Genomic DNA, 60,948 nt, shown 5'->3' with positions numbered 1-60,948 from the left:
AGTGGACTCCACCGTCTACGTGGATGCAGTTTTACAACAACTTAACGGAGGTCCACAAATCCCCGTCAAAGCACTAATTGACTCCGGTTGCTGTCGCACTCTCATAAGCGAAGCCACGTTTGCTGCACTCAGAGCCGACTCAGAGGCTTTACCCGCCCCCGTCCAATTTGCTCAAATGGACGGGAGCCAATTCCAGGGGGGTCCAGTTGATCACCGCACCATAGGGGTGGCAATGGGAATTGGTTCCCACTGGGAACAAATAGACTTCACTATAGCCCCTATCCGATTTGAAGTGGTCTTGGGAATTAACTGGATTAAAGGACATAGTCCCAGTATTGATTGGGAAACAAACACTATCTCTTTCGCTAGTCCCACCTGCGACCAGCATCGGCAAAACTTTGCTCTGCCATTTCCGCCCGTTCCAGCATTAACCTCTACTGCCCCAGTACCACCGGCTCTACCCGCTGTATACCGGGACTTTGAAGATGTCTTCGACCTTAGGGAATGTGATGCCTTACCCCCCCACCGGGCCTCAGACTGTGCGATTGAAGTAGTAAAGGACTGCACATTAACCAAAAGTAAGATTTACCCTATGAGCGCTTCCGAGCGCACTGTCCTCCGGGACTTTTTGGACAAAAACCTCGCCAGAGGGTTCATTCGCCCTTCGAATGCCCCAAACTCGGCCCCCGCGTTTTTCGTCCGGAAAAAAGAGGGCGACCTTCGCCTGTGCATTGACTTCAGAAAGCTCAATGCGGTTACCCAGACCAACGCCTATCCTATCCCATTAATATCGGATATTTTGGGACAATTACAGGAAGGCCGTGTGTTCTCTAAATTAGACTTGGTGGAAGCCTACTACCGAGTCCGTATCCGCGAAGGAGATGAACACCTCACTGCCTTCTCTAGCTGTTTCGGAATGTATGAATTCCTTGTAATGCCATTCGGATTAAAAGGGGCCCCGGGGGTCTTCATGCAACTCATCAATGAAATCCTACATGACCTTCTATATCGTGGGGTGGTGGTCTACTTAGATGACATTCTCATTTATTCGAAAACTGTGGACGAGCATGTGACTCTGGTCAGGGAAGTTCTACAACGCCTGCGTAACCATCAACTGTTCGCTAAACTAGCTAAGTGTGAATTTCACCAAAGCAAACTCACGTTTTTGGGATACATCATCTCCCACCAAGGTCTTCGCATGGACCCCGCCAAAGTCCAAGCCGTCCTCGATTGGACTCCCCCCATCAACCGTAAGCAAGTACAGCAATTTCTGGGATTTGCAAACTTCTATCGGGGATTCATCCCTAACTTCGCCCAAGTGGCTCTACCCATTACGGACCTGCTGAAAACTAAGGGAAAAGTAAGCTCGGCTGCCTTGCCCTCCGCAAAAATCCTATGGACTGAGCAATGCCAAGCCGCCTTTCTGGCCCTCAAACGCCTCTTCACTTCGGAGCCGGTGCTACGGCACCCAGACCCAAATCAAATGTTCATTGTGCAAGTCGATGCTTCCGATGTAGCCATGGGAGGGGCTCTCCTCCAGCAAGGACCGGACGGTCTTCTTCACCCTTGCGCTTACTTTTCAAAAAAATTTGCGCACGCTCAATTAAACTGGCCCATCTGGGAGAAAGAGGCCTCTGCAGTTCATCATGCACTGACTTTATGGCGGCAATTCTTGGAAGGGTCTAAAGTACCCTTTGAAGTTTGGACCGATCACAAAAATCTAGCTGCCCTCACGGGGTCCCATAAGCTATCGGCGAAACAACAACGGTGGGCGGAGTTCTTTGCTCAGTTCCGTTTCACCCTGAAGCACGTCCCTGGGAAGCAGAACGTTCTCGCGGATGCCCTCTCCCGTTTACCACAATATCCGGTAAAACTCGAAAGACCCACCAACTCTCTGTTCACCCCTATGCAACGTGGGGCCCTACCTATGCTGGCTGTGCAAACCCGATCCCAGCATCAGCACACCTTCCCTAACTCGCAAGCTCCGCCAGCCCAACCGGCTGCCCAGCCGCCACCGCAACAGACCGGAGTTCCCGCCCCTCCTACCCCTCCGACCGCTCAGCCGCCTGCAGTCTGCGCGCCGCCGCACGTAAGCACTAGCCCTATAACTGTTTCTCAGATCTCCATGACCGACGGGGGGGCTCCCTCCAAAATCCCCATCTCCGAATCCTTTTTAACTGTCCTTCGGGACCAGTGCCTTTTAGAACGTTCCGCTCATACCCTACCTCCTGGTGTTTTGGAACAAGGGGGGTCCTGGTACAAAGACTCAAAATTGTATGTACCCAAAGCTCTCCGGAAGGACGTTTTACATTTAGCTCATGGAGCCAAAACAGCTGGGCACTTTGGGTTTCTGAAGACCCTTCACTTATTGCGCAGACAGTTCTGGTGGGGGGGAATGCGTTCCGACATTGACTCCTTCATCCGCAGCTGTCCCGTTTGTGCCGCTGCGAAACGATCGCAGGGCAAACCCCCGGGACTGCTACAACCTCTTGAAACGCCCAGCAGACCTTGGGAAGTGATTGCTATGGACTTCATGACTGATCTCCCTCTCAGTGGGGGTAAAACTGTGTTGTGGGTTGTTACTGATTTGTTTTCTAAGCAAATACATTTGATTCCATGCGCAGGGATCCCCTCTGCTCAGAAACTGGCCCGCCTCTTCGTGACGCATATCTTTCGTTTACATTCGTTTCCGCGTAAAATAATTTGTGACCGCGGAAGTGGTTTCGTTTCTAAGTTTTGGAAAGCTTTCCTCAAGTTGGTGGGGGTGGAACAGGGATTGTCTAGTGCATACCATCCTCAAACTGATGGTCAAACTGAACGTGTCAATGCTGTACTTGAATGTTATTTGCGTTGTTATGTTAACTACCACCAGGATAACTGGGTGGAACTGTTACCTTTAGCAGAATATGCCTACAATAATGCCATGCATCAATCCACAGGTTTTAGCCCGTTTTTTGCTGTGTATGGACAAGATTTCAGTCCCATCGCTCCTACAGATGATGTAGAGGGGGAGGGGAACCCCGACATTGCCTCCTGGGCACACGCCCTCCGTACCACTTGGCCATGGCTCGTTAGCAACCTCGACCGGGCCAAACGTAAATACAAAGCGCAAGCTGACAAACATCGCTCCCCCGGGGGTGATCTGCAAGTGGGTGCTTTGGTTTACCTTTCCACCAAAAATCTCCGTTCCACCCAACCGTGCCATAAGCTCAGCGCCAAATTCATTGGCCCTTTCCCCATTACTCGGGTCATAAACCCTGTCACAGTGGAACTGGCTCTCCCCAAATCCTTGAGGCGTGTGCATCCTGTTTTCCACATAAGCCTCCTCAAACCCCATGTTGCTTCTCCACGGTGGCATCCGGACCCACCGCCTGCGCAACCCATCATGGTGGGGGGGGAAGAACACTTCGAAGTCTCCAAGATCCTTGACTCCCGTATTCACCATGGCAATCTGCAATATCTAGTTCGTTGGAAACATTTCCCCCCTGCCTATGACGAATGGGTGCGCGCACGGGATGTCTCCGCCCCCGACCTCGTCGACGCCTTTCACATTGCTTACCCGGACAGGCCAGCCCCCTTGCGAACTGGGAGGGGGCCTTGAGGGGAGCAGAATGTCAGGCTGCTATCTCGGTTTCGTTATTGCCTCTGTCTCTGTGCTGTATTGTCTGCCCCCCAAGGTCGCATACCTAGGCCTGGGAACTCAGCTCCTGGGAAACTGTATTCATGCGTGTAATCTCCCGCCTTTCCTGCCTTATAATATCTCCCAGCTAGTGAGCCTCTCATAGCTGTCATTTTATTCGTTTGCACTGTATGCCTATTTGATCAGTAAAAGCCATCTGTTTGGACTCTATATGACTTTGTGGTGATTTCTGGTTCTGTGGGCCAAGGGCTGACACAAAGACTGAAAATGGAAAGCAAGTACTGGTCCTTTATCGACCATTCATGATGTCTACTTTTGTACTGAGGGAACCTGCTATGTGAATGACCCTGGGGGACATATGATGATGTGTTGCTATACGCCAAATGGCCAGGGCCTCCGAGCATAAGGAGAGGAATCCTTGATGCTGCTGTAATAAGCCAGTTGTCTAAGTATGGGCTACATATATAGTGAGAATTTTTGAGGGGGCTGGTTGTGACTGGGCAAATGAGGTTGAGACCATGACTTAGGCTGGAGGAACCCCTCCTCCTGTGGAAGGATACTGGCTGGTACAGTTTAGATGGAGGATACAGCTGTGGTGGCTGGGTATATCTTGGTGTCAAGGCTGACCCACCTTGGTCCAGGATATTTCTCCAAACCTGTCTCCAAACCAAGACCCTGGAGCAAGCCTCTCTATGGTAATGTAACCAAATGTAACCTAGGTTTGGTCTGGTAACTCACAACAACACACCTTAAAGCAAAACAAGGCTTTATTGAAATAATTAAAAAAGATTAGCAATATATTGGTTTTTGTAGGTTATCCGGCCTGTGTGACCATGGTCTTGGTATTTTATTTCCTGACGTTTCGCCAGCAGCTGTGGCAGGCATCTTCAGAGGAGTAACACTGAAGGACAGTGTCTCTCAGTGTCAAGTGTGTAGGAAGAGTAATATATAGTCAGAAAGGGGTTGGGTTTGACTGAATCATTGTCCTGCAAAAAGTATCAAAGGTAATGTGCTAATCATTGTCCTGTAAGTATCAGGATAATGTGCTAACGAGGATGTGGTATGTTAATATGGAACCATTATATCCCGAAGTGATCTGTTAATGTGTGAAATCCAAAACTAATCTGCATGGCTATTGTGGACTGTAGTCTTTGTTAGTCTGGAGGTTTTCAAGACAGGAAGCCAAGCCTTATTCGTTCTTAAACTCTCTTCTTTTCTGTTAAAGTTGTGCTGCTGTTTATGAATTTCAATGGCTTCTCTGTGCAATCTGACAAAATAGTTGGTAGAATTGTCCAGTCTTTCAGTGTCTTGGAATAAGACCCTGTGTCCTGTTTGTGTCAGTCCATGTTCAGCCACTGCTGATTTCTCAGGTTGGCCCAGTCTGCAGTATCTTTCATGTTCTTTTATCCTTGTTTGTATGCTGCATTTTGTGGTCCCAATATTATATATCCCAATACTATATATTACTGTTCCTACACACTTGACACTGAGAGACACTGAGAGACACTGTCCTTCAGTGTTACTCCTCTGAAGATGCCTGCCACAGCTGCTGGCGAAACGTCAGGAAAGAAAATACCAAGACCACGGTCACACAGCCTGGATAACCTACAAGAACCAATGAACTCTGACCGTGAAAGCCTTTGACAATATTAGCAATATAGTTCCAGCGGTAGGCTCATGTACGCAGAAAACAATAAAACTAGCTCTCCAGATACACTTACTTAGCAATGTATCCAAAGCAGGCAGCAAAACTCCATGCAGCTTTAACATAAGGAAAAGCAGGTAACGAATGGGGGAAGGCAAATAGAAAGGAATGGGACAAGAATATTATAGAAATGTGGGTCAGACACCTTCTGACCCTCTCCAACCAATCATTGGGCTGTCTCTGAGGTAGATTCTGGAAAAAGAGCAAGTTTCTCCCCCCCCTTCCCCCAGCTGAACCTGGTGAGCTAATTAGTATGCCTGAGAAAAGGGAGGGGATGCTGACACCTGCTGCTAACAGAACAGAGCAAAAAAAAAAAATGCTCAAAGTGGAGATTTCCTCAAAAGATGGCTTCTGTCTTGACCCTTGGATTCCTATAATGGGTGGATGAGAAGCCCTGTTGGGGGGGGGGGGTAAAACCTCTGTCGATGTTGTTGAGGTGTAGAGGGTATGACCCCCAATTAGGGTTGCCAACCTCCAGGCACTAGCTGGAAATCTCCTGCTATTACAACTGATCTCCAGCAGATAGAGATAGGTTCCCCTTGAGAAAATGGCCGCTTTGGCCATTGGACTCGATGGCATTGAAGTCCCTCCCCTCATCACGCCCCACCCTCCTCAGGCTCCATCCCTGAAACCTCCTGCTGGTGGCAAAGAGGGACCTGGACCTAGCAACCCTACCCCCAATGATTTGGCTGCCTGCTGGTTCGTCTTCATAGTCAAGAGAATGTCATCAGTGGAGTTGGAAAACAGTATTTGCCCCTCAAATGGCAAATCCTCCACTTTACAATGGGTGACCAAAGGCAGGGCTGTAGTCTGGAGCTAGGAGTGGCAATGCAAAACTTTGCAGGGGCCATAGATCTTGCAGAAGAGTCCGGTGCATTCCTGTCAGCATTGATTTCTTGTTTGGACAGGCGAAAAGCCTCAGTTTGGATCAGTTTTGCAAGGGCTCGTTTATCCTCAGGTGGGGCATCCAAATACTGGGGTAACAAGCGTGAGTTTTACCTTATTTGCCTAGGTGAGGGTCACAATGTCTTGGTCTGTAAAATGTGCCAGCAGTTCACCCCTATGACAGGCAGTAATAAGGCTTTGGGACTAAAGGCTGCTCTGTGGGAGAAGGCACACATTGGCAGAAGTCCCGAAGGCCACCTCTGGTTCTGACCCCCCATTCGAAGCTGCCTTCAGCCAGCTTGGTTCTGGGATTTTGATGGACTCTGTTTCTGTGGCTTTGAATAGCTCTATTGATATCCCATCTATGCTTGGTGATTTGTTTCTCCCAATTGCTCTCAGTGCAACTTTCATTTCACTTTCTATAACTGTAGGTTCTTCTTCAAAAGTTTGTTTTTTGAAGGAATCTGTAATTCTTTAATCTCTTCTGCATAGTTCAATGTATTGTTCCCATCTTTCATTTATTTTGTCCTGCTCAGTTAATGTATTTCTACGTTGATCTTAAATTTCCCTTTGATTTGTTGGATCTTGTGGAACAGATCTCTTGTTCTTCCCTTTTTTATTATTCTCTTCTGTTTCCTTACACTGGTTATTATAATAGTCTCTATGTGCCAATCGCTGGAAAGCTGCATTTAGACTTCTAATTCTATTTCTGTCACCTTTAACTTTTGCTTCTCATCTATCTTTAGCGATTTTAAAATCAGTCATCCATCAAAGCTTTTCATTTATTTTTGCTACAGGACTAGTCTTTGTGCATTTTTCCTTGATGATATCTCTGGTTTCAACCCATAGTTCTTCTGTTTCCCATTCACTTGAACTTAGTAATGCAAATCTGTTCTTTACGTAGTCTTTAAACTCTTCAGGAATGTTGTTTAGATTGTATTTTGGCGCAATGAATGTTTTGGTGTTTTTCTTCAGCTTTATTCTAATTGTTGATATAACAATTGAGGGTCTGTACCATAATCAGCTCCTGGTCTTGTTTTAGCAGAGAAAATAGAGCTTCCTCATCTTCTGCTTCCAATTATGTAATCTGTTTCTATATTGGCCATCTTGTGATGCCCATGTATACAATTGTCTATTTGGTTGCCGGAAACATGTTCTCAATGAATAAATCTGTCTTGCTTCGTTTTGTGCTCCTAGCCCAAATCTTCCAACAATATTTGATTCTGCTTTGTTTCCTACATTTGCGTTCCAGTCACCTATGATTATAAGCACATCTTGTTTAGATGTGTGATCAATTTCTTCCTGGGCTTTTGCATAAAAGTTTTCAATTTCTTCCTCATAAGCATCTTGAGTTGTGGTGTAAATTATGGTTGTGTTGATAAGCTTTCCCTGAAGTCTGATTGATATTATTTTGGTCATACTTTTTATTATAGACCCTGAATGCTTGTGCTACATCTTGCCTATTAGAGCAGCTCTGTTTCTTCTGTTTGTCATTTCCAAAGTAAAAAATGTTGTAATGTTGCTTCTTTTTTGTACTGAACAACTGGCCTCATGAAGAATTGTGGAGAACTTAAAAGCTGGCAAACTGCTTTGTGATATTTTGATTGGTCCTAGTAAAAAGTATTATCTGGTTTTGGGTTTTGATATTCTTACACGTGTGACTGATCCTATAAGTTTCCTTAAAAAAACTAGCCGATTGGAATGGGTTTCCCGTTGGTATGATGGTGTTGTTACATACTATGTATAAAACTTAACCATGTGGAATCAGGAAGGGGTTAACCGCGTAGATTAGGTCCTGCAAGAGTGGAAAGTGGAGGTCTTCTGAAGGATAGTTCTAAGACATCCCACGTGAATTCATACTAGTTATCGCCGTTTCAACAAAACCTTAGTGCTGAGTACAGGCAAATACTGCCTCTCTCCTGTATGCGCTGGGTAGGGACTCTTAATTTGAAATATTTACATGAATCGCCATCGGGGTTTGAACACTGGGGGAGGAGAGTTTGATCGCTATCGCCCAGGTCAATTTTAACTCTCAGCGACTCTGCTCGCGGGGCTCGTCCCCCTTCTTTTGAATGGCAGATCTCAAGCTTTCCGTGCGGTTTCATCAGCGGCGACCACTGATGCCTTGACCATAGGTAAGCGGGGTATGTATTGCATTGGCTTCCAACCAAGACGAGCCTCTGCGGGAGAACTTCGTGTACCAGAAATAGATCTGGACATCGACTGGGGAGCCGTGTTTCCGATGGGTCCGAGTTGTCCAGGCATATGTTCGATTAAGGCCAGGAATGGAAAGCGAGCTTTGCACAAACTCCGGCGGCTTCTGGCGCTGGAAATGCGGATTATGTAATGAAGACGTGCTGGGTGGAGGGGGGTGGGGAGAGTATCGGCGGAAAGTCGCAAATATTACAACGCCGAGGAACTGGGAAAGTTCAGGGGGTGAAGTTTCCAAGGCCGGTTGTTGGGAAGCAGGGCGCTTGCTTCGGTGGGTCTAAACGCCCTGCGTGGTTTTCGGGCTGGAAGTCTCCCGTCCGTGTTTCCGGTAGGCCTCCGACTGGCTTTGCTTGGAGCAGGGCACGAGCGCCGGGTGCAGACGCTGCCAAATCCTTTGTTAAGAGGGGATGGGAAGCCAGCGGGGGTCTGTCTGCTACAAACCGTAGCGTGGCTCCCGGAGTTTTCCCACAATCTAAAGGTGTCGCTCCAGTATTTTGAACCCCAGATCGAGGCTTTTCTGCGGTTTTTAAAAAAGAGGAGGTTATGAGCAATGCTGTGATTGATTTGTGGGCTCTGGCTATAGAGCGTTGTGTCTCTGGGCCCTTTCACACAGCCCAAATAATGCACTTTCAATCCACTTCCAATGCACTTTGAAGGCGGATTTTACTGTGTGAGCTGGCAAAATCCAATTGCAAACTACCGTTAAGGCGCGCTGAAAGAGCATTATTTGGGCTGTGTGAAAGTGCTCTGTGTAACAATAAGGACAAAACTTTGGGGTTGTGCTTCTAAAAGCCTAGTTTTAATTTTCCTACTTGCTGGACTTTTTCCTCTCTATGAGGCAAGGTGATACTCATGATAAAGTCATTTTGAGGCTGAGGCACTGATTTGCTTCCAAATCAGTAGTAGCTGCTGCCTGCGAGCACCTTTGACAGGTAACATTACTGTCGCATGCAAGACCGCTTGACCAGGTTCACTTTGAGAGGAGATGAGAGCAATCTGTGGTCACTCAAAACAATTCTTACCAAAATCTTGAAAGTTCCACTTTTGTGTGTGTTTCTAGACCTCAGAACAGTGGAGATATCTTTGATAATGCCATACCAAGTAAATAGAAAGCTAACTATCGCTAATAAGTGAATATTGTAGAATTAAATACATTGCCTTCATTAGCTGTAGTATCTGCCATGTTCATCAAAATGATATCTAAGTGAATGTTAATTGTGTAGAATTAAAGTGTGTAAAAGTACAGATAAAGTTGTTCGCTTTTACATTACCAGATATTAATGGTCTTTTCAAAATGCTTTCAGTTGCAGGGTTGCCAACAGGCCATTTCCCTTCACTAGAAGCTTAATGTGTAAAAACGGGCAGTTGAAGCTTTTCATGGCATGGAGAGAAATAACATCACATTAAACCTCAATTAAAGGGACACGGCATTTTTCTCCAGGCCTGTGGCAACCTTATTCAGTTAGCATGTCCACAATAGAAATACCAATCATATGATGTTGTGTACAGATTATGGCTGGTTAGATCACTTGTGAAGCAAGAAATATAAAGTCTCCTTTTAAAATTAGCTATTTGGCTAAAAATTTACATTCTCCCATAATAGGTGTAGATGGTATAACAGCAGCATTCCACATTGCCCTTGGTAACAAATGACAGTTATACCTTTATCTTAGTACAGTTGGCTGTTGATAGTTACAATAGTCAGTCATGGTTGGAAACCAACTTTTAAAGGGGTAGCCCAAATTCTGAATTAGGCAATGACTGAAGAGCCAGTAATATTGACTGTGCCTGCTAATATATTCCCCTGAAAGGCATGGGCAAAGGGCTCTTTAACTCACTCCTTCGCAGTGATTAGCAGCAGAGGCTTTGGCAGAAACACAGTTCAACTGCTTACTCTTGGGGGAGGTGGTGAAACAGACCTTTGCCTGCAGAGCAGCAAAAAGGGCCTAACGTGTATACAAGGTTAGGGCTTGCAGTGTGTTTTGCCAAGTGGGAAAAGGCGAAGAAGAATCCTTTTCAGTTCCATAATTCTGGCCAGTAAACTATTACATGAATCCAGGGGAAAGAAAATCCTCTCTACGGATGGGCGGCCATCTGTACACCCATCTGATGAAGGGAGCTTTGACTCCTGAAAGCTTATACCTTGGAACTATTGTTGGTCTTTAAGGTGCTACTGGACTCAAATCTTGCTCTTCTACTGCAGACCAACACGCTACCCACCTGGAACAAACACCCCAAATGAGCACTAAGCGTGCAACTGGAATTGAGAGGATGAACAATCAGGAATCTTGTCAGCTCATGGAAAACGTCACTGCTACAGCCCACGATCCAGGAGAAAGTAACCTGAAACAGGGCAGTCAAGCCAGTAACGTTTTCCCACCTTGCAGAAATAATGGTAAGAACAAGTAAGGCACTGGCTTTACAAGAGATAGGCCAGTACTCTTTATGCACTTCAGTTACAATGATGCAGCCTGTGGTTATTCCTGCTGCAGTGATACAGGATGGTTTGGCTGTTACTTGCTTGCCAGGCGACCTGACATCTCGCATGAAATGTCTGGCACCCATTTGCACTGGCCTTATAACTCGTGATGGGGTGTTGGCTCTTGGCTCCCCTATATGCAAAGGGCATGAAGGGAACCCGGTTTCCATCTCATCTGTGAGACTGTCTCCAAGCAAATGTAGTTCATGGCTGTAGAGTTCATGTTGCCTATGATGTGGTTGTGGTGGAGTTTCCACTTCTGCACTCATGGTTGCCCATGGGTTCTGCTCTGCTTGCGCAGCAACATAAAGGGGGTTCTGCCTCCAGAGGATGTTCATTTTCTCAACATGTTAATTTTCTAGAGGTTTAAAGACAGTTTAGGATAAACTGAGTGTTACCTAGCATGGTAGAAGGTGTGCACAATGGGACATTCAGACACAAACATGTGCATGATCTGATTTTTGTTATTAGTGTAAATCTATACATAACAGTCAAAACAAATAACATCAAATGTTAAATATTGAAAATCAGGGCATACAGAATAGAATCATTCAAGTCATAATATAATCATCACACTTCTACTATACATGTTTCCGTGTTCAGAATCACACATTTCCAGATTTAATTTAATTTTGGCGCATTAGAAAACTTTTGAAAAAATGTGAGCCTGACCAATTTGTATAAAACTTCAGTTCTATCTAAACATTAATTCTTATGTGAAAATGCTTCATTTCCAAGAGTTTGCAAATACTAATCCTGCTGTAGTTAGTGTTATTACTTGCCTTCTCCTTAGAATCGTTACAGCATAACTGAGCAACAAACAAAGCAAGCCTAAACAGGTCTACTCAGAATCTGACTCAGGTCTAATCTGTGAGATTTACTGCAAGGACTGGGTTTTTAGGATTGCACTGGAAAACTCTGAGGTACAGGGAACATCTAGAAGAAACCCTGATGACAATGCTTGAAACCATTCTCCAAAATTGTTGAGCTAGGGTATATGTCCATTACATATGAAGGGAACTACAGAACCAGCAGTTTCCTTCCAAATTATTATAAATTCTACCAAGTCTCCAAGGAAAAAGATGCACCATTTTCATTATATCTTCCAATTGCAAAAGGCTGACAGAGAAAGTGGAAGCACACATGCATCATTTGATTGATGACACTTGAATTAACCCTGTATAAACCTAAGAACAGAAGGAGAACCCTGCTGGATCAGGCCAGTGGTCCATTAAGAGAGCAATCCTAAGTAGATCCACTCAGAATCCTACTCAGGTCTATTTAGTGGGGCTTATTCCCAAGAACATGTTCTTAGAATTGCACTGCTAAACTGACATGTGATTTCACACAGTGGCCAGCCAGTTGTTTTGGAGGGCACAGAGGCCAAGGCCTTCCCCTGATTTTGCCTCTTAGCGCAGATATTCGGAGGTTTACTGCCTATGGAAGTGGAGGTTCCTGTAGGTCTATCAATGGCTAGTAGCCATAATGACTAATCTTCCATTAATCTGTCAAATCCCCTTTTATAGCCAGCTATACTAGTGGTCATCACTACAACCAGTCATCAGTATGCACAGTCATCTAAGTCAGCAGTATGTAGTCTTTGCCTCGTAGTGTTATATATGTAATTATTCACTATAACTGAGAGTTATTTAATTAACCATGCCAGTCACTGAACTGTTGCTTGCCTTCTCATATATATATACTGTTATATATGGAATTATTTACTATAATTGAGAGTTATTTAATTAACCATGCCAGTCACTGAACTGTTGCTTGGTCTCCTGTGTTTAGATGCAGAGTTCAGATATCCAACCCACCCAACAAATTCTCAATGTTCTAATGCTTTTGAAGGTGCCAAAAGCATTTTCTTCCCAGCAGGAAGTAAAAGAAGCCTAGACTACTACTCCACGCAAGAGCATGGAAGCAGTTGTACCAGCTTGAACAACAGTGCACAAGTCCAGGCACAAGAGAAAGTGACTCTGGTTGTAGATGGCACTAGATTTGTTGTAAATCCTCAGATATTCACAGCTCATCCTGATACTATGTTGGGACGGTAAGTAGTTTCATTACCTTTTAAAATCGACATAATCCTTCTCAAAGGGAAATAGATTTCCGCTGCTGATTCAGAGCAGATGTATGAGTGGAACAAATGTATAATTTGGGGGGATATTCATATATCATTGAAAGCTACAATCCTAAACTCTTTGGACTTTGGACAACAAAAGTTCAGCCTTTCTAAGTCTCATTGGGATTTCAAAGTGCGTAATTGTACCTGGATTGTGCCCCATTACTTAGAAGTACCATCTCACTGAAAGAGAGTCCAAGTAAAGGTGTTTAGGATCAGCATGAATTTTAGGTTGAAGGTATTCGAAAGGTATCCATTAGCTTAATGAGAATATCCCACAAGTTGAGAGTGAAAACCACAATCTTAGACAATTTAGAGAGTAATGGTATGTATTGAAGAATGGTCGCTTGGGGCATATTCACACATTAAGTGGTGTTTTACTTTCCTGTGCCTACACTGATCAGAGCATGCAATTGAATATCTCAACTTTCTGTCTTGCATTAATTTTGTTTTAAGTTTATTTTTATGTGGTACGTTAAAATTCTTTTTTGTCAGCTGCCATCAATATTTAATTTAAATAGAAAGTACCAATTTACACATATCCTAAATAAATGCATTAACCAGAGTCTGTATAAAGAGCAAGAGAGAGGCTCACCCTGGATCTTAAACGTCAAGTGTGAAAACATCCCTCAGGCCTTCAGACTCTACACTAGAGCAACATGACTTAGTATGTGGGAGTTCCTATGTAGTGGTGGTGGTGGTGTGTGTGTGTGTGTGTGGAAATTTAAAGAGGGTTTGCCGAATCCGAACCCACCCAAGTTTCCCCATCTCTTAAACCATTTCTCCTCGTCCCTTTTTCTCCAGGACAGGGATAATGCTGGTCTTAGAATACGTCTGAGAAAAAATTGTTTGAAGAAAAATAATTGCTCCTCTGAGGGGGGGGGGACAGGCAGGGGACAGGCTCAGCAGCTCCCACCTGTCCTTATTTTTAAGCTCTCCTCCTCCTGTAATATGTTCATAAGAATTTGATGGCAACCTGATTCTGACATGTGGGTCTGCTGCAATCATATCATAGTTTGAGAGGAGTTGTGCTGCATGCTCCCACACGGTCCATCCTGCCTAGGCCCAACCCTCCGCAGGAGCTCCCTCGCCATTTGCACTGACTGGCCCAGCAGCACGCACATCATAGAAACACAGAGTTGGAAGGGACCTCAAGGTCATCTACTCCAACCTCATGCACAACGCAGGAAATTCACAACTACCTTCCCTCCCCATTCCCCCATTAACCCCTGCTGTGTGCCCAGAGGAAGGCAAAAAACCTCCAGGATCCCTGGCCAATCTGGCCTGGAGGAAAATTCCTTCCTGACCCCAAAGTGATGATCGGCATTACCCTGAGCATGTAAGAAAGGGCCATGAGATCCAAGCAGTGACTCATCCCTTCTTGCCTTCCCCCTCATGATCTGCCTGAGTTCATAGAATCAGCATTGCTATCAGATGGCCATCTATTGCTTAAAAACCTTCCAAGAAAGAGAGCCCACCACCTCCCAAGGAAGCCTGTTCCACTGAGGAACCGCTCTAACTGTCAGGAAGTTCTTCCTAATGTTTCGCTGAAAACTCTTTTGATTTAATTTCAACCCGTTGGTTCTGGTCTGACCTTCTGGGGCAACAGAAAACAACTCGGCACCATCCTCTAAATGACAGCCCTTCAAATACATTGCCAGGCCCCTAATCTCAGCAGAGTTGGGCCACGTGTGAGGTGCGGCTCAGCAGGCACAGTGTTAATGGACTGCCTGGCTGATGAGGTACTGCAGCAGCAGGGAGGGTAAGGGGAGATTTTGCTAGGCGCTTGGGAATGAGCCATTCTCCAACCTGCTTGCTGATGAAACAGCATTGCGCGCATTGGGTTTCACCTCTTGGTACTTGCCCCAGTAAACAATTGCTGTGTGATATGAAGACAAACTTATGTCCAAAGAGTGTCTAATGGTAGGTAGCTGCAGCCTACCTCTACAGCTAGGATTGCCAACCTCCAGGGGATAGCTGGAGATCTCCTGCTATTACAACTGATCTCCAGGCGACAGAGATCAGTTCCCCTGGAGAAAATGGCCGCTTTGGCAATTGGACTCTATGGCATTCAAGTCCCTCCCCTCTCCAAACCCTGCCCTCCTCAGGCTCCGCCCCCAAAATCTCCAGGTACTTTCCAACCTGGAGCTGGCAACCCTATCTACAGCAAATTCATCACCAGTGGCAACTTCTAAGGAAGTGAAGGAAATGTTTGCAAAGAATATGACTTTACAGATACCCGGCAGCTGGATTAAATAAGATGTCCTGCTGTCAGGCTCAGTGTGTCAGAACTGCATAAAATGCCGTCTGAAGGGGTGGTGTTATTTCTTTGGATGGGCTCGGCCTAGTCTGCTGACTTCAGAATACGACCTGGTGTTTGGGAGCTCGCACAGCAACAGGTTTACAGATACCTTGATACCTTTCAGAATGTTTGGACCTGGACGAGAATATAACTTCACTCGGCCAAATGAGAAGGGTGAATATGAAATTGCAGATGGAATCGGCTCCACTGTGTTCCGGACGGTGCTGGTGAGGAATCTTTTGAAGTTGAGGAAGCAGAACTGTCCATCCTCTCTATGAAGTCCCCGTTTTATTGTCTTGAAGTTCAGAGAAGCTTTCAGTTTCTCCATAAGTATTTTATACTCTGGTGATACATCATGGGTTTTTTCTTATTTCCTCGGTTTTCTGTCTCTAAATTATGTTTGAGCATCTTTTGCGTGTCAGCTTATGAGTACCTCAGATTTTCCTCTTTTCCCTTTTTAATGTTTTTCATTCCTAGCTGTGGTAAACTATGAAGCTAACAAAAAATGCCAGGCTTTTAAAATAAAATGGAACCATCTGAGGGGATATAAAAGCAGTGAACACTGTTAAAGCTAAGCAGGTGCCCAGTCTGGTTGGGAGTCTTCTTGAAGGCTCTCTATGTGCCACTCTGAAGGAAGAGCAGATACAAATGAAAGACATTAAGAATCCAACTAGACCGGTTTTATCATATTTGTCCTTTCAGGATTATTACAAAACTGGAATAATTCACTGTCCTGATGGGATTTCTATTCCTGATCTTAGAGATACTTGTGATTATCTTTGCATCAACTTTGACTTCAACACAATCAAGTGTCAAGATTTGAGTAAGTGTATTTTGTATTTCCTTTGTTAAAATTTGGCAGGGATTCATTATTTCCTGGAATAAAATCAAGCCAGATGAAAACATGAGGGGAAAAAATCATGAGATGTATTTAAATTTATTAGAAACAGTATGGAATTGTATTTATCAAGATACATTTATGTTGTATTGGGTATATTACAGTAGTATTTTTGTATTATGCATGCTAATTGAACATAATGCTATGTTTTTAAAAATGGGGAATTCAATTTAAAAAGTTTAAGTGCAGTGAAACTTAAAAGGGAGCCATGCACATGCTGTATGAATTGGGCCATTCTATGTCGGGCCCTGCCTGGGTTATTGAACTTTAATCTTCTGTGTGATTGCAAAGCGAACACAGCAGGTTGGGTTGGATCCTAACCTTGTTTTCTGTGTTATTGTTGAGCTGGAGTGGCGGCTTATAAATGCTCAAAATAGGTAAATAACTTCCACCCCTGGAGAAAATAGAAGATCATCACTGCTTCTCCCACCCACTGCAGCCCTGTACTTAACTACCCATGATGTTCCCAGGGTCCATGAGTTTTGGAAGGGGGGCACTGCAGTAAGGGGGACATAAGAAAATTCACTTCCAGTTGTGTCACTCCACTCATGCTAGATTAAAACCCATCTCGTCGTTATGTCAATGCTGAGGAAATAGGTACCCTGTATTCAGGATAAGGATTTGCAATCATTGTTCAGTCTCCATTTATTGTGGTTCTGGAATCCTAAAGCATTTCATCTCAAAAGACATGCAGAGAAGGGCTTGATAACACATTGCAGGCCCTGAAATCCTCTTTATTTAGTTAATTATTTATTTGCATTTGTATACCCAAAATGGCCCTGACCTGGATGGCCCAGGCTAGCCTGATCTCGTCAGATCTCAGAAGCTAAGCAGGGTCAGCCCTGGTTAGTATTTGGATGGGAGACCACCAAGGAATACCAGGGTTGCTGTGCAGAGGAAGGCACTGGCAAACCACCTCTGTTAGTCTCTTGCCATGAAAACCCCAAAAGGGGTCGCCCTAAGTCGGCTGCGACTTGAAGGCACTTTACACACACATACCCAAAATCGCTGCCTGAGGTTTTTTCCTGAAAGAAAAAATACACCTGAAAATGTTAAAAATATATCAAACTAATATAATCATCAAATTAAATCTGATAGCCACAATACAACCTAGGAAAAAACCAGCAAAGGACAACAATTATAAACGCACCAATAAAATCCAATCTAACAGTAAAGTAGGTTAATTCCTGTAGGTTAATAACACCAAATAAAGAGTACCTAGAAGGCAAAACATTTCAACTAGCAGGGTAAAAATCTTGATGTTAAAATTGTGACCCAAAAGAGGTTTCAACTTGGCACGCAGCAGATCCTGGACATAAACACATGAAACTGCCTTAAACTGAATTAGACCTTTGATCTAGTGTTGTCAACTCTGGCTGGCAGCAGATCTCCAGGATCCTAGTGAGAGATCTGTTAAATCACCTACTAATTTTAATTGGTGATGCTAGGAACCAAACCGGGAAACTTCTGCATGCAAAGCAAATTGTCTATCAATTAGCAACATCCCGTGCTCTATGGGAGTTTTAAGCACGATATGAAAAGAGTGGGCAGGAAGAAGCTTTTCTCCCTCTGTCATAATATTAGAATACGGGAAGTGGTGATGGCTGCCAACTTGGAAGGCTTTAAAAGGGGAGCGGACAAATTAATGGAAGACTGGGCTATCGATGGCTACTAGTCATAATGGCTGCTAGTCATGATGGATATCTACTCCCTACAGTACCAGAGGCAGTATGTCTCTTTATATCAGTTGTTAGGGAATACAGGCAGGAGGATGCTGCTGCAGCCATCCTGCTTGTGGGCTTCCTGTAGGCAGGTAGTCAGCCACTGTGTGAACAGAATACTGGACTAGAAGAGCCTTTGGCCTGAACCTCATGTACTGCTACATATAGCTACCATGTCTGGATATTAGGGTTGTATCTTTTTTTGCTGGTGTGCAGATACTGCACATATCTGGGTCAACACATAGAACTGAAGCCTTTTTATGAAAAACTACGTTTATAATGACAAAATATAGGAAGTCAATTAAAAAAAACAGAGAAGGAAGAGAAGCCTGACCCCATTGAAAAACTTGCATGACTTAGTCACAGTAAAGAATATAACAGTTCAAGCGTATACAGCAAAGAATTTCATATGATGATCTGGTCTAACATAAAAGGCTGGTATCTGGCAGGTGGACATGGGGCTCCAGGCCTCTCTTTATAATTGAGCTGCAAGCACTCCATTTAAGAAGAAAGCCATTTGGCTTTAAAGGCCCTTAATCGAATGCAGTTGTGTCAGCTTCTCCCTAAGAACTAACATCCATATGTGAACATACCATGAATTGAGTGATATGGAATCCAGGAACATCCATTTATGCACTATCTCTACAGCTACCACAAGAATAAGCGCCTTTTAAATGCCATAACCACAACGTGGAATGATGAGATGAGCAGTAAGTGCTTTTTGGCAGCCCCAGCATCGGACACATAATGTTAACATTGCTCCTCAGTCTCAATTGAAATTCAGTTCGGTGTGTGCCCCCCCCCACCCGTTCTCTTGGAAATTTGAGAATCTTTGTAAGTGTGTAATGGTTAAGAAGCTCTTAGCAAGGTTACGACAAAACACACGGGGCCTTTGGGAAAGCATAATGCACACAATATTGGAGTGGATGGTCTGAAGGCACATGATGCAGCAACTTTCTGAAACTGGACAAGTCAGCATGTAGATGGGAAGACCGCCTGGGCACTGGATGTATTTCACCTTGAATTCTGTGCTAGAAGACAGGTGGGAGATAAATACAATGGATAAAATACAATAAGTGAAACAGCAGCTGTCCTTTACCTGTGTGCCACTGCACAAACACTGTCACTGTTGTGTGCATTTGGTAGCCATACCATAAACAGGGAAGGCACAGGTTGCAGGGAGGAGACTAGGCTTCAGATGGGCCCCTGAGTTAGCCCTCATTTCTTTATTTAATATATCTATGTCCTGCTTTTTCTCCCAATCAGCAGGACTCATTAACTGCCCTAGGGCTGGCAAAAATACTAGAGAAGGATGGCATCCTAGAACGTTAGAATGAGATCTGTCATTTTCTCTTCCAAAACATTTACATGTGGCTGGTTCCTTGTTAGGTGCTTTATTGCATGAGCTGTCTAATGATGGTGCTCACAAGCAGTTCGATAGCTACCTGGAAGAGCTGATTTTGCCTATAATGGTGGGCAGTGCCAAGAAAGGAGAACGTGAGTGTCACATTGTGGTTCTAACCGATGAAGACGTAGTGGACTGGGATGAAGACTACCCACCTCCCGTGGGAGAAGAATACTCACAAAGTAAGTTGGTGCTTACACTTTTGCAAAGAATCCTTTAAAAAAAAAAGTCCAAATGCTGGTTCCAAAGAATCCTGGTATTCATATGTCATGTTGTGTTCGTAAAAGTCCTGTTAATTACAATGCTTGTGTTTGGATGTAAGATTTGTTTTTGGTCATGGTGACTATACAGTTCTTCCTCTAGTGGACGCACATTGCTGTTGTGAGTTCTGCAAGGAATGTGGCTGTGCAAATACCACATGTGTTGATTGAATAGCACATATCATAATCACGAGTGACAAATAATGCCTGTCCTAGTATCCCCCCTTCCTAGTTGCAAGAGCCATTGCCAATTTAGGGCTACAGTTCTATACACAGTTAAGTATGCTTAAGTCCGTTGATTCAGTAGAGTTTTGTGTTGGATTGTAACCACAAAAGGGTTGATCTCTGATGTCATCTCTTTTTGTCCTCCTGCAGGTTATCAGATGTAATGGAAGCTTGCACAGCTTACAGTGCACATAGTTTTGCATTTAATTCCTTAGAGTAGTATAAGACTGTTGCAGAATGGCCCCCACTCACCCACGAACAGCGTTCCTCCAAGAGGCTGAGACACTAAGCAGCCATCCCAGTTCCCCACCGGTGGCGCACTGCTCTCCTGAGCCCACCCCAACTACTGAATGGGGTTTTTTGCTCCTTTGTCTAAATGAGATACTCTAAATATCTCCCAGAAGAAGGCAGCACTCCCCATTGCCATTTACAGGCTCTGCCTAGTGCCCCCTTCTCCCACTCTGCTGCGTAAAAGCATTTTCATTACCAAATATCAAGTACTGGGTGCCTGTGAGAGCCATTGCAAGGATGGGGGATGCTTGAGAGCAATCAACCTTGCTCCTGTTTCCTATCCTTTTAACAAAAGAGAAATGTCTTGGAAGGAATGTGGGGGGTTTGCAGCCCCAAAACTCCCAGTAGTGTGGTGTAGTCCAAAGCGGAGGGCATTTCTCTGCACTCGCTTTGTCAAGATCCTGCAGAAATAATCTGATTGCTTTGGATGGAATCACTTTAAACAGTTCCAAATTGTCTGTTAGTTTTTAACTACTTTGGTTGACGGTTGATGATCCTGCCAAGGCCCTGACTGCTCTCTGGAATAGGGTGGTGGCCCGGGCTGTTGACACAATCTCCCCCTAATTGCCCTCTTGCTCCATACAGAGTCAAACAGCCTCCCTGGTTCCCTGGGCAACTGATGGCAATGAAACAGGAGGGACAACAGCTAGCCCACTGCTGGCAGAAAGCTCAGAGTGAGACTTCTCATACTCAGCATAGAGCCTGTATTAGAACTTATTCTGTTTCGGTGGTGGCTAAAAGGCAATATTTCTCTACCACCACTCTGTCTGCACGTAATCATCCAGCTTAGCTGTTTTGTGTGGTTCAGGGACTTCTACACCATAACTTCAAGGAACAGGACTCTGACCATGTGACAGCCTGCTGTGATGAATTTGCAGACAAAATTGCCTAAATCCACCCTGGGTTAGATGCTAGCATGGGTGTATGCTGAGATGATGTACCTTTGGCATCTGCTTGTCCGATTTAGATGGATACTTTTCAGCTTGTGGATCCCAAGGATGTAGATAAGATCCTTAGACAGGTGAGACCTACCACCTGTGTTCTCGACCCTTGCCCTTCCTGGCTAATAAAGGCCGCCAGAGGGGAACTGGGTAAGTGGGTAAGGGGAGTGGTAAATGCTTCCTTGAGAATGGGAGTTATGCTGCCTGTGCTAAGGAGGCTGTGATTAGACCTGTTATGAAAGAAACTTCTCCGAGCCCTACTGTGTTCAGGCCCGTCTCCAGTCTTCCATTCTTGGGCAGGGTGCTAGAGCGGGTGATTTATTCACAGCTCCAAAGGTTCTTGGAAGAAGCTGGTTTTCTGGACCATTTCAGTCTGGCTTCAGGCCAGAATTTGGGACAGAAACTGCTTTGGCTGCCTTGGTTGATGAACTCTGTTGAGAACTAGATAGGGGAAGTGTGGATTTCTCAGCGGGCTTCAAAACTATTGACCACGGTATCCTACCGAGCCGCTTCTCAGCGCTAGGATGAAGGGACACTGTGTTACAGTGGTTGGAGTCCTATCTGTGGGGATAGGTCTCAAAAGATACACTTGGGGGTTCCTGCTCTGCCCCATGGCTGTTGGCCTCTGAGGTTCTGCAGGGTTTAGCCTTATTCCCCCATGCTATTTATGGTCTGTATGAAGCCACTGAGAGAGGTCATCTGGAGGGCTGCAATGTCACCAATATGTGGATGATACCCACCTCTATCTTTCTTTTCCAACTAATTCCAAGGATGCTGTTAATGTTCTGAACCGGTACTTGGAGGGACTGTGGCTCAGTGGTAGAGCATCTGCTTGGCATGCAGAAGGTCCTAGGTTCAATCCCTGGCATCTCCAGTTAAAGGGACTAGGCAAGTAGGTGATGTGAAAGACCTCTACCATGAGACCCTGGAGAGCCACTGCTGGTCTGAGTGGACAATACTGACTTTGATGGACCAAGGGTCTGATTCAGTATAAGGCAGCTTCATGTGTTCATGTGCTAACGAGTCAGTAAGGGGCTGGATGAGAGTGAACAAGCTGAAATTTAATCCTGACCAAACAGGTTCTCTGGATTAGTAGAAAGGCAGGCTGGGGATGAGATTTCTCCTGTCTTGGATGGGGTTATGCTCCTTTCAAAAAGCCAGGTTCACAGCTTGGTAGTGCTGCTTGGCACAGCCATCACCTTAGAAAATCAGGTGGCTGCAACAGCTCGGAGTGCTTTTGCCCAACTGCCTGCATTCCTGGTTCAGTCAGATCTAGCCATAGTGATCCATGCCCTAGTTAACATCTAGACTGGACTATTGCAATGCGCTCTACTTGGGGCTACCCTGGAAGAGTGTTCATAAGCTGCAGCTAGTGCAGAATGCTGTGGCTAGACTGCTGGTTGGGTCCAGCTACTGGGAGTGCTTGACCTTGACACCACAGCAATTACAGTAGAAGAAGGAGTTGGTTTTTATATGCCGCCTTTCTCTGCCACTTAAGGGTGACTCAAACTGGCTTACAATCACCTTCCCTCCCCCTCCCCACAACAGACACCCTGTGAGGTAGGTGAGGCTGAGAGAGCTCTAAGAGAGCTGTGACTAGCCCAAGGTCATCCAGCTGGCTTCGTGTGTAGGAGTGGGGAAACCAATCCAGTTCACCAGATTAGCCTCTGCCTCATGTGGAGGAGTGGGGAAACAAACCCGGTTCTCCAGATCAGACTCCACCGCTCCAAACCACCGCTCTTATCCTCTACACCACACTGGCTCTCTACCAATATGCTCCTGAGCCCAATTCAAGGGGTTGGTTTTGTCCTTTAAAGTCCTACATGGCTTGGGACCAGGGTATTTGAAGGGCTGTCTTCTCTCATATGTTTCTGCCTGGAAATTAAGATCACAGGGCAAGGCCCTGCTGAGTGTCCCGCTAATCAGAGCTCACCTGGTGGGCATGCAAGAGGGGGCTTTTTGGGTGACAGCCCCATGATTATGGAACAACCTCACCAAGGAGGTGTGCATTGGCCCCCTCACATTCTGTCTTAATGAAGGAGCTGAATACAGTTTTATTTAAGACTGCATTTGACTAATTTAGTGTTTATTTATTGGCTGCCATAATTAGATTTTTAATTGTTTTTTTTAATAATCATTGTTTTATTTATATTGTACGCTGTCTTAAGCTCTACAAGGTAGAAAGGTGGCTAATAAATGTTTTACATAAATAAATAAAAAGGTTACCAAGTAGCCATACTAACTGCTGCTCTATTGTTAATATTAAGAGCACATTTATTTTAAGCTGGTGCTAATTGTGGCTTCCTTCCTCCCCAAGTCCTGTATAGTTCAAAGCTCTACCGATTCTTCAAGTACATCGAAAATCGGGATGTTGCAAAAACAGTATTGAAAGAACGAGGCCTGAAAAATATTCGAATTGGCATTGAAGGTAAATATAGTACCTTTTTAGAGAAACCAGTAACAATTTTTTTTTAAAGAAGCTACCATTTACTTGTTCTCTCGTGGTCCAGCTTTGCCCCGTTGTATTACATTGTATTAGGCAAGATTCCAAGGTAAGTTTTTGAAACAGTGGGGTCTGGATATTGTCGAAGGCTTTCACGGTCAGAGTTCATTGGTTCTTGTTGGTTATCCAAGACCACGGTCACACAGCCCAGATAACCAACAAGAACCAGTGGGGTCTGGGTTTCCCAATTTGGCTCAGGGGAAGGAAGAGCTCCTGCCATCCCGCGTACAGGTTTCCAAAGATAAAATGGCCCTGGACTGCAGCTCCCCACCAGGGACACTTCAACTGAGAATGGGTTGTGGGGAGGGATGCAGGAGCTGCTCTTCCCACAGCCCCTGCAGGCTTTAAAGTCAGCATTCCCTGCAGCATTCCTCTGTGGCTGCATGGAACCCAGACCCAGCTCATGAAATCCATCATGTTGTTTGGCTCTTGATCCTGCCTTTTCACATTCTTGTTATTGCACCAGTTCCTCACCTGCTTATCTGTCACTTCATGAGTGTCCCTTAGGCATGGTGACAAATTCCAGAGGGGCCACTGCTGCAGCCAACACTGCAGATTCTTGTAGGATGCAAAGACTATCACTTCTTGTGGCATATTCCACAACAAATACACTGTTCTTTAACAGTGCCACCACCAACCTCTTTGTTTTGCTTATGTGTTGCCTGTATCTGATGTTACTCTTGCGAGATCTGTGGCTGGTTGTGCTCAATTTCAGGCTGCTGCTTTCAGGCTGCGCTTCCTCTCTGAGATCAATAGCAGCCACCAGACTTGGGCTGTATTCAGCTTGTTCATGATTAGGACAGGATTGGTTTAGTCTTGAACTTGTACACTCCTTGCTTCATTCACATGCAGAATCCAGAGTGGTTCAAACAGTCTTCAATGTATCCCCCGTTTGCTGTGATGTACAAATCTGGCCGTGGTTTAAGCCTTGGTTAAGAAAACCTATATAAAGAAAAGAAACAACCTCCACAGCAGGCATCAAAACAAACCGAGGTTAAACTAGGTTACACCCTTGACACTGAGAGACACTGTCCTTCAGTGTTACTACTCTGAAGATGCCTGCCACAGTTGCTGGCGAAACGTCAGGAAAGAAAATTCCAAGACCACGGTTACACAGCCCAGATAACCTACAAGAACCAATGAACTCTGACCGTGAAAGCCTTCGACAATATTTTTAAACTAGAGACTTTTTAAACCAGGAAGTCTTCATTAAGGAGAGGGAGTGTACAAGCCCAAGAAGAAACTAGACTTGGTCTTAACCCCAATTCCAGTTGCTTTGTGATGCTTGAACACAGTCTAGGGCACATTGCTCCCTGGAGGCACTCTTTTAAGTACAATTTTGTGAATGCAGTCCACTCCCTGATTCATCTAGCCTGCCAAAATCCAGTTGAGCAGAAAGCAGGTGCCACCCGCAGATGTGCTTCCCATGCTCCTTCTCTCTCCTACCGTAAAGGAATTTTCTAAGAGCCTGTCCCCTGGCTTAAAGAAATAATTTGGCTGGTACAAAAATACTATGCTTTTAGTTAATGGGGCAGGGGGAATTAACTGTATTTTCACTCTTTCATTAGGGTAAAGGTAGTCCCCTGTGCAAGCACTGCGTCATTACTGAACCGTGGGGGACATCATATCATGACATTTGCTAGGCAGACTTTGTTTATGGGGTGGTTACCACTGCCCTCCCTAGTTGTCTTACAATTTACCCCCAGCAAGCTGGTTACACTTGCATTAGTGCTTTTTAAAACATCAAAAATCCTTCTTGTGTTCCACACAAACACCAACTGCCTTTATAGCTATTCCTTTAGATTTTGAAAACCAAATGTAATTCGTTTTAAAAAGTGGTGGTTGGGAAGAAGGGTTTTGGAACTTTTAAAAATCCAATTGCTCTTATTACCTTTCACTTTTACATTGTGAAAATGACTTGTTCATAAAATCATATCCATCCCTTCTCTACTATGACATGTCTGTAATCTGGATTATACAATTTGTTACTTTATCAAGGGTTAGAGCTACCCACTTGAGTCAAAATGGGAAAGGATAACCTTGCCAAAATAATCATGTTTCAGGTTACCCAACATGCAAAGAGAAAGTGAAGAGGAGGCCCGGAGGGCGCTCAGAAGTGATATATAATTATGTGCAACGTCCATTCATTCAGATGTCTTGGGAAAAGGAAGAAGGGAAGAGCCGCCATGTTGACTTCCAGTGTGTTAGAAGCAAATCTCTAACAAACCTTATGGTGGATGAAGATGTAGCAGAAGGCCAAGAGGTTATGCCTTACCCTCCCCAGGTGGATGAGCTTGACAGATTAAATGCACCACTTTCTCAAATGGATCCTAGTGATCTACCAGATTAAAATGGAAGAGTACAGAGTTTTCACAAATCGATTTGGTGATCTGCCCAGTTTGAGCTATACTGCAGAGTGGAGCCTGCCATGAGTCTTCCTACAACTGGATCTCTTATAAGCTCTTTTATCCTCTCAGTTGCTGTGCTTGCTAAATGTAGTCTCTCCTCAAGCAAAGTCCTGGCATTCTTAAAACCAAAGCTGAAGGCTCCCTAGTTTGCCTCTAACCTTGTCAAAGAATGGAAGTAAATATCCCCATTCATTGCACTGGAAGACATACAGTGTGCAGGCGTACGCAGTTCTGTGTTAATATTCAATATATGGCAGTTGTTACTTCAGAGGCATCAATTACAAGGTCAAGCACTGTAGCAGAAGGGACTCTAATAGTACAATTTTATAAGTTGCTTATAAAAAAACGACTCATGGTTTCCATCCAGGCAATATAAAGGGCACACACAAGCAATAGCATGAGCAGTGTTTTTCAGTTTCTTTTTCAGTAGCTCTTATGCCAGCTCCAAGCATTGCTTTCTAATCTTTGAGGAGAAGGAAACAAAACTGAACTCTGGTACATACACAGACCTGGAGTGCCCACGTCACCTCTGAGACACCGCCTATGCAGAAGAGGATTTGAGTGCCAGGCCATGGAAACTTTTTCTACACTAAGATCTACAGAGCTATGTCCTAAAGAGCTGGTAACTTTCAAGAAGCCAAATGCTCCTTATGTCTTATGTGTAGAATTAGGCTTAAATCTGGGTACATGTTAAACATGAATCCCAAGTGGGAAGTTACTGATGTGTCATCATGCAAACACTGAAGTATTAGTCTGTCTTCACATGGTGTTCTAGTGATTTTCCCTCTCTTATGAAGGCTACAGGGATTTCTGAATTCTGCTAGCTTTAAGTGTGGCCTAACTTGGTGCTTGCTTTTAGTTAAGAATTGATAATTTAATCCTTGTGGTAAAATGTGGAGGCCTTTGCAGCTATTAGCATCTGTATTCAAGCATACAGGGAGACATTTCTTATATAGCCCCCCAAAGTAAGTAATCCATAAGGGTCGGTATAGCAAATGAGTTACCTGATTTTGCCAAACATTGGAGATAATTCTCCAAAAGTCACAAAAACATGAGTATCTTTTGATAAGCAAAAAATACCAAAGTATACTGTCTCAAAGTAAATAGCTATGTTACACCTCCAATGTTGGCTTTACTTCCAAAATAGATTGTTAATGTATACCATTCTGCTGTAATCTAACACCAGCCCCTCCTGTTTCATAAATACATTTAATAGAAGAGGAAGAAAGGCTAGGTATGATGATCAGATCAAATTTGCTCTAACAGTGAAACATCTGCCAGTTCCACGTTTCCAGTAATCCTTTCACAAAGTGAAAGTTTTTCAAAAGCATGTGAAAGGAATATAACACACTATGAGCAAGGAGATATGGGTCAGACCCCACAATTCTATTTTGAAAAAAATCCTATTGAACATGTCAGATGACTTAAGTACTTACAAGCAACCATTAATACTGAAAGCAGCACATATTAAAAATGATTGCATGAGGATTCTGTCACTATTGGATTCAAAGATGGAAAATTATTGATCAAGAAATTAACTGACAGCCATGTGTGTTATGTAGAGCTGAATTCTGTGAATCAGTTCAACTAATGGTGGATTCCTCCTTGTGCTGGAGGAGGGCTGCGCCACTAGGGAAACAAATTCATGGGACCCAACCTGTTCTCAAATAACCTGGTGTTTAAATCCTGACCCAAAAAAAAGTATGCAAGTTTTTGAGGGTGGAAGGATTTGACAGATCTCCAAGTGATCACAGAACTACCATTTTGAAGTATGCCATGAGGTTTACCAGTGTTGCTTAGAGGCACACGTTTTACTAGGCCATTACATAAGCCAGTTACCCTGATATTTCCAATAGTAAACATGTAAAGCACAGAAGGGCAGACTGGCATTCCCAGGGGTACATGACAGCCAATTGGTGGTGGTGGCTTCTCCAAACCTGCTCAAAGAAATGTCAGAAACACACATCTGCCCTTTATGCTTTACATTTGTCGTGGTGAACTCCAGCATAGCTCCAGCTGCCACAAAATGTGAACCTGCTCTAACACAGAGTTCCAAGAACAAAGATTTAAATTCAACAGCTTGACCTTTAACAATATGGCAACCCAATAAATTAACGAGTACCCACTTTGAACAGAGCCACTGCAGTTAGTGTTTGCAGATGACTGGGAGATTAAGGGCAGTTTTGCTGGATTATCCCTTGTCTGTTTTCACTAATGGTTGACCATTCAGATCGAGAAGAGATACCTGTGGTTAGGAAGTTATTCACATGTAATATGTGAAAACGATCGCCATGCTGGGTCAGAACCCATTTACTTCAGTGCCATACTCACCATATGTCCCCCAAAAGTCACAAGCATGCCAAACAGCCATAATCCTTCCCCGTGGAGTTTCACAGCTATAGGTACTCAGAGGCCTGTGAACATGGATGCTCCTGTTAACCATCATGGCTAATAGGAGTTAATTATACAAATTCATGAAAGACAGATCATGCCACTTTCTCAAAACAGTATGATTTACTCAACCTAAGTTACTTGATGGAAGGTTTGGTTATAAAGTGAACTGCACTGGAGCTGTGTGAACTGAATGGTTCCATCCAGGTGTAAAAAACACTTCAGCTTTGCTCCCTTTCATTACCTGTTACTCAGGTGCAAAGACAATGTGTTCGTTTACAAGATCATCTTTATATATAGTTTCTGCATAAGTTATTTATATGCTGCTCCATACTCTTTATTAAAGTATTATTTGTTCAGTTAAGCCAATGTGCTTGTGATCCAGTGTTTTTATGCTTCCTAGCGAATTCCTATAGCTTTTCTTTTAATAACCTCACCATTGCTGAGAAGACAACCAGAGAACAGCACTAGTTTCATATTCCCTCACATTATGAGGCAGAAATATGCCTTTCTTGGACAACCTATAATACACTCCAGGGAGCCAGATATTTTATATTTCCAGGTAAAGTGTGTTTACAAATGGCAAGGCTGTAGAGAGGAACATGACAATGCTCCCTTGTTCTCATGCTTAATAGTTTCTATTGCCTTCAACAAAGAAATGACACACAACTATGCTTCTCAGTCTCCCTGTTATCACCTACTTTACTCCTTTCCCTACACTGCCTGCTATGCAAGGATAAATTGTGTATAAAACCCTGAATTCCACAGCTGGGAAAGGTAACCTTGTGCACTATTTATTCTGCTTTCACCTAATCAAGACAGTTAACACATCTATTTTGATATACTTTTAAATTTTACTTTATGCAGTTGGTAAGGTGCCTACAGCTTTCTTTTCAATCAACAAAAATAATCCACAAACATTAGCAAAACTACTTTTATTGAAAAGGATTTTTTTTAAACAGCTCAGAATGCAAAGATTGTTCCATAAAAACTTGTCCTTCACACAAAACCCCAGAACCACATACAAAGTATACCAATTTTATATTGCAATTAGTAATAGCTGTCTGTAGATACAAAACCAATTTTCATCTGCCAAAATATGGCAGAACCCAGGCACATTGGTTAAATAGTACCTAAGTGCAACACTGTGCTAGGAACCACACACAACTGGCAGCACTGCTTATATTCACCCCAGCCAGGAAGTTGGATTTTCTCCTGCGTCCACACGTGCCAATGTGTAATTTTGCAGCTTTCAGGGTATGGAGAGACCTCAGCATTACTAAATATCTCAGTACAGCAGAAAACAGGAAAATATGCAAGCTGATATAACTAGTAGCATGTGTCAAATCACTGTTTTCAAAGAATTAAATGTGCCATTGTAGAAAGACTGATTTTTAAGAATGTGTTACAGTTGGTGCAGTCACAACCAGGGACGGAAGGGCCAGCATTACAGGAGTGGGTGCAAACCATGGGACTAAACCAGTGCTCCGATTACATCAGCTCGGGGGGCTGGGGGTGTCTCACTCTCCAAAGCTACTTTTAGAAGGCTACAAAGCAATCAGATTTGGCCTCCTTACCTATATTTAAGGATACAGGGCTTGTGGATTTCACATCACTGCTGCCATAATGCTTAACTGTGTTTAAGGGAGGAAAATGTAATACTCTCCAGAGACGGGAAGGGGTATTGAGAGGAAGCTCATGACGCCATGTCCTACTCTCTTACTTGCAGGCAAGACAGCCAACATGCCATCTGCACTGGGATGGTCTGCTCCGTGAATACCCATTTTAGTGTTGGCTCTGTTTAAGTACAGGAATCCAGAATATAATGCTTCTATGTGAGCAAAATGGCTGCTTTATCAACCTTCTTAAAACAATGAAGTACCAGATTGATGTTCCAGGTGCATAAGTCTCAATTCCATAAGCCCTTGTGGATGCATCCTGTCCTCCTTTGTGGGAAGCCTGCACTGATATCAATGAAAAGCACAACAGGTGACCAACTCCCATCTTGGCAGCTACTGAGTCTGGAGGACTCTCAGGATGATGTTCCTGCTTGCAACAATGAACTCTCATTCTCACAAAGTAAACCTTCCAGAAAAAAAATGGTAAAAGACTAAGAAAAATCACACCTAGCGCAGCAATTTGATTTGCTCATGTACACACAATGCTCCCACTCAACTATCACTCTGTGGCACAGAAATACTTCACTAAATGGTCATAACAAACAGGCAGCACACAATATCCTTGTTTTCTTCCCTTTTGTGCAAGCTATTGGCTGGACAGGTCTCTAGGCACTCAGGTTACACCCTGAGGAGTCTACAGCTGTTAAAGAAAAGGTTTTATAAGCACCAGTTTATGTATGCTACATATTTTTGTTATTCAGCGAGCACCAGAAATGTAACTTTAAACCATCTTTATCTAGCAAGCAAGCAAAAGTCTAGCCCTACCTTCTGTAGAGCACGTCACTGGACCACACTAATTTCAAAAACTGGGACACACTAAGTAACTAAGAGTTACTTAGCTGCAGCCTCTGCAGCCTAAAATGCAAAATATTTCAATAGCATCATCCTCTAAGGTAAAACATTTGTTTTAATTGACGCTCTGTAGTTCCACAACTATCAAGCAATTAAGTGGTAGAACCACTCAGGCTTGGGGAGAGTACCAAAAAAGATCTTGCAAACTTTTACAATGGAGATAAGGAACGCATTCTAGAAAAGTAAATACAATTGCTTTAATGTGGGGAAACAATGGGACATTGCAGTTCACTGTCCCATCGGACGATATGGTGCACCAGAACAGCCTTACTTATAGCCAAGGAGAATAGCTGATTCATCTGTTATTGTAACACTATGGCAGGAGCCACCAACTTTTCTAAAAAGCTGACTATACTTGGCAAGCAATACTTCAGCTGTTTTTAACCTACTTGTATATGAATTGGTGAAACTGCAGGAGATTAAAGCAAAGTTTCACATTTTACCAAGCCATCCAATAGAGATCCTAAGGTACTTGATTCCATTTTTTTCCTGCTGCTCTCCCTCAGGAGCGTGTCATTAACAACTAGAACACATCCTCCTGGGTATTTCAAAGAGCTGCATGCACAGAGCAGAAGATGGCAATGGTGAATGACATGGAGACACTAAATAATGGCCATCTAGTGCATTATGTAGAGATGGAGAGGTAAGAGTTCAACTGAATCTTAAACACTTTAAAGAGTGCTAATGCTACCCAATAGCACAAGCAGAGTTTGAAGTGTGGAACTAAACATAAACCTTGAGAGCAACCGAGTCAGACTACTAAAATCCCACTAGCCTGGGTGTTTTAAACTACTCTTCACAGGAAGCATCCTGAAGGCACTTTAGGGCTCTTGGTTTCCCAGATGCAGAGGATTAAGTTCTCCAAAACAATGCAATGCTGAAACCTTACACACACTACCATTCTCCTGTAGCAATGACTGGCATTGGGAAAAGGCACACAACCTGCAGATGTGTATGGACAGGGCTCCTTGCCATATTAGCTACCATGTGCTAATATTATTTACAGTGATTTGCTTTTTACTAAGTTGGTTACCCAGAATAAATCTGATTAGTAATCATACTTTTTTTCTTGGTACTGCTCACAAAAACCAACATGATCTGCAAGATGGAAATTTATTAAAAGTTTTAACACTGGAGGGTCACTATTTAGTACCAAGGGTAAAGTGCAGCAGGTTTTGAGGCTATTGTTGAGTTGGAATAAAAATTGCTATCCAGAAAGCTTTTGACCGAAGTATACAATACTCTATTGACCTTTAAGGCGATACTGGTTTTGCCCTCCTAGGGGATAACTTACCAAGAATTTTCTCTCTCATACTAGTTATTGCTCTGTTTCTTTAAATTTTAGCCCTTAGAACAATGCTTAGCACAGCGCTTGTAAAACAAAACACATAAAACAAAAAAACTCAAATTATGCTATGCTTTGTAATGTTAGTAAAGTTTGCTCTTTACTCCATGTTGACGAAACAGTCTTCAGAATTTTAACTAAAGCCAGACGAACCTACATCCACAATAAATACTCCAAATGCAGGCCACAAACGCCATTTGTAGAAATATTCCCATGATAGATCCATTTTTATGTAAACAGTGCATAAAGATGTTATCCTGCACTCTTTGAGTTCACAGTTTGTGGGTAAAGCTTGGAAGGCTAGAAAAAGAATTTGTGCTGACAAGCAAGAACCAAGGCTCAGAAATAGTCTTGTTATGAGTCACTACTTTCCTGCTTTCATGTAGGATGGTATTGCCCCTCGAGCTGTCAAGCCCTCAAAACGCTTGTATGTGTAATTAATAAAGACCCAGTCTTTATTCTTGTAGTCTGTCTCTGGATGGTTACTTGTGGTCACTAAAGGAAGAAAGCAAGCATATAGAAGTTATTTTAGTATTAAACTGTACAGTAGGATACGAGAGTTTTCTTGGGAATATTCTACAACAAACTGATACCTGGTTAAGAAATGTAATAGGGAAGAAGGAAAAACTATCAGGAAATTTCCCTTCCAGGATAAGGTGTAAGGGCTTGAGTGGGACAATTTCTTCTCCCTTCGTTATTTTTTCTTTAAACGGCTCTCAACATTTTGAGGGCAGTAATTAAACTTGTTGTTCTGACAGCTTCCCCCCCCCCATATTTACAGAGTCATTTTTTTGCATCGGAGAAGAAAATCCAATAAGAATGCAGAAACCCCTAACTTTTCAGTGAAAGCCTATTGATAAGGACCTGACTATAAAGTCTAACATTAGAAGGAACAAGATAGAGGCCTCTGAGGGATCACGGAAGAAGAGGGCTAAGTAGTAATCCCCTCCCCCAACCCGGATTCTGAGTTTTCAGATGTTTGAGCAGGTCAGTCAGCTCCTTTCTCTATGAACTCAGGATGGCATACATTATTATTTTCATCCACTTTATCCTCACAAACACCCTGTGAGGTAGGCTAGGCTGTGAATGACTAGCCCAATGACATCCAGGAATGCAGAGTGGGACTGGCAGAGTGGAGATTCCCTGACTGCTCACCAAAATCTAGTCTAACCACTATAGCACACCAGCTGTTTTGGGGGGTGGATATGTTTTTTTTTTTGGTTAATCTACAGAAACATTTTTCTGCATACTTGGGGAACCCCCACAATCTATATACGCTCCTCCTTATCTGCAGGTTTTACTGCTCTTGTGACTGAAATGAGCTACCTACTTTAGGCATAGCAATGTTTGCTATATGGGAAAATGCTGTATTCCGACTATCTACCAGGTGATGTTAGACTTAAAAATGGAAGCATATTGTCAAAGGTTATTATAAAACCATTCTGCAGTTTGCTGTCAATTATGCCATCTTCCCTACACCACTAAAGGTCATGAAATTAACTCTACCACATCTCATATTTTCTCTGTTGCAGTTAACCAAACTACTTTTGGGTAAAAATACATTTTATTCCCTTTTAAAAATTTCAATGTTGCTTTATTTTGCAATACATTTTCTGGTAATACAATGGGCAAAAAGGCAACAAGATCACAAGGAGAAACAACTCAAGATTTAGTTCATGGTCCTAAACTTGCACTGGCCACAATCAGTGAGCTGTACACAGTTCCGTGAAGGCTTGAGCGTGTTTACTTATATTGGATTGTGGCCTGTGTGTCTAGATAGCGCAGCCCTCTCATGCAAACCATATCACCATGCCAAGCATGAATTCAATGGAATTGCACATGGAGGTTTGCAGTGTCAGACCAGCAGTTGGTCAGGAGCACTTTTTAAAACGAACTGCCTAACTTTGAAAAACTAGCAAAAGATAAGAAACCTGCACCCCAATGAAAGAATTAAAAGCAGAAGCAGCAATATTTACCTGCTGGTTTAAGAATATCAGATTCTGGAAATTCATCAAAGTTTGAAGTATCGTCAATACTTTTAATTTCTATTGATATTGCAGCAGGCCTCTCCCTGGTAGGAATGAGTCAAGATTAGACTTTGTGGTTGGAACAAGAATCACTGATCACTTGGATTTCGGATTGGATTAAGGTGTGTGAAACTCAAACAAGTTAATATAAAGGGTGAAAGTTTTTGCCTTACAGCCTCTCACTGTACAGGTCCACCATCCTGTTACTAAGTTATTACTGAACTAGAACTCTAAACAAGGTTTAGTTTCCTAGAAAGGGGAGGGGGGTAAGAAAAATCTGACATTGTTGTACCTGATATGCTCCCAGTCGACCCCTTCAAAAAAATGGTTTGTTTTGATTTCTTCAACACCTGGGGCACCGATTCGGTGTTCCCATTCACAGCAAAATCTGTGGGGGGGAAATGGAGCAAGCAACGTTTCAAAACAAGAGAAGTTAAATACAGACTACTGAATGTACAAATAAATGAGTTTGATCATATAAGCTTCTCTTCTCCCCCCACCCATTCCGTCCCTCACTGCAGCCAGGTGGCATTTATCCACACAGCTCCCACTATCTTCAGCACAGCCTTGGAAGTGGTCCCTCTTCCACTGTGGAAAAGCTGACAGGACACAATCCTGTGTTGTTAAGTACAATTTCTTTCAATGGAATTTGTTTTAAGGCAGGCTTTCATTCATTAAAAAACTGGAAGTCAGTGTTTGTATATTGTAGCTGGGCTTTATTGCTTAAACTAAGATACTAAAACTTTGCATAGGATGCCAGTCAAAACAATGGATGAGACAGTATCTTTTGCACTATTGGGTTCCCCAGGAAATCAGGAGCATCATGAAAGTTGCCCTGCTTCTGATTTTCCTTCAGGCACCCATCACAGAATGAGGAATCATGCTATTACTGATCTGGTACCTTAGAATAAGATCTTTAGCTCTTTCAGAGATTGGAACTTCTGGAGGGAATATTAGAGTCTCTTTCCAATTCATCACTTTCTTATATGTTTCTTGAGGAGTCTCTGAGCAGAAAGGAGGATAACCTAAGAAAGGAATGATAGAAATAGTGATTAATGAAGATTACTTGCACCTAGCCACCCACTCCTTAAACTATGCTTTAGGTCAAAAACCAAAACTGTAAATAAAACCAAATGGAAACAACCGAAGAGCAGAGTTGAATGTGATACAGCATAGAAATGAAAGGAGGGACAAGTGTGTGGGAGGACATTCCATAAACCAAGTTACTATAAAAAATCAGGTATATTAAGTCCCATACCAATTAGCATCTCGTACATAATGACCCCAAGTGACCACCAGTCACACAGTTTATTATAGCCAGTCTGCATGAAGACCTCTGGAGCAATATAATCTGGAGTTCCCACAGTAGAGAAAGCCTGAAAAACAATGGCATTAACTTGATAACTGGACCATAATATGTAATAAACAAGAGAACAATGCCCCTCTTTTCCTTATGTGCAACTATTCACTGAATTACCTTGGGTTCCTTGTACAACATCCACTTTCAACAAGACAGTGACAAATTAAGTATGGAGACACCTTTTATGATCAGTTGAAATGCAAAACCCTTCCAGGAGGGTGGCCTAGCAACATTCAGCACTGTTTTTTAACCCCATCTCCCACACACCAAGCCTAAAATGGTAAAGTTAAGAAAAATCCTCTTAGAATGCACTCTTTAGTACTTTCAAAAGTAGTGCTTTAAAATACTGCAACCACAGTGATTAGTGCTGTAAATCTTACATTAAAAGGTGGCATATTAATGCTGATAGCACAGCTAGAACTAGCAACATTCTCTAAGATGTGATCTTGAAAAAGTACTTCCAAGTGTTGCTGAATATAGGCCTTCGGGTATTCAGTACAAGAGTACAACCTGAAAATCTACCAAACAAACTGTTCCTGTATTCTTCCCCCAATATCCTTTCATATTCTGTATCAAATGAAAAACCAGTTTGAAAATACACAATAAAGGAACATGCTAAAATACGAGTCAAGAAGTTTCATACAGGCAAAGTTTCATACAGTTTTCTAAAGTGCGCCAAAACTGGGCTGAAACCAAAATGAAACAGGTCCACATAATGATTACAATAGTACATAACATACAAAGCAGCCCCTACCATTAGTACACTTTTAGAACCTAACTGCCTGTTTTGGCAAAGTGGCTTAAAAAACATCTCTTGGACCCTGCTGTATTGTGGTGCATGAGCAACGATTTCAAAACAGAGTGGTACCTACCAACTGCCGTCGGTTTCTTTTCCAAGTCTCTGCTTTCCTTTTGGAATTCATATTCTGAAAAGCTAAAGAGAAATTCACAGGTAGATATTATGTTAACTATTTTTATTTTTGATGACTTAAGATTTTGCTGGTATTTTGAAGAGGTAAAAAAATGGCCAATAGTTAGCTCCATTCAATGTATTTCCCCACTCCCTGAACTTAGGGAAAAAACCTAGAATTTTTAAAAAAGGGCTGTACAGGATTTGATTAGGATACAAATACAGCATAAATTAGCATCAATTTCTAACAGTGGTTATATTAGATCCCAGTGAGAGGGTTAGGGTGCATTTCAAAATGGGAAATTTAAAATCATTTTGTATTATGTTTTTAATCCCACCCTTCCTTTAAGAGCAGCAGCAGGTTTTTATACTCTGTTTTTCTCTATCTCCAGGAGTCTCAAAGCGGCTTACAATTACATTCCCTTCCTCTCCCCACAACAGGTGCCTTGTGAGGTAGGTGGGGCTGAGAGATCTGTGACTGGTCCACAGTCACCCAAGCAGGCTTCATGTGGAAGTGTGGAAAATCAAACCCAATTCTCCAAATAAGGGTCTGCCTCTCTTAACCACTACACTATGCTGGCTCTCAGGAGTTCAAAGCCACATACACTGTTCTCCACTCTTCCATTTTATCTTCACAGCAACCTTGTGAAGTAAGTTAGGACGAGAGACGGATTGGCCCAAGGTTTAACAATTACATCACACTGGCTCTCTTCCCATACTGGTTCATATCTTCTAAAGTCTGTGTAAAGGGGATTTCAGACATGTCAAAGAGCAAAAGAGAGAAATGCAAAAAGTAAACATTCTAAAGAATTATCACCATATTTTTGCTGTCCTCATTTGGCTTCCCAAACACTGAGCCTAAATCCTGATCTGAAGGGACAAGACCTCAGAAAGAAGAATTTACATGCCTGAACTTCAACAGGAAGGCCAAAGTCACTGTCAGCCAATGTAACAACTTTATTATGGCAACATATGTTCATTTTCCCACTGAGAAATAGACTGACACACTCACACTTCACCCACTGCCCAGGAGCCACCACAGAGAGACTTTCATATGACTTGCTTCGTTACATACTTCCCACCACCACCACACACACAGTGGCCTGGGACCCTGGAACTTTGCACCCCACTTCCACCCCAGCATCCTTGCCTGAGTCATAAAGCTATGATAGCCAAAACAATGCCTGTGCACCAAAGTTGTGTCAAAAACTGTTTCTTTTGAACAAGCAAACTATTAACTGCCAAGAATGCATTTTTACAGATTCAAGAGGGACTGCCTTTTAGTCTTCAGCAAACGCAAAAAGAGCACACAGAATAAGCCCATGGACCAACCAACTACTACAGATATATCAATGAGTTATCTATACAGATAATACCATGTACAAAAAAAGCAAGCTTATTTGAATCTTCCTCTTGCTTACTGCTTTGCTTTTCTCCAAGTCCCGTTAATTTGAAGAACTGCTATCATGAACACTCATAACCCAAAACATTACATTTCCTGGCGCTCTCTGTACGGTACGAATAGCAAAAAGAGAGTTTGAGTAAAGAGACCTCTGCATGAGAGAAGACTTAACAGAAAGGCAAGATGAAAGGGACAGCAAATTCCAAAGTTCTCTTTGCTATTACTTTCTCACTGAAGTTGGGATTCAGAGATAGAGTATCTCTTTCGCAATTAAATGATAGTAAATTATAATGACTAACAGTTTTTCAATCCAATTAAACTGAGACTCTTCCATCCTCTGACATTTGAAGTACTGTAAATGACAGATAGGAAAAACAAATCCCTCCAATAGTTCACTTATCCAGCAATGCTCAATGACTAATAGGACTGGATAGAACACAGATCTTCTCTTGAGAGACTAATCCGTATTTCGGACAATTATGAGAAGTGGTATTTTTCCTACTTTATGCCAAGACAGAAAGCTCCCAGGAGTTTGTACTGGTATAACGTAACTTACTAAAGTCGCTGGGAAGACTGTGGCTCAAATTTCTATAGAACTCAGTTCTATGAGCTTTCTTTAGCCCAGTGCAGAGACCGAAGTCTGATAGCTTCACGTGCCCCTACAGATGTAGAGAAACAAAAGAAACAGAAGATCACAGCACGTACACTGTTCAGACACTGAAAGTGTTTAACCATATATGTTATGTGTCATGATTATGGATTAATTGGATTGTGCTATTCTCCCAAGCCCAATGTTAGAGGGGGAAAGCATTTCATTTCCCAGCATTGCTTCCTAAAGCAGCTTGAGTAAACAGTTGTGCATTTCACGGGTGATAACAGGAGATACTGAATGTCCTTAACAATTATCAACTGAATTCACCTGACCTCTTACAATAAAGAAGCACAATCCCATTAAGTGGGGGAAGCCAAATAAACAGTAATTCATCGCAGCCAGATTTCCATGATTCATTCTCAAGACAATTGTGATTTTAAAATATGATCATATGCATAGGGGAATGACTGCATGGAGAATGTGCTGACAGAGATAGCTGGCAGTCTTTGCCATAAGTGTGACTGCCCTTTTTACAGCAGCTGCGATCACAGGAGTTAGTGAGGCTCTCTACAGTGACCCTTTTGGGAAACTTTCACGCTGGGGCTGAAAATGAACTCCAGGAAAGATCCACAAAGTGATTTTATGTTCCCACTGGTTACTGTTTGTGCCTCTTCCTTGAAAAATCTACACATTCATTTTTAAAAGCGGTAAATTAACAATGGACAGATAAAATCTCTTGCAGAATCCAATGGAGAACCTTTACAGTATTTTTAAAATTCTATCAAAACAGTTTACAGTTCAGTATGCTAATGTGGCCTTGTGTTACGATGAACAAACCTACAGCAATATTTTTTCATGAAAATGACAAACTATTAAATCACAGTCGGTCTAAAATGATAAGAGTATGCTTGACCTTACACAAGGGACTTGATCCCTTGATTTGCAGGTGAAAGGAGTACAGGATCTTCTCTGCCCTCCCCTCACCCCGGACCTACCTCTGACCCTTAGAATATTTATTCCCAGGTTGAGTGACCTGCATGTAGTAATTGGCTGCGTCAGTTAAGCAGCTCATACAAGAGGCAGAAACGGCAATGTCACTCCCCCCCTTATTCACTCCATTACAGTCCCCCAATTGGTGCAACTATTAGTACATGGAAGCACTTCAACCACAGGAATCAACTTTCCCAGGACCGGAAATGACTCCATAGATAAGAAAGTGTGGGGAAGATTCCAAACCATCAGTGCTTTCCCTTGGCTGTGCATAAGATCCAAGCAATGGTATACAAGTGTGACTATTATCCTGATATTCTGAGAACACATTCAAGAGCAACCAACCAGCAACCAAAACAGAGTTCAACTGTGTAATGGATCTTTTAACACTGAAAACTGAACCCCAAGTCACACACTTAAACTGCCCCATTCAGTGTGGCCCTACCATGAAGCCTCGCTCCTCAATTTATTCCCTTAAGGGTGTGGGGGAGCTAGTCAGGTGCTGCTCCCACCACACATTGCTGTATCACAAACTTCAGGACACATGTATGAACTGCTTTTAAATATATGAACTGGGCTTAATCAATGTAGGTTCACTTCATCAAGTTACTTTGTGACATTATTCCATGTTATGCCCTTGGAGTTTACAAACCAAATGACAATGGCACCTAACACAGTAAGCTACATTTTGACTGGGAAATACTTGAATGTACTACCAAGCAAATACCACACTTACTTTACTGTCCAAAAGGAGATTATCTGGCTTGATATCACGATGAATAAAACCCAGCTGATGAATTGAATCAATAGCTAGCACAGTCTCTGCAATGTAAAACTGAGTCTCCTCTTCTGTCAGGGTATCTTTTTTCATCAGTAATGTCATCATGTCTCCTGTATGTACGGATACCAGAAAGCAAAAAAAAAAGGAAACTGAATTCACCTCCTTCATAGGTGTCAACTTTAGTTCAATATCAATTCTATTAAAGATTTAATTTGCAATCTCATCTGAACCAAGCACAGCCTCTCATTTGCCCCAGAATACCACCATTCACTTCTTAAGCAGATTCTTAGCTTCAAGAAGTACACTTCTTCCCTAGCACAGGTGAAGAAACAGACAAAATCCTGTAGCTGTTCACATAGATTACTGTATTTCAGAATCCCTTGGGAAGATTTGTACTAGGGGGGAGAAACCTATAACTGACCGTTAGGACTAGGGGTGTGCATTTGGCAAAGCTGAACTGAAAAACCCAGCAGAAACTGACAGTAGCCAGAAATCCCGATCTGGAAAAGCGGGGAAGGGGGCGGGGGAATCAGCTTTGTTCAGGATCGGGCTCACCGGCTACAACCTGTAAAAAGGAAATAAGCCCTCCCTCTTTAACTGCCATTGTGTGCCTGAGTTCTGTGGGCTTCTGCACATCACAATGAGTTCTGACTCATCCCAAAGTACATGCATACTCTCATCATAATAGCGGGTGACTTTTTGAATATGCCCTTAATTTTGCCAATCCCATTAAAAATAGCACATTTTAAACCTCAACACATGCAAACAAATATGGATGTTTGCAAGTTACAGCCAAAACTGCTGTTTTGGGAGGTAAGTGTTACACTATTGCTATCCCTATCATGTGTCAATTTTCCTCTCATTAGTTCCCACACATTAACATACTTTTTTGTTATTGCTGCCTACAAAACGCTATGAACAAGAGGCAAAGTACGGGGTCATTCCATCTGGTTGTTTACTGCCTGCTGATGGCCGTAGCATGGAACAGCTGATGGAATGGCTAGAGGATGCAACAGTCTGTTTTGGGTCCCAGCCATAGCAGCAAAGCACAGTTGATACCAGGCAAGCATGACTCCAGTTACCATAAAGACTGTCATTCTCAGCAACCTCCCACTATTCTCCCCATTGGCCAGTTAGACTATCGCAGTGGCTAAGGCAGATTTAAAGAACTGGGACAGAGGAGCTGATAATCTACCCCAACAGCAGTGCATGTTAGGACAAGTTCCCTCACCGGCAGTCATTCCAGTGAAGTGGTTAACCAAAGGTGGGGGGGGGGGAGAGAGAAGAAAGGAATTCAAGATTGTCAGAAGACTGATTTTCAGACAGCACTGGCAAAGAAGCCCGGTCCAGTAAAGCAGGCACATATTGGTGGTGGGGGAGAGCAGTAGTTAGAACCTCTTAAATTACAAGCAGCTGGCCAATCCACATAATCCTCCCCCACCAAGTCCTCTTCTCCCATCAGCAGCTGCAATAGTGGTAGCTGAGATTTCCCCCATTTCCCCCCTTTCAGCAGCCAGTACTGCTGCTGAGAAGAGTAAGAGTTGGGGTGTTATCAAAAGTACCTTTCTCATTTAAATTAGTATGTATACATATCATATAAAGAAATGTGGATACTGAACTGACACTTTACCCTACTTTTTGGTACTTTCACTTCCAAAGAGTGGTGAATTGTCAGGTGGAAAAACAAAAGAAAAATTCAAGAAGGTGGGGTCATCTAGCACATTTCAGGCATGAAATCTGCCAGTTCACACCTGAAGAGATTATGCTGCAATTGTGTTGGAAGCTAAACCAATCACAATTCAGTTACTGGGTAAAAACAGACAGTGTGGAGAAAAATCAACTTTTTGGGAGCAACACTGTCAAGATACCAAACAACAGGCAAGTGTGGAAATACCATTCAAGTGGTTCCACTGCTAAAAGAAGGGCCTCAAATATTTTCACTGCTAGTCAAGTAAAAGGTTAGGAATTGGAAGACTGATTATGACTCTGAAAAACTGCTTTACTAAAGTTGGTAAGATGTTTAAAACAAATATGTCCAGCTTCAGTTCCTTCCACTCCCTCAAAGACACACCTACCAACACCGTAGGTCCAGAAGTAAAATCTTATTACCTGTGTAGTGCATCTAGTTATGGAAGAAGTTTCCTGTAGTCTAAAACTGCTTTCCATGAAGACTGCTGGACACAGATCAACTGATGCCTTCCTTTTACAAGGCATTAGACATCTATTAGCATGCACTGCAACAGCTCAGTAATTCAGCATCAGAGCCTATGTACCCACAGACTGAAGCATTCACATGTCCAATAGTATCAAAAGAAGGATTATAAGACAGTTACAGAACACAACAACCTTTTATCTTAAATAATTACCTCCAGGAAGGAACTCCATTATTAGGTAGAGGTTTAGCTTATCCTGAAAGCTATAGAACATTTTTACAACCCACAAACTGTCTGCCTCCACGAGAATGTCACGCTCTGCCCGAATATGGCCAACCTGGGAGGTAGACATAATATAATTACAGACTTGCATTAATAAATGAAATATTTTCCATTGCACAGCATTTGCAAGTGGAATTTTGGGCCTGATGACCTCTAGCCAGCAACTAATTTTATCAGGTACTATGTTATGAGTTGAGCAAGAGCTGAAAAGCCAGCTTCAATTACTCCATCCACCAATTTGCACTAAAAGGGAGTCAAGGGGCACAAAAGGCTATTCAGCCCTGGCCTCCAAAACATGAGCGGCAAAAGACAATGCTGGTAGAGCTCTCCCTTCATTATGCATGGTCAATCAATAAGCAAGCCAATTTAAGCCAAGATGGTAGCCATATAAAAGATGCCAAAGAACACTTACCTGCAGAAGAGCACCATGCAGCTAGCACAAATTTTTAAATTGTACTGTGACGGACAGCTGCATTCTAAAGACTTGACCCGGTCATAGAACCCCCATGACTGACAGGGAGTTCAAACAGAATTCTGAGAGTGGCAGTTAGAAAACAGGCAGTTAAGAACTGACAGCTGACTGTGAGAGTAGTTAACAGACTGAGTTTGGAAACAGCTGTGTGAGCTGTAAGCTGTCTGGTGCATGATTCTCCTCAGGAGTTAAAAGGAGCACATTTTTGGGTTTTGGATCAGGACAAGATACATAACCAGTTATCTAGGGAAAATAGCTCTAAGGCTTACAGAGTGATTGCTAAGAGTTTAATGGGAAATAGCTCTTGTGAAACAAGTTTGAGAGAGAAAATGGGGAACTGTGTTAATGTTTCTAACACCTACAACTAAAGAACTACTGTGTTTCTTAAAATTAAGTTTCTTTTACAAACGCCTTTACACAGGCAAAGGCATTTTAAGTAGCCACGTGGAACCCTTAAATAAGTAACCATTCTGGGGTAGTTTTATTTCCCTTCTGTTTTAAAGTCAACTCCAGTTCACAAGCAGGCTCTTGCCATATCACACCTATAGGACAGGCTTCAAAATAATTTTTCCTTTATGCAGCTCAGCTGCTCATTTCCACCTGCATGTGCCTAAATTCACATTAACCAGCAGTTAGGGTGGCCAATGCAAGAATTCCAAACTTTGATTTCCCTATACAGCTCCACAGTAAGCATGGGTAAGTTTATCAACACACATGTATGAACACACATTCAGTTTTTGATGTTTACAGCTTTTAATATTAGCTGTTTCTCCAAAAAGATGTCCAAAGCACTCTACAACAGGCAGAAAAAATCTCACAACTAGAAACAGAAATAAAAGCATACCTCAATAAAATAGTGAATAGACAGCAGCGTAAAACCATGTTAAAAATAACTTAAACAATAGGAAAAATGTCACCCACAAACATACAGCTCCAGATTTTGATTTTAAGCAATTGTTTTATGGGGAAATCACTTTGATGCATTTGGGAAAGCTGTCTATAAATATTGTAAATAAATTAATTTGATCACTTCTAGATTACCAAGAGGGTTTCCCCCAAAAAAGTTTCTCCCACACTAGCAGGAATTCTAATCTTACTCTGTACACAAAACAGTAATTTTAAAAATCCTATCATTAATCTGAAGGGTAAAGCAACAAAGAACCATATTTTAGTTAAACATTAAGCATCAGTATGCTAGCACTGCCACAAGCGATCAGTATTTACCTGTTCTTTTTCAAGCATGTCTGCTTTGCGTAAGATTTTCATTGCGTATACATGCCCTGTGTCTTTTTTCTGAACAAGCCGTACCTAGAAGTTGTACAAAAATAAATGAACACATTATAATCCCTTTTCAGGCATTTTTATTTGTCGTTAAGGCTCAAAGCAATATAAATGAGAAGCAAAGCACTCTGTGATAATGCAGAATGATACAAACCTTTGGCTTCTATCAATTTAGCACAGATATTGCCAACTGCCATTGAACCTTTAGATTCATACTGAACTAATTACTACTTTCCCTATTTTGGTAACATGCATAACAATGCGCATGATCAGCTAAAGCAAGAGATTCTGGAAGTATATTATACCAGCTCATTCATTTGAATGGGCTGGGGTGAATCCAAAATATCTTGACTGATGAGAACAGATAAAAAGAAATGCTATTCATGTACCTTAACAATAGCACGGGGCTACTTATGGAGCCAAAGCAAATAAGAAAAACTAAACGTTTGTAAGAATACATTGTTTGTTATCAGGTTCTAATTTTCAAATAAGCCAGTTTGTTCTAAACATCAGTTGGCAATAACCTTCTCTGAATTTTGAAAGCAACTGTATATAGCTTAAGAAATTAACAGAGCTCAGCATGAGGATTTACTTCATCTGACAGACTGTGAGCAATGTTTATTAATAAAGCTATTACCGTATATACTCGCGTATAAGCCGAGTTTTTCAGCCCAAAAAAAGGGCTGAAAAAGCCGAACTCGGCTTATACGCGGGTCAATACGGTAGAGGGGGGAGGGAGGAGGGAACTTACCTCCGCCGTCTTTTCCAGGCCGGGAGCGGCCTTTAGAGGCCCCCTGCGGCTGCGGGGAGGCCGCCCGGCCGCCCCCGCCGCCTTCTCCCGGCCGGGAGCAGCCTTTAGAGGCCCCCTGCGGCCGCGGGGAGGCCGCCCACCCGCCCCCACCGCCTTCTCCCGGCCGGGAGCGGCCTCTAGAGGCCCCCTGCGGCCGCGGGGAGGCCGCCCGGCCGCCCCCTTCTCCCGGCCGGGAGCAGCCTTTAGAGGCCCCCTGCGGCCGCGGGGAGGCCGCCCAGCCGCCCCCGCCGCCTTTTCCAGGCCGGGAGCAGCCTTTAGAGGCCTCCTGCAGCCGCGGGGAGGCCGCCCAGCCACCCCCGCCGCCTTTTCCAGGCCGGGAGCCGCCTTTAGAGGCCCCCTGCGGCCACGAGGAGGTTGACCAGCCGCCCCTGCCGCCTTCTCCCGGCCGGGAGCGGCCTTTAGAGGCCCCCTGCGGCTGCAGGGAGGCCGCTACGCCGGGCCCGCCGCCAGGAGCCCAGAAGGTACCGGTAAGCCTGCGCGCGCGCGCGGGGGGGGGGTTATAAGCCGACCCTCGGCTTATACACGGGTGCCTAATTTTTCCCCATTTTTGGGGAGAAATTAGGCACCTCGGCTTATACGCGGGTCGGCTTATACATGGGTATATACGGTATGCCCCGTTTTTAGAGAAACGAACTAGTTACATCACTTCTTTCAAACCTACAAAAATGTGATGAAGTCAGACACTATGTAAGTTGGTGCTTATGCACTGCAAGTCCTAAAAAAATACTTTGAACATAATGCCAAAGACAGCCTTTTGCTCTAGCTGGACTGGTAGTATGGGAGAGATAGTAGCTGGTTCTCTGTGCTGTTTTTGTTTTCAAGGCAGCAGTGATAGTCTCTAGGTCTCTTACCTCTCCAAATGCTCCTCTGCCTATTACTTTTAAAGACTCAAAATCTTCCAACCCAAGTCTTGTCCTTTTTAGGCGCAGAAACTCTGTTTCTTTTCGAGCATGTGCTGACCTCCTGATTCTTTTCTATTAAAAAAAAATTTAAATAGAATTTTGCAATACAGTTAACTTGTGTAGCCTAGCATTCAGTAACCTAAGTTCATAAGCAACAGATTTCTAGATAGCATATTTAGCTGGAAACTTTAGAACATGCAATACCTCTTCATCTTTTAAGCCTTCTTCTTCCATCACTTTTTCTAATTTCTTTTGTCTGAAAAATTAAGAAATTGTGAATAAGGTCCTTGGGAACTACAATTTGGCATTCCAAAACTCTATTGACATACAAGATGATCAGAGTAATGCCAGTGTTTCCATTTACACTTCTGTTAATCAAAGAGGACATTATATGTGCTGTCTATGGCTAGCACAGATATCATATTCTGTACCCTATACCAACTGTAGTTTCCAAGTCCTTTTCCAGGGAAGCCCCGCATATAGCATGCTACAATAGTCAATTCCAATGGGCAGTAGCTGCCCCCCAAGCTGCACATTACAGGGGACAATGAGTAATGGTGGACAAACAGTCTTTCAGGAAGATTGTTCTCTATCACTGATCTTACTGAAGAACCGGAAAAGCTTTCCTGGGACACAACCTGAAAACCTCTCTGAGGCATCTGATGATCACAAAAGGGGCTATAATACAGCACTATGCCACATTCTTGCTTGCCAGGGAGAAATATAACCTAAAGCACCCATCTTCCCCTAACTCTCAGTTGCAGCAGTACTCTTCCCACCTGGAAAGTGCATTTTGCACTTACTAAATTGTTTTCTACTTATGTAATTCCATGCTATGCTTTGACACATCATTACTTTTATATTGTTTCTAATTTTTGTAATCCTAGCTCTATTGCATTGGTTATTGATGTCTCATTCAACTGCATTGTTTTACACAGTGTATTTCACCTGGAATCTTTTTTTTAAAAACAATTTATTATTTTCTATAACATTATGAACATTTCAACAATGCGTACAATTCATCAATACGAAAAAAGAAAATACATTATTGTTGAAAATACATCTTTGTTATTAAGTAAATATAAAGAACGCCCCCTTCATCTTCCTCCATCTTGTTATAAACCTATTTGCTCTTTTGTATTAAAGATTCTAATCCTAATATGTTTTGTATAACTAAATATAGTTACTTTATTCAATACTTTATTCAATTAAGCATTGTATATAGTAATAAAAAAGTTATTTAAAAACTAAAAACAAAATTAATGTATCACAATTCTTTAGCAATATCTTTGAAAAATGGATTAGATCAATGAGTAACCTTTACGTTTCTCCAGTTGAAGTTCAGTTTCACAGTAAACCCTCCTTGCCTCCCATTCACCCATGAATTGTACATTGTCTTTTTGATTTATCAATGCAGTAAGTTCTGCCATTTCTAACATCTTTTGTATCCAGTCTTTTTTGTCTGGAATTTCCATTGGCTTCCATTTAGCTGCATAAATTAATCTCGCAGCTGTGGTGGCATATATAAAAAATGATCTGAGATAAAATAGAGTCAGGTATCATACTTAGTAACATCATTTCAGGTGTTTTAGGTACATTGTTTTGTATAATTAACCTTATTTCATTGTAAATCATGTCCCAAAAGTTTTTTGCTTTATCACACCACCACATATGATGAAATGAGCCTATTTCGTTGTTGCACTTCGGGGACATCGATTTGTAAGTCATTGCCAGTTTTTTTAGGTGTCAAATACCATCTATTCATCATTTTATAAATATTTCCCTTAGTGATTGAGAAAGTATGAGTTTCATATCTCGTGACCAAAGTCTTTCCCATTTATTTAATAGTATATCATGGCCTAGCATCTGTGCCCAGCTAATCATAGTGGGTTTTATTTGGTCTTGTTCACAATAAAGCTCCAACAATAACTTCCACCTGGAATCTCAAGTGCAAAAGGTGGGCTATAAATAATTAAGCTGCTCTTATCTTGGCCTTTTAAACAGTCCCACACTGTTCAGAAGAGTACTACAGCAATATATGCTGTTTAATCCAACCTTTTAAGTTTCAGAATGGTAATAAAGTATTCTTTCCAACCAGAGGAATGCCAGGGTGGTATTAACACATGATCAGAGGAAGGAAGTTGTGGGTGAATAGATAGTTATTGTTGGCGGAAGAAAGAAATCAAAAGCTATTTCCTATACCAGATGTTGGGTGGGGTTGACTACTTTTATAGTTACAAACCCAGCGATGCAAAGACTGAACAATGAGATTTTTTTCTTCCACGTCAGAATTCATGAAGTTCACAAACTGGTTTTCTAAGTGTCATGGCTTACTCATTTAAGGATTTGTTTCTCATATTCAAGTTAAGATAAAGTCAACTCCAGCACAGCACACCGGCTCACTTCTATTTATTGACATTATTTATAGTCCACCTTTCTCACGGAGATTCAAGGAGATTACACAGTGTAAAACAATTCAATCAATAGGATGAGACATCTAATAAGCAATGGAATAGTTAGGATTGCAGAAATTTGAAACAAAGCATAAGTATTAAACAATACAGAAAATTGCATTATGTAAGTATAAAACAATGCAGTGAGAGCAGGACAATACATACAGCAACAGATAACACATACTATACACCAGAGTATAATCCACAGCCCATTGCCTTCTTTAAAGCATCTTCTCGAACTATTCGATTATAATATAGCCTTATTACCTTTATAAAAATGCCCTCCTGAACAATTCTGCTTTATGTAGTTTCAGGGTGGTTTTGATTTAAATCAAATCAACTTAAATCATGATTTAAATCACTACTCAGTAAGACTAGATTTAAATCATGGTTTTCTAAAGACTTATTCTTGCTGGCATAATCTTAATATTTACAACCAGATAGTTTCATTTTTAGAATAATAACTTTTCAGATTAGCTTTACAATTATATAAAAAAATTACTGATTTGGTTACACCATTAGAAATTCACAGATAGATAATTATGAAATTATTGCGAGGTGAATGATCTCCAGTTTCATTTGGGCCACCAGGCCTTGCGCCCTGACCTGGATGGCCCAGGCTAGCCTGATCTCGTCAGATCTCAGAAGCTAAGCAGGGTCAGCCCTGGTTAGTATTTGGATGGGAGACCACCGAGGAAGTCCAGGGTTGCTGTGCAGAGGAAGGCACTGGCAAACCACCTCTGATAGTCTCTTGCCATGAAAACCCCAAAAAGGGGTCGCCATAAGTCGGCTGCGACTTGACGGCACTTTACACACACACCAGGCCTTGCACATCTTTGTTGCAGTGTTTGCATTTTGCATGCCTGCATTACCCATAGGTAGAGGGAACTTCATTAAAATATTTCCATTCTGGGAATGTTTTACAGCCTGCTTGCTGTTATAGATTTTCTTCTCCAGGGAGAGAATAACATGATAAACCTCAGGCTACACACACAAAGATCTCAAGATTTGTGGTGTATTCTGCTCAAATGGTTTCACTTTCATTTTTACTGCTTGTCCCTCCCTCCGTTTGCAGATCTATTCCATTCCAAACAATCTTCTATGCATTGAACTTCTTGAAACTTAGCACTTAAAAGGTAAGCGGTTGATTCTGGGTACACAGATTTGCAAAGGAACAATGGCATTAAGGTCTTTCTCAATTCTGTATGTTTATTTTATAACATTTTTGTTGTGAAGAGGAATCTTACCGTATATACTCGCGTATAAGCCGAGTTTTTCAGCCCAAAAAAAGGGCTGAAAAAGCCGGCCTCGGCTTATACGCGGGTCAATACGGTAGGGGAGGGGGGAGGGAGGGAGAGAGGAGGGAGGAGGGAGGGGGAACTTACCGCCGCCGCCATCGCCGCCTCCGCCGCCATCGCTGCCGTGCCCGCGTGGCTTCCCCCGGCCAGGAGCGCCCTGGAAGGGCCTCCAGAGGCCTCTGGAGGCCCCGGCGGCGCCCCTGCCGGGCGCAGCGAGGCTGCTGCCGGCCAGCGCCGGCCTGGAAGGGCCTCCAGAGGCCTCTGGAGGCCCCGGCGCCGCCCCTGCCGGGCGGAGCGACGCTGCTGCCGGCCGGCGCCGGCCTGGAAGGGCCTCCAGAGGCCTCTGGAGGCCCCGGCGGCGCCCCTGCCGGGCACAGCGAGGACCCTGCCGGCCGGCGCTGGCCTGCGCACCTGGATTGAGGTAAGCCTGCGGGGGGGGAGGGGTTATAAGCCGACCCTCGGCTTATACGCGGGTGCCTAATTTTTCCCCATTTGGGGGGAGAAATTAGGCACCTCGGCTTATACGCGGGTCGGCTTATACACGGGTATATACGGTATCTCTGCAGACACAAATTCAGTTTTCAGGACTGCAAAACTCAAAGCATCTGTGATAATATCTTCTAGATAGAAAAATTACCCAAAATAATCTCACAGAAACCTCAGGCAGATCTTGACATTGTGAATGGATTAATGGAATTCCTTTACCAAAAAATTTAAACATTGCATGAATATATAGCCTCATGCTACATAATTAAAAACTAATCATTATTTCATGATGAATAACGTTTAGACTATAATTAGGGTTGCCAAGTCCCTCTTTACCACCAGCGAGAGGTTTTTGGGGCAGAGACTGAGGAAGACGGGGTTTGGAGAGGGGAGGGACTTCAATGCCATAGAGTCCAATTGCCAAAGTGGGCATTTTCTCCAGGTGAACTGATCTATCGGCTGGAGATCAGTTGTAATAGCAGGAGATCTCACAGCTAGTACCTGGAAGTTGGCAACCCTAACTATAATGTATCTAAAAACAAAAACTATTTAAATGATCTTTAGATTTTTTTTCCTCAAAAAGCATTTTATTTAAAAAATCCAATTAAAATTTTTAAAATTGTTTTAAATTTTAAAAAACCTGCTTTAAATTCTAAAAATGTGATTTGATTTATTTAATCATTTATTTTTATCCACCCTGTGGAGTTGGTAGGATGCCAGAAGTGTAGGAAACTTCCTAACCTCCTCAGGCAGGCTATTCCATAAGGTAGAGAACACAACAAAGAATGCTCATGTACAGACAGTTATTGAACTTGCCTGTGTGGCACCTGCAGAAGGCCATGCTCAGATGACTGAGTTAGTTGATATTGGCTAATGGCAGGAACCTAGAATAGAATCTCCACTAAGTTCAGAGGCTAAACTAGAGCACTATTCTTCAATGGCAGCTTGGAGCAGAAAGTAGGTTGCACTGCAACCTAAGGTGAGTCACACCACAGGCAGCACCATTTCTTTCTCATTTGGTTTTATAAGACGAAGAGAGAAGGTGAGAATGAGACAAGGACGTGGTTAAAAGAAAATACCATATGGAAGGTCAAGATTAAAGACGAGCCCCACGTCTGGAAAGGGGAGGATGGCGATGACCTGTGGACTAAGACTTTCATAGATTCTAACCTTACTACTTCACGAAATAAACACTTGCCACACACACAGAAAGAGAAATACTTGTTCTTCCTTCTGTAAGACCTAAACTACTTGTAAATTTCACAGACCTTTATACAGATGGCCTCATTACGATTCAGGTTCTGAGTGTATATTAATTTCTACATAATCATATAAAATGTTGTACTATGTTTCTACATAAAATGGCCATTGTATAGTGAAAGCCCGACTATCTTTCAGAAATTAGGAGCTTTGGACAATGGAAAATAGTTTTTTAGCTGCTAGGCATCTGGCCATGTTTACCTCTATTAAATATTCTGGCCTTTAGACTTCTTAAACTGTTAGAAATTTGCAGGCTTTAGTATTCAGTAACTAAATACATTTGAGACCCCTTTATTTCCACAATGGAGCTCAAAAGGATAGTGTCATTATGGGGAGGTATTAAAAAGATACTGTGATCATAAGAGACTCCACAGAACAAAGAAACTTCCCCCCTTTACTGATATGGAGTAGCTATGGCAACTGTCAACCAATTGCATATGACATAAGAAGCAGTATGGTCATCTCAAGTAAAGAACATGAAGCACATGGGAGATATGAAAAATGTCAATAGTAACACTTCCACAAATGTACTGGGTTAATCGAAGTCCCCATTATCTTTGCACATTCAGATAACAAAGCAATGAAGTAGAAGGGGAGACAGAAGCCAGCACAAATGCAACAACAAAAATTACTCTCATAAAGCCTTCCAAGTATGTCTACAAAACATCAGTAGTCAGCATTGCACAGAAGCAATCAAGTTTGTCAGTGGCAAGGATGCTTTTTACCTTGGTGAATGCTTTAAGAGGCAAAATAATTTGTTGCACTATGCCTTTAAGAGCTTCACCACAGGAGACTTGCAATAGATTTTTACTTTAGGTTATCAGCAAGGCTTTTCTGTGTCCCAAAAGCAGCTGCCCCTGGCCACTTTTTCCATTTTCCTTTCCCAGCTGGAAATAGAAAGAATAAGCAGGCACAGCACCACTATAAGCAGAACGAATTTTGCCCCTGCTTTGGGGTATATATCATGGTGGTTTTATTTTTTCAGACAAATGACATCAGATTTGCTCACAGTTTCTACTAAAGAGCTTCCCCCAGACCCAGCTAGGAAGTTTTAGAGATGCTTATTCTGCATAGTTATTCAGAATTACATCCCACTGGTCTTAATAGCACTTGCTCTCAATCAAGTGCACAGGATTGCAGCACAGAACATATAAAACTGCATTATACAAAGTCAAACCACTGGTGCATCCAGCCTGGCACTGTCTACTCTGAATGGCAGTGGATTTCAGGGTTTCAGTTAGCATTCCCATCATGCTACCAGATATCATTTTATATAGATAAACATGGGTCTAAATTTGGAGACCTGAATAAAAGTGTGTGTTCAAGACTAAGCTATGACCCCTGTTTCTAAGAGTGGACTCTAAGTAAACAAAACCCCTGCATTTGAAAAGTAAACTCTATGAAAATATATTCTGGAGTTAAGAGTTCAAAGTGCCACAGACCTCAGCATTCTTGTGCACCTAAAACATGGTGACTGAAGGTAAGCTGTGGTAGCCATTTTGTGGGGGGCTATGCCTCCCATGGCAGCCATTTTGTTGCTGTGGCCACCATGCTGTGTCAGAATCCCAAAGGCTTCATGTTACATCTACCACATGATTGCCAGAGGGACTTACAGCAGGACACCAGCTGTGTATTCTCCATGAGAACTCAATTTAGAAGCATCACGGTCCAAGTTGTGCTCCCCACATGGACCTGCAGCTGGTGTCCTGCTGCAAGTCTCCATGGCAATCACGTGGCAAGATGTAACGTGTAGTTTGGTCTATCATGTGACAGATGTTACATGTAGTTTGGTCATTTGTGACTGACAGTACTAGCTTTTGTAAAGTTTCTCCACCTGGACCTAGTTCTTCATTCATCATAAGCAGGTAGCTATTTACATAAAATTGCCAGAATTATTAGAGCATTATTTTCTCATGTAGAATTTTAGATAATCCAGTTCAAACTCCCACTGCAATAAGTGGATTTTAAACAGGTAATAGGTAGTGTTAGTGTGACACTGTTCAGAGCCAAATTGGCTGTATGAGTAGTGTCATTAAAGTAACAGGTAATGAGTTATATGCAAGCTGTGAGTATAACTCCAATTGCAGAATAGAAATCTCCCCCACAGCATTTCAAGATATGCTGTCCCTAGGATTCAAGGTACCCCCTCCCCTCCACAAGCAGCATTGACAGCAATATGGGAGCAAAACTGGCAAAAGTCACCCTCCCAAGGGCAAAAACACCCTACTGCTCACCTACTCCAAGGGCAAACATGCCCTATTGCTGGCAGAAAACAAGCATTGGATACAACTATGTTGTAGCTGTCTTTCTAGGCCAGCAAGAGACAAAGCACCACACTATGTTGGGCATGAGCTGGGATGGGCACCCACTTTCCCTGCAGCCACAGAGTGACGCAGCAGCTGTGGGGAACTTATCCAATCACCACAGGGCCTAATTTGGATCAGAACTGCAGTGCCAGAGGAAGAGGGGTTCGTCTTCTCTCCACCCCAGATTTCCCTGAGGCAAATGAGCCCCGGGGGAGGGACACTTTTTGGCCTATTGCTGGGTTGTGTGTGCACTGACCACACATATTACTAACATATCTTGTGTTCAAGCACAAGGAGAAACAAGACTTTCAAAGCTACAAGAGCCACAATTGAAGATTATTTTGTCAGAAAGCAGAACCAGTTTAAGTCACTTTTGTATCAAGGAGAACTGCTTTGAGAAGGGGGGAAGCAACAGAGAGGGAAAGTCTACAAAATTAGAACTGGATTAGAGGTGACAGCAGCTACAATTTTACTCCTGAAGACAGACCAACAGCAGGGCCTTTGCTGTTAGGGAATACTCTCCCTTGAGAAGCTTGTTTGTCTTCTTCCCTGAACTCTCTTCAGAAACAAAGCATAATTATTCCATGAAGCATTTAGAAATTGAAATTGTTTTAAGGGTTATTACTGTTATGCCTGACATAATTTTATCCAGATGTATCTTATATTATGTCCACTAGCATGTGAACCTATGCTAAAAGGCAGTTTTACCCACATTGTTATAGCAAATAAAATTTAAAACTGTATTCCAAGAGTATATTTCTTGGGATGGAAAATCTTAGTTAGCCATTATCACTCCTAAAAACTACCCATTACACACTTTTAAACTTCTCTAAGCCATTTCTTGGATATGTAGAAACACAAGCTTATGCAAGTCATTCTTTGCAATACCGTCTTCCGGATGCTCTTGCTAACGCCAGAGCCACATTTTAATAAGTTCTCTATTGTATGCTGCTATAATTTCCCCCCATCACTGACTAAAACAGTAAGACCTTTCTATAAACTGCTGAGATAACTGTCCAGTAGTAATAGGAAATAGCCTCTTAAGACCAGCATAAGGCACCAAGCACCCTGCCAACCCCAACTAGGGCCATCGACACATAAGTTAGATATGATGTGCTAACATGCCCAACTTTGAAGACATCCTAATTTGAAGTACATCCTAATTCTCATTAGAAAAAAGTTAGAAACTACAGCATTTCCTTTGACAAACGATATCCCATGTTTCCAGAAGACTCCAATATCCAACAGTTTTTATTCTAATTTGAAGCTGTTTTGGTCACATGAAGCTGCCTTATACTGAATCAGACCTTGGTCCATCAAAGTCATTACTGTCAACTCAGACCAGCAGGAGTCTTTCGCATAACCTACTGCCTGGTCCTTTTAACTGGAGATACCAGAGACTGAACCTAAGCCCTTCTGCATGCCAAGCAGGTGCTCTACCACTGAGACACAGCCACTCCTCTTTTCAAAATCTGCCTTCAAAGTCTGCCTGCAAAACTATCTACTTAAACTAGCCACAATGCTAGACATGACGCAAAAAGCATTCAACAATCTATAGCATTAGGAACACTATATTATTAGAAGCTCAAGAAGCAGCATTACATATTCACAAACACACTTTGGAGGGCAGAACATGTCATCTAATACAGACTGAAGTCATCAAAACTGTCAGTACAAGTTTTTCTACTACAAATCTTTAAAAGAAAGACAGAATAGTGTTTCCCTAGGTGGTCTCCCCAAGATTACTACAATTCTCTGTGGTCCCAATCCCCCCCCCACCATATGTTTTTCCCATGAAACATCTCTTCTTCCTCATACATACATGCAATATTTTACATTTTGTCTAAAGCTGAAGTTGAACATCTGTGCAAAGTGGCACCTAACAGGGAAGCTAATAAAATACAGTTTTACTCAGTTCGCATAAGGTATACCCAATGAACAATTTCAGAGCCTCTCACACACAATTCTAAAAGTAAATCTACACTTAACAAATTTGTTTCTCATGGACCATAAAACTATTATCCACCCTTTAGAAATAGATTCCACAATAGTTCATACTATTTCTCATACCGATACAGCATTCCCAATTTCTTAACCAAGGCTCACCAACTCTTGAAGTACACTTACAAACTATGAAATGTAGTGGGTAGTAACCAACATCAATGCTAAACAGGCATAATGCTGCATCAGGCTTAAAGCAGGGGCAGAAGAAATATATCAGAAAAAGGAGGGAGCAGGCAGTGTTGCTCCCAATCTTTTCATCACGGTTAAGAGACTGAAAATTTTACTTCTGAACCAATATTAGGCAACTAATATAAAATATAACTACAAATAGAAGGGAAGCCATAAAATATTCTTGGAGAAGATGTCTTTCATTATAATACTCCATAAAGACACTACAAGTTTATTTCGCAATACAGACTGTGTTTACAATAGACACACGGAAATCAAAAGAAAATATTGTGCTATAGAGAGGAAAATACGTTTTAGTTTTCTCTCACACAGCTGCAGGACAATAGCCTTTACTAAAACACACAAGAATGGAAAAACAGATTAGAAGTACATTACAGAACCATAAAAATATCTTTGAAAAATACTGTAAAGGTTTTTTCTAGCAGGAAAGGAGAAAAACAATATAAAATGTATTTAGGTGACATCAGGGGCTTCTAATATTTTTTATTCTTAAGCTTAAGAAAATAGCACAGCTTCTAAATTCATGCAGAAGTGTATCCCCCCACGACACCCTAACTCAGATTTTTACCTCATTTCCCGTTCTTCATGCTGTGCAATCAGATTGCTGTAGAAATTTTCTAGAGTCACTTTTGTCATTGTAACTCGTTCCTTGGTGTGATTGCTCATGGACGAGCAAGGTGCTGGACCGGTCATTGCCATGATTACTGGGGAGGGGACGACAAAGGAGAATAGAAAATATTTTAGGCCAGTCATGATACAAACCTTAACATATAAATTCTAAGCTACATTATTATTTAAGGTCAATGCTAGCTGCCAGTTTCAACAAAGCTGTGTAAAACTGTAACATGACCACTATATTTTAGTTATCCAGACCAGAAGCTAAAAAATACAGGGGGGAAAGCAGGGCACAATGTTACAAAACAGTAAACATCAGAGTTCCTGTATGTTAGTTACAAACAACGAGGACATGCTGCATCTGTAGATGACATTTTCATATTTCACTATGCATACTAAAGCTCTCAAATCCTCATTCCTGACCATTTAAGTTTGGCAGAAATGATGTCAGAAGATTTTCTTGTCAACATTATTTGGATATACCTACGCTCCATTTATTTTGTTGAAATCCATTTTCAATTAACAATCACAGCCTTACATGTAGATCCCACGTATATTTACTTGAAACTAAGTCTCATTTATTTTATTTGGATTTACTCCCATGCAAGTATGCATACAGATTGCAGCTCTAATCTTAAGAACCATTCTTCCTTGATTTAATAACGCAAATAATGTTTCTTTGCTGCCCCTACACTGTAACTGTCCAAGAGAAGAAGCTAATACTTAAAAGAGTTATGGAAAGCTAAAGTTATGGACCAGACCCACGATATATACCTACTTCCCAATTTAGTAAGGTACAGTATTTCACTAAGCTTAACATAACCAAAACCCAGCTAAAGGAGTTATTTATTGGTCCCATTTAAAAGAATCTTACCACCACAATGCTTTGAACACTCACTTAAAAAATGAAACGAGTTACAGCATGGCATTATTTTCCTTTGCCGTACTGGAGTAACTGAACATCATTTTCTGCAGCTGAAGTTTTCCACTTGGAAAAAACAACAATAGCAGTGTCACTGCGAGGTCTATTTTTTCCAGGCAACAAATTGCAGGGCAACTGGCCACAGCCAAAAGACATCCTTACTACAGCTAATTCAAACAGAAGCCCATAAAACAATTTATTACCGCATTACTCCCAAAGAATGTTCTCGTTTCTGAAGTGCCACTGGGCTCCAGCTTAATTGGGCTGCAGCAGACATACCCTCCAAGTCCAAATGCGCAAGACCGAGTTGCATGCCCCGTCTTCCCGCGTGGAAGGTTAAGGAGAAGCAGCGGCAGCAAACAAGCAGAGTGACGGCATTCGAAAACAAAGGCATGGAGCGCGGGCCGAGGCCAGGCGGCTCACACCAGCGAGGGAACCAAGAGGCGCAGGAGACCCGCCGACTCTGAGGAGGCTCCCAGGTACGCGGACGCAGCACGGCCGTTTGTCCACGCACCGACGCCCAAACGCGGGGGAAAGGATGGAGAAGCCTAGGGTGCTATGGAAACAGGGGGGGGGGTCCTCCGCTTAAGGTCAGACCATACGGGGGGGGGAAAGAGAAAATGAGCTTCGTAGACCAACGGTCAGTTCGAGCGAAGAATCACTTACCGGACCCCCCCTCCTCGCACCGCAGAGGGGCGACAACTAGCCGTTTCCCTTCCTAATTCCTTCTAAGGTTCGCGAGCACAGGAGATAAAATAGTTCCCAGAGGCCTAACCCCGCCCCTTCTTCTCATCCCCCTCGCCCAAAGAAGAGCTCGGAGGCTCTGACCGGACAAGCGCCAACTGCCAACGGCGGCCCAACGCGCATGCGTCCCAAGCCCCTTTTTTTCTCTATAGGCTCCGCCCTTCCAAGGGGCGCGTCTCTGGCGGGAAATGGCCCGCGCCTCGGCTGAGACCCCGTCTCTGTCCGTGGACCAAAAAGATGCGGTTGTTGTACTTTGCCAGTGAGACTGCGCATGCGCTCGTCGCCCTGCGCTTCTCCGGGCAAGTAAAAGCTCTTCTGTCCGATTCTTCCGCTTATGAGGAAGTTCGCGCAAAGTGCTTCCGTGTAGTCGGATCCTCGGCGTGTTTACACGGAAGTAAATTCGGCAGTGTTCGGCGGGGCTCTGTGCGCAAGGACGTCGCCTTGGCACATTTACTCGGCGGTTGATTTCACTTGGACTGGTTCCTCTCCCTTTGAGGCTGCAGTCCTAAATACACTTAATTTGTTTAGCATGGTGGCGTACGTGTTATTTGGGGTGGCGGTCGCGTAGCGCGATGTTATCCTGAGAAACTGCGACGGGTTGCAGCCATGTTGCATCGAGAAGAAACGAAGCTATTTTTGATAAGTGGGGACGACGACAGCAAACTGTCCTGCTTCCCTCCGTGACAACATCTACTCCTAAGGTGCCAAAGCAGCCCTTTTCTCCAGGGGAACTGGCCTCTGTCGTCTGGAGAGAAGTTGTAACTCCAGGAGGTCTTCAGGCCCCAACTGGAGGTTGGCAGTCCTGTTTTGCTTTGGAGCTGTCGAATATATCTTGTTGGAAATACTTTATCGTGGCATAAGCTTTTGAAGACTAGAGTCTCGACGGTCAGATGGGGCAGGCTGCGGGATGTACTAAATGACAAGTCAGCCCATTGGAAGCAATGGAAGAGGCTGCCCAGCCCATTGGAGATAATGGGAGAGGAGAGTGTCGGTTGACTTGCATTGACTCCATTGAAATATTTTACAGCACAAAAACAGTTGCAAAGAAAATGTGGAATGGATTTCCCAGTAAGGGGATGACAGCCCCTCAAGGGGATTGAAAGCCCCAGGGACCCCCAGAGGTCTTCTAGGGTGGGGATGACAGCCCCTGGGACCCCCAGAAGTGTTCTGAGGTGGTGATGACTGCAACCCACGGGGATTGAAAGCCCCAGGGACCCCCAGAAGTCTTCTGAAGGGGCGATGAGAGCCCCTGGGACCCTCAAAAGTGTTCTGAAGGGGGGATGACAGCCCCCAAGGGGATTGAAAGCCCCGGGGACCCCCAGATGTGTTCTAGGGTGGGGATGACAACCACCCACGGGGATTGAAAGCCCCAGGGACCCCCAGAAGTGTTCTCAGGTGGTGATGACAGCCCCCCAAGGGGATTGAAAGCCCCAGTGACCCCCAGAAGTTTTCTAGGGTGGGGATAACAGGCCCTGTGACCCCCAGAAGTGTTTTGAAGGGGGGATGACAGCCTCCCAAGATCCCCCCTTCAGAACACTTCTGGGGGTCCCAGGGGCTGTCATCCCCACCCTAGAACACTTCTGGGGGTCCCTGGGGCTTTCAATCCCCGTGGGTGGCTGTCATCACCACCTCAGAACACCTTTGGGGGTCCCTGGGGCTTTCAGCCCCCTTGGGGGCTGTCATACCACCTGAGAACACTTCTGGGGCTCCCAGGGGCTGTCATCCCCACCCTGGAACACTTCTGGGGGTCCCGGGGGCTTTCAATCCCCTTGGGGGGCTGTCATCACCACCTCAGAACATGTCTGGGGATCCCAGGGTCTGTCATCCTCACTCTAGAACACTTTTGGGGGTCCCCAGGGCTTTCAATCCCCTTGGGGGGCTGTCATCCCCACCTCAGAACGGTTTAGAAAGCTTATTGGGAAATCCATTCCACATTTTCTTTGCATCTGTTTATGTGCTGTAATGTATTTCAATGGAGTCAATGCAAGTCAACTCCTCTCCCATTATCTTCAATGGGCTGGGCAGCCTCTCCCATTGCTTCCAATGGGCTGACTTGTCATTCGTTTTAGTACATCCCGCAGGCTGCTATTCATAAAAGCGTGTGCCATAATAAAAATGGCACCTCTTAGTTTTCATTGTGCTTTGCCTGCCCGGCTTACTCTCCCCTGCTTATGTGTCTATGTGTGTGTTAAGTGCCGTCAAGTCGCTTCCGACTCATGGCGACCCTATGAATGAAAGTCCTCCAAAATGTCCTATCTTTGACAGCCTTGCTCAGATCCTGCAAATTGAAGGCTGTGGCTTTCTTTATTGAGTCAATCCATCTCTTGTTGGGTCTTCCTCTTTTCCTGCTGCGAAATATATATGTGAGATATATATGTGTCTATAACTGCCAGCTAACAACATCTTTCATGCATTGATGAAGTGGGCTCCTTGAGCAAGGCT

At 43.0% G+C, this 60,948-nt stretch overlaps 2 protein-coding genes across 3 annotated transcripts; one reads left to right on the top strand and one right to left on the bottom strand.

Moving 5' to 3' along the window:
• Positions 1-10,661: 10,661 nt before the first annotated feature.
• Positions 10,662-26,014, top strand: KCTD20 (potassium channel tetramerization domain containing 20). Of its 2 annotated transcripts, none has more exons than XM_056844356.1 (7): positions 10,662-10,836; positions 12,799-12,973; positions 15,472-15,574; positions 16,050-16,170; positions 19,356-19,553; positions 23,406-23,516; positions 25,655-26,014. In XM_056844356.1, the coding sequence occupies exons 1-7, from the start codon at positions 10,680-10,682 to the stop codon at positions 25,939-25,941; spliced, it is 1,152 nt and encodes a 383-aa protein (XP_056700334.1). In that variant the 5' UTR covers positions 10,662-10,679; the 3' UTR covers positions 25,942-26,014. The 2 variants fall into 2 exon arrangements, with proteins under 2 accessions (XP_056700334.1, XP_056700331.1); XM_056844353.1 differs by having other exon boundaries at positions 12,796-12,973.
• Positions 26,015-32,443: 6,429 nt separating this feature from the next.
• Positions 32,444-56,926, bottom strand: STK38 (serine/threonine kinase 38). Its single transcript, XM_056844276.1, has 13 exons — positions 56,794-56,926; positions 46,434-46,485; positions 46,179-46,301; positions 44,460-44,543; positions 42,695-42,818; positions 40,284-40,438; positions 38,522-38,624; positions 36,526-36,587; positions 35,552-35,669; positions 35,195-35,318; positions 34,586-34,681; positions 34,243-34,337; positions 32,444-32,761 (listed from the first exon to the last, which is right to left on the bottom strand). Exons 1-13 carry the CDS (start codon positions 56,922-56,924, stop codon positions 32,631-32,633), a joined length of 1,398 nt encoding a protein of 465 aa, XP_056700254.1. The 5' UTR covers positions 56,925-56,926; the 3' UTR covers positions 32,444-32,630.
• Positions 56,927-60,948: the final 4,022 nt, after the last annotated feature.

The sequence above is a fragment of the Euleptes europaea genome, chromosome 2 (assembly GCF_029931775.1).
Source record: "Euleptes europaea isolate rEulEur1 chromosome 2, rEulEur1.hap1, whole genome shotgun sequence".
Taxonomy (NCBI): Eukaryota; Metazoa; Chordata; class Lepidosauria; order Squamata; family Sphaerodactylidae; genus Euleptes; species Euleptes europaea.
Note: the sequence above shows the minus strand (reverse complement) of the source record. Positions and strands in the feature narration are given on the sequence as shown.

Coding starts and splice junctions, on each gene's coding strand:
- STK38 (XM_056844276.1), bottom strand. CDS start 56,924: ATGGCAATGACCGGTCCAGCACCTTGCTCGTCCATGAGCAATCACACC. Junction 44,544..46,178: donor GCAGAGGAGCATTTGGAGAG/GTAAGAGACCTA, acceptor TACAACTTCTAG/GTACGGCTTGTTCAGAAAAA. Junction 38,625..40,283: donor ATCTCCTTTTGGACAGTAAA/GTAAGTGTGGTA, acceptor CTACATCTGTAG/GGGCACGTGAAGCTATCAGA.
- KCTD20 (XM_056844353.1), top strand. CDS start 10,680: ATGAGCACTAAGCGTGCAACTGGAATTGAGAGGATGAACAATCAGGAA. Junction 10,837..12,795: donor CCCACCTTGCAGAAATAATG/GTAAGAACAAGT, acceptor TTTTCTTCCCAG/CAGGAAGTAAAAGAAGCCTA. Junction 15,575..16,049: donor CTGTGTTCCGGACGGTGCTG/GTGAGGAATCTT, acceptor TTGTCCTTTCAG/GATTATTACAAAACTGGAAT.